This window comes from Magallana gigas, chromosome 1 (genome assembly GCF_963853765.1).
Source record: "Magallana gigas chromosome 1, xbMagGiga1.1, whole genome shotgun sequence".
Taxonomy (NCBI): Eukaryota; Metazoa; Mollusca; class Bivalvia; order Ostreida; family Ostreidae; genus Magallana; species Magallana gigas.
In genome coordinates this window covers 23,451,491-23,523,579 of record NC_088853.1, presented here as the reverse complement: position 1 = coordinate 23,523,579, position 72,089 = coordinate 23,451,491, and the positions used below count along the sequence as shown (strand labels likewise).

Below are 72,089 nucleotides of genomic sequence, written 5' to 3'. Positions count from 1 at the left end.
ATCTATTTCCCAAACTGCACCACACGTGTCTTCAATGTTTACATCGCAGGGGTCATTACACTCGCTATCAAGTATTTTTTTTAAAAAGGATGTCCGCAAAAACATTGAGATCCATACTAAATAAATACAAAAATACATTCTTTTAATAAGAGAGAGACAGGGGGGGGGGGATTATAGACAATATGATAAAAGGAAACGAGTGTATAACTTTGAGGCATTAATGGTTTCATGCTTCCTTGACTGTTTTGCTTATTCGCCTATAAAAAACAAAGAAGAAAGTATACAAATACACATTTCCATGCCGAAATATTTAAAATTGCCAAGTGTAGAGCACACATTCTAGCATTGAAGTCTTCCATAGGAAAAGAAAACATTTTCTCTGATTTAAAAACTCGATCTTAGCTGTCCTTGAAACACCCTACATACATGAACCTAACTGAAAAAAAGGGGAAAAATATAAAAATAAATCTTACGAACATATAGACTTTGAGCTGAGAGCTAATCAGCTGGGGAGATAAAACCAATATCAATGCATGTATGCAACGTAACAAGCAGATATCAAAGTTCACGCTTGTTGCTGTTAGAGTGGCTCTTCCTATACATTTACTTACCCTAAGGATAAAAAAAGGACTGCGAAGATACTGATCACATTTGTAGACAAGACAAAAAAATTTCCCCCAAAAATGTAAAAATGAGCATTAAATCATTAATTAATTCAATGCTTAAGTAGCATAAGTATAATAATAGGTATTGCAGTAGCTGTGTCGGTCTTTTAGAAGATTTTAATTAAAAAAAAATAAAACAAAACAAAACACAAAGGTTATTAATAGAACAAACGTTTCTTCAAGTAGTAACGAAAACAAAAACAATAAAAAGAATGACAAATAAATGTGTTTACTGTAATATTTTAATATATTCATGTTTGTAAATATAAAGAGAACGATTCTGCTGGTGTAAATAGGTGAAAGTTTATAACTTTTGACAATTATTGGTTTGTAAGGAACATCATACCATACTGCAATAGGCAAACAAACAGCATGAAGGCTCCAATATTTACATTGGCTGTTTGTTGCTTTTGAGTTAAATGTGTGCTGAAAAATCTCGCATTGAAATGATACATGTAAAATGATGAAATAACCATGTAACTATTCTCTTGCGTTCTCTATATTTCTAACCATATTGCTTGACCCTTCTATCTTTTAAACCACTAGTGTCATTTACATGTATTATCGAACAGTGATTGTCTGCATGCCTAAACTTTAAAACAATCAAATATTAAATAATAAAAACTTTTTGGCGTTTACGATTTTTATGGTTTAATACAACAATGCGGAATTAAGTAGAGGTGTTGGAGCATTTGATAGCATCGACTGATCTGGACACATGTTCGAGTCTGGTCTATCGATATCATGATAACAATGTAACCTTTGGCAAATAACGTAACTCTAATTGTGCACTCTCTCCACCAGGGGTTGAAATCGGCACCTTGAACATAAGATGAACTGCGTAGTTACTTTTATTATAATATAAATGAAACGCAGGGGTAGCTTTAGATGCATAGCCTGATCCTCATTAACAAGAATGCTTAAAATATACTCTGAAATCATTTTATTTCGTTGTGACTCAATTTTCGTGGAATTCGTGGGTACCTCCCATCCACAACTTGAAATCATCCACAAATCGAATCATCTACGAATTAATAGATAAGTGTTATAAAGTCATAATTTCTTTGTAGGTATAAACTAATACACGAAATTCCAGCCCCATGAACTTGTATAATTCAAGCTATCCACGAAGATTCGCCCCTACGAATTTTAATGATTCCACAGTATATTAGTTACATGTATTACTGGTCCTAACGTCACCAAAACATAACACCAAAACATATGAACTGGCCTTGTTAATTTAAAAGTATTAGCGCCGTTATTTTGCAGCTCTGCTTGTACATGTATGTTCCTCAGAGAGTTGACGATTCTATGGATTGTACAAGTCTTGTCAGGGGGTTATATGTAGAAGTCGCGCGAGGCAATTAATTTTTCGAGCAAGACTATAAACCCTTACCTCTTTTAAGTCCTTAAAGTCCCTTTGTGGAAAAAAGACTATTCAGTTTACATCTACTGACAAAACAGCCTCAGGATATAGTAATCAAAGTCTAATTGCCTGAACTTATCAAGCCTACCTTTAAACGCAAAATCGCTGTTTGGAAGCGGAGACTGACTTCAGTTCGGTTGAATTGACCTTGCATTAATTAATGAACAAATACGTTTATTTCTATCGGTTACAGTAATACGACTTTTATTCGCAAAAACTTTATTTAACGAGGTACAGTAGATGAAATATTTCGCATTGACTATTTGTCGCCTTAAAGCCTTAACCACGCCCATATTGTATTTTAAACTGGCGCGGCAAGAACCTGTTATTGTCGAGAAATATTTGTGACAATAAGACTCCAGGGAATCTCGCCAAAATTTCTTTTTCACAAAAAAAGATATGACATTTGTTACATTACTTTCGTCGGAAACATATTTTATGACCTCATTGATCATCACAGAAAGCATTGTATTTTTTGAATAACATTAAAAAAGTAGATAATGTCATTCCTATTTTTTTATTAATAATAAAGAAATAAACAATATAACCGCAGAAAGAGAGAGAGAGAGAGAGAGAGAGAGAGAGAGAGAGAGAGAGAGAGAGAGAGAGAGAGAGAGAGAGAGAGAGAGAGAGAGAGAGAGAGAGGGGGGGGGAGATTGTTACCAGTGTTTCATTTAATTTTGTCTATAATAAAAAAATATATATAACTTTACTTTTTGAGTAAGTTTTCTCGTTATGTCACAGATTTACCGGTTTTCACAAAATTTCAACTTGAAAAAGTTGTGAATATTAAAACCATTATGAAAACGTCATAAAACTGTTACAGTAAACAACATGTATTAATGACATCGTAACATTGTTGTTAGATATTCATGATGTCATTATTTCAGCATATTGCAATAGAAATCAAGCAACTGCATTTTGAGACTTGTTCACCTTTTTACTAAGACCCATAATTTTCTTTTGGGGTTGTAACAGATGCAACATCAATACATTTAGACAATTGTACGAGAAAAAAAAATCTGACATAAACCAAATATCGAGTACATAGATTTGTGATAAATTGATGTAAACGCCATATGCATCCTTGTACATAATAACCGGTTACTTTAACCTGACAATGCATTAAGCGGAAGTTATTTATTACCTTCAAACATGGTAAACTTACCTCTTTTTCCCAAACCTATCAATCTTTCAATGAATAGTTGAGATAAGATTTAGTATGGATAGTATTTGTATGTCTTGCATGAGAGACACTTTAGCTGGAGGAGATTGCTCATAAATATTTGTGTAATTGAAATTTTTAAAACGATATTTAAAGCAAGCACGCGTCACATCTTTCTGATTTTGAAACAGGAAATTGGTTTTTAAAAATATTATATTGTTAAGACATTCTAGAAAGGTTTACTTTCAAAATTTCACAATCATTTTAATAACATATTAATATAATATTAAACAGGCCCCATTGTCACCAAGAGACCGTAGGTAGATCATAAACGTAGCACGTAAATGCGTGTAGTTAAGAGTTGCAAGTTGCCAGTTACGATTGAAGTTACGCTTAAGTCTACGAGCAGCCAGGGGCACTCTTAAATTGATCTACGTGCACATAAACAAATAAAAATGACAACCTTGTTTATATTAGCAGACGACGTAATGCAGAGAAAATTACGAAAAAAACGAGTTTTCAGAAACAGGACTAACCTCCAAGACTTTCTGACCGACACCAATGTGATAGAGCGTTATCGACTGCCCAGAGAATTTTTTTTTCGTCACAAAGATCTCGTCAGAGAGGACGTTGAGCCAGACACCCACAGGAGCCATGCACTGTCAGATTGCACCCACAGGTGAATAAATTTAAACAATGTATATTTAGAGTTATCTGCCGTTATATATTTCATTTTATGAACGGTTTATGTAAACACGAAGTGAAAATACAACATGCAGTCTGAAAAAAGTTTTCGTGTCAACTGCTTTAATACAAAGACATTACACACCGAAACTTCTGAGAGAGAGAGAGAGAGAGAGAGAGAGAGAGAGAGAGAGAGAGAGAGAGAGAGAGAGAGAGAGAGAGAGGGTAAATACACTACCAAATTGGAATGGCTTTTACAACTCATTATTACCAAACTGTAGCAGTGTGATTTTTTGTATGTAATGTTTGTTATTATTTTTGATCAACATAAATGCAATCTGATTATCTACTGAGTATGGGGCTTCTGAATGTCAGTCAAGCATTCATGCATGTTTTTAGCCGCACTACTTTTTATTCTGAAAGAGAACATTATTGATACATATTTAGGTACGTAAAGCAATGAGAAATTTTATTAAATGTTCAAAGGTTCTTGTGACCATGAGGTATCTTGCCAAAGCATCATTCTTCTCCGATTGTGGTGATTTACACCGCATATCTAGGGTCAGTGTATCCAGAGCGGTTGATGCCGTCACAAAGTCAATTTGTCAAGAGAATTGACAATATCCAATTCCTAAAAGGTATTTTCAAAAATCATTTTAATAACTTTGTAGTAGGGATATCAATTTTACTCGGTTGGCTTAGTCGATTAATCGGTAAAAAAAATTATGAATAAATTTATTAACTAACTAAAAAAGATAAGTACAAAAAAATTATCAATAAGTAATTGCTTTTTTCGTTCTAGAGGAGGAAGCAAATCATGTTAAACATGATTTGTACCAAACAGCAGTATTTCCCAATATCCTTGGTGCCATTGATAGGACTCTCCTTCTCATTATTGCACCCAAGGTGAATGAGGCAAAATATGTGTGTCATAGGGGATACCACCCCATAAATATCCAAGTCGTTGCAGACGCATCTCTAAGGTTTGTATACGAAATGAATAACTTATGTTTTAGCTAAAATCTTGGCAGTGTCGTCTGTCAAAAGTGAAAAGGTTTACGTATGCTTAAAATATACCTCCGTTGTTTGACGAATTCCACTGAGTTGAACGTAACTCGCAAATCGTAAGTGCTACATTTACGATAGGTTTAGTGAAACGCTCGTATAGGTGATTGTCCAAAATCGTCAGTGTACTTGTACGTTTACGATTAACAAATTGTATAGAAGGCGAATTTCCAAAATAAACACTGTCTACAAAATGTGAAGCTGTGTCTGTTTAATTGTAAGGAAACGAAATACTACTTTATAAATGTACCAAATTAAATGCTTAGACTTAACAGAAAGTACACATTATTTAATTTACTAAATATATAATTAAGCGTCTTCTCACGATCTCGTCTGCTTTAGATCAACGATCGATATAAAGGTGACGGCGAGACTGGCTGTTCCAATTCTAGGAATAACTATAGTGAATATATAGGCCTAAACACTTTCATGGTAACACTGCTTTTCAAATTTGCTTAAGATGAGTTAAACCATTAGCTCAAAGTAAATACACCTATCGATCAAAACATCATGTAAACAATAATATTCCATAGGTTTTCAAGCCATTGATATTAAAAAAAAATAAAATGATTTCCTTGGTGATTCATGCAGGATATGAAGGTGGCGACATTGCAGAAAAATACGTAACCTGCATTAGCGGGTTATGTAATTTTTTTCTGCAAAGATCGCTTACTTCCTACCCGCATGTAACATCACATTACGTTTCAAAAGTATTTCAATGATAAAACATCAACGCTGACCTTTCTGGATTGATAACATTTTGAAAATAGGAAATGAATGTACTTGAATTTATTGATTTTATGAAACCATTTGAAGAATTACATCAAATATCACAATGGTAACTTTGACAAAAAGATAATTTGATTTAAACAATGAATTATTGTATTCTTTTATACCTTAAAGCTTCGCAATAATTTACTATTTCAAATGCCATTAAGAGCAACATAGATTGGATAAATGCCGCGATGATTTCAAATTAGTATTCAACATAAGTTGCATCCTCTTTATAATTTAAAGATATGTTTTTTTTTTACATTTTGCTTATCAAACGGTGTTTTGCTGATATTCGACATGATGCTACTGTACGAACACAAACTGGACAGACGGATCAAATGACGAATATAAATATAGTATTCTGGATTGTGTGGAGGAATGTCTGAGAACAACACGATGTCGGTCCGTCAACTACCACCTGGGAGCCCACTTCTGTCAGACCAACTTTAAAAAAAAGGATGGCTTTGTATCATTAGGTGCACTTTACAATGTTTTTTTGGTTTTTTTAAGTATGTAAATTTTGCTTTCTCGACAATAAATTAAAAATTCAATATCTCATCGTGTGTCAGATGGAGAGAGCGAAATCTAGAAGGCAGTGGGTGTCATAAATTTTATCTGATCGGGTGAACTGAACCAGAAAACTACCATGTGGATAATAAACACAATTAGTTTCAGATATGCATGTTCGATGTTGACATAAAAAATATCGGTAATGTGTAAGATTTATATTCCATTCGTTTTTAACCCCTCTACACTTTGAAAAGTTTTTCCCAGTTTTGAATACGCCTAGACAAAATTCTGTTTTAAGAGTGATAATTTACGTTATTTGCATTTGCCCAGTCTCAAAAATCCTCTTTATAAGAATTCAAAAAGTGAATGAATATCCCTTTTTAGTTTAATTTCATTGAACAAAAACTATGTATTTTATCGTAAAATAGGTTGAACAATAATTAAAAAACGCAAAGTACAAGTGCATTTAAGCTATTGAAAATGAACCCGTTTTAGTGCCGTTTTTATGTAGAAAATATGTAACAATTGCTTCTTCCCGTAATATTTCAGCACTGATAGAAACTCCTGATTTATAAGCACGCTATAATTTACTAAAATGAGAATACAGTTTAAAGCATTTTAATATTGCCGCAAAAACCTGTTAGTATGATAAATCTGCATGTGACTTAAACTTTTATGATAAATAAGATATGAAAAAATCATCAATTTTTGTCAGGAGAAAGATTTCTCTACTAAGGAATATGATAGCAGATCAAGTTTTGTACCGGACCATAATATTTCAATTTTGCTCAAATAAAAAATTATTTACGGCTATTCCTACAGCAATACGGGTCACAGAAATTTTATAACCATGATATTTTTTTTCATATTAGTATAAAATAGCATTATTGTAAAAACAATTCAAACATGGAAATTGCAGCTCATATTGCTTTAAACAATTGAGGAATTTTTAATGCCTATAGATAATCTAAATCCGGAAGCTACTTGAATTGTGTCTATTTAACTCAGAGGGAGGAGACATTTTAATCAGCATTTTTCTGTTGGTGGATCGATCGGTGCGTTTTTTGAATATTTTTTATGGATTATTTTACGTCTGAAAAAAAAAAATAAAGTTTTGAAATTGCAGATGACCATAGGGATGAAACAAACATTCCTGAAGATACAAAATCGATGGAGATCGATTTAAAACGTACCAGTGTTATGCAGTGATCACATTTGACAAGACTACCTGGAAATAACCCACGTAACTGTTTGAAATGATTTATTTCATATGTACGTTCAAACATGGGTCATGCAGGTAACAGCTGCCACTTACTATAGGAAAAACCTGAAAATTTCCATACGTTATTTGATTTTAGGTACCAGCCTAATGTTTTACAAACATTTTATTTTAACAGAAGATTTCTAAATATATAATGCGTCTTTTATCTTTTCTGCATGTTTGTACTTGGTTAGGCTGACAGTAAACAAAGGCTTTGAAATTAATGCCCGTCCTTGATTTACTATACAGAATCATAAATGTCGGCTCACTCCTACTATGTTGTAAAGCTTTGTGCTATTTATATACACTTTTTTAGCGCTAAAACTTGTTGATTCTTAAGGTTAAAATATCAACAGATGATGTGGGATAAAAAAGTATGCTTAATTTGAATCTTCATTTTGTTCACCTTTAACCAGGGCCCGTACGTGGACTTGTTCTTACCTACTAATAGAATTATGTTGGTAGTCTATTTAAGGTATAAAATTTTTAAGTGGTTGCAACATTCAATTTTACAATGCATCAGTCTCGAAAGAAGGCATCTTCGTAAGGTCTATAGTCGATGCAGCAAATACAATCTTCCAATGGGTCGCATGCTGACTGACAATTTTTATACGTGTACTTATTGTAAGACCATAATTAATCTCCAAATTGTCTAAGGATTTTCCGGTTTCGTTTTCCCAATCACGACAAAGAGCACGGCGGGTGTGACCGGTCAACAGAGAATGCTCACTCCTCAGTGGCACCTGACCCTACTTTTCCCTTTGTTGAGGTCCTTGTTTCCTCTGTTCCTGTTATGCATTTTTCCTTTGGATTTGTATCAAAAACTTTCAATTTGCAAAGCTTATATAAAATAAATGATAATCTGATTTTTTAAATACGTTGAATTACTTTTAATACAGCAAACAAAAATTCTATCCTGAAGTCTTACGTTCATTTAAGAAAAAAAGTACTTCATTTTCACAGAATTTTAATTAACGTGGTTTATAAAATGCTAAAAATTTTCGACGAATGGAACAGAAGGTGGATTTCCACGTATCAATTATGTATTTCCTTTACGAGTCACGCTTCAGATTTGCTCGATGTGGTAGCATCAAAAATCATCTACATTATCAAAACAGAGATACAGTCCTTAAATTGATATGAGATTTATGTGACCCGATTTTATATTTCATAGTAAACAAATTAAAGGACCGAATGGAATACTCTACAGTTTTTGCCAATGAAAACAAGCACCTAGTGTACTGAGATTTTAAGATTTGTCGACACCCAGTAAATTCTAGAAAATATCACTCAGTAGCTACATGTATAACAGAAATGGACAATTCAATACAAATAATGGATATGCTGTTTCCGTGTAATTTACGGTGTAAATTATTTGCTTATCTTTATGAATTTATTCCACATGTAATTTACTTCCAAAAATACCGTCTGCGTTCAACCAAGATTAGATCGATCGATTATTGTCTAATACGACGCACAGTAACCTTTTAAAATATTTAACGCTAGGACTTGACAAAATTGTTTCCACTTAAAGATAATTTGAAATTCTGTTTTATGATGCTTAAGGCATTTTGTTCATTAACAAGTTTAATAAATACTTTCGGAATGGCTACTCAGTGTTATAGTACAGAAACAATTGGAAAGAAGATGATAATTTAACATCTACAGCATTCTGGATTGTGAGGAAGATTGTCTGAGAATAACTATATCCCCTTGGCAGCTTACTTTCGTTGGACAAAAAATGACAAATTATGGCGATAAATTAAACAAAAATGAAAAAAACGACAATAAAGAACCGTAAACCATCTCAAAAATCCATTAAACGAAATACACATTCAAAGCAGAGCAGCACGGACCTCCAAAAAGATAAAGATAGGATCAGGTGCCAAGGAGAAGTGAGCATCCTCTGCTGACTGGTCACACCTGCCGTGTGCTGTATGTCGGAATCGGAAAAAAAACCCCAGAAAAGTCCGTAAACAAACCAAGAAATTTTCCAAAGATCTAAGGAACAATTTAATTTATCAACGTCATGTGTAAGGCACACTTCAGTTCAAAGTAATTACATCTAGTCATCGATCGAAACATCATAAAAAATCATCTGTTCTAGGTTTTTAAGTCATTGATCAAGATCTATGAACATTGACATTCAAATGGCACAATTTCAACTTTTTCATTTCAAAGCAATTTTATGATAAAACATTAACGTTGGAGATTTTTGGATTGATAAGCTTTTAAAATATGACGTTTGAGTGCTTGGATATATTGATTTTATTAAATTTTTACAAAATATTACAAAAATCACCCCCCCCCCCCCCATCGTATCGTACGGGAACGCTATCCCACCTAGCCGGGGGAAAGGCCTAGGTTTAATACAAAAATCCCTTTTAATAAGAACCATACATTTAACTTTTAGTTTAAGGGCCGAAAATAATTCAACAGGAGCAAATGACGACGACAAAATGATCAAATGATTCTCCTAACGGGTGCAACCTGTTAAATATCTAATAAACCATGTTAGAGAAGTGAGAAACTTACAGCAAATCAATGCTTAACAAGTCCCCAAGAAACTACGAATTTCGGGGCTTTATATAGCAAACCATGACGATAGAAAAAATATAACGTTAAATATAGTGTTTAGACTGCAGGGTACCGGTATGACCTTTGACTGTAATTAGCACCACCCAAAAAAGGTTACTTCCGGTATATTAACCAATAGAAAAGTATAAACAAAACTGGACATTTCCTATGATGATCGAACACGTGTGAAGGATTATTATCGATCTATATGTCAAAACAAACCTATTTATAGTAACCAAGGAAGTAAGTAAATAAACTAGAAACTTCCAAATATTATTATTAACAAAAGTAGGGGCAAATAGGGAATATATAACGTGAATTCAACCCATTCCTGCTACACTCCCCCCTGCTTAAGAATAAATGATATAATCATTTATTTTAAGGACAACTTTACATAATCATATCAGGAATTAATATAAAAATAAAACAAACATTTTTCTTTCCCTACAAACAAAATATAAAATTCAACAATGATATAAATCAATATATGGCCAGTGATTAACAATCATTATTAGAACATAAAACAAAACTATATTGACCAAATATTTGTATTAACTGTGTAGATAACTCAATCTAATTTAACAGTTCCTCAATCTCACAACTTTCTCTTTGCTCTTTGGCCCCCAGAGTTTCTTGGTCACTTTAACGGTCTCTGTGTCGTACGGGAACACCACTTGGTCGGGGGAGTTGGTGTCCTCTTTTATTAAAGAGGTCTCGATCCCTGCAACAAGTGACCTCCGCCGCTTGGCCTCTTGATCTCTAAACTGCCTTCTATTGTCTGAGATTTCACAAATTGGCATAAGGCCATTCCCTGGATTCCTGTACTTCCTGTTTAAAAAGGTCCTCGGCTCCAGGCCCTCGGTCGGCTGGTTTGGATGTACCCGACTCATGTCTGATGATTTGATTTCTTCTCATGGTCGCAAACCGACACAGGGTGCACTGGAATATATATAGATAAACTCAGTATGGATCTCCGACCAATGTCTCCGACATTTTGTAATGCATTCTAGGAAGACGTCGCATCCGTCGGCTGGACATCTCATTCCTCCTTCCTGCCAGAGGGGACGGATATTCCTGTCTAACTCCATTAATTCTTCCTCACTGACAAACAGTTCCAGAACAAACTCCTCCATAGATATTTCTGAAATTATTTATGACAATTAAGTACGTACAATATATACAGATCATTATTTATTGTCGGAGTGTACTAGTAATTACAGGGTTTGGAAAACAGCGCTCAACAGACCAGCTGTTTATATATATTCCAATCCCCTTCTTACAAACAAAAAATAACCATTAATCGAATGTATATTTCTGCATAAAAGATATTGATATAAAGAATTTGGTTTAATTTTTAACTTATCTGCAAATTATGGAGAGTGTGTAGATCTCTCTTGGCTTAACTATTCTCCCAGTTCTTGTTTTCACAGGAGAATTATGTACAGGTTGCACCAGAGAATCATCATAAATTTGTGAAGAGGAAGTTTCGCTCAGATTTTCTTCATCAGCCTGGAAGCTCTCCACCTCTTCCAGCCAATTGATAGGAGGTTGTCTCCCTTGGAATGGTTTCAGATGATCCACATGGACGACTATTGGATTTTTTTTAGAATTAAGCTGTATTTCGTATGTAACATCTGAAATTCTTTTTATTACCAGATATGGTCCTGTCCAACCTTGACCTAATTTATTGGAAACCGCAGGTAAATACCATCTCCAAACCCAATCACGAGGCTCATAGTATCTTGGTTTTAACCCTTTATCATAATATTGTTTTTGTCTCTGAGCTGCAATGCACAAATTATCATGAGCAAATTCAAAAGCATTATTCATTGCAATTTCTAACCATTTGACATACATTGAAGGACACAATTTCCGGGGATTTTCAGGATGTATTCCAACCATAATATCTAGAGGACAAGATATTTCTCTACCAAGATAAGTAAATTTGGACTACATTTTGTACTAATATGGGGGTAGCTCTATAAGCTATCTTAAGTAAGGCAAATGATCATCCCAGTCATCTTTATTTTCATTAACAAAAGCAGACAACATGGCAATTATGGTTCTATTAAAACGCTCTACAAGTCCATCAGACTGGGGTTGATAAGGAATGGTTCTTGTTTTCTCAATACTCAGGAGTCTACAAAGTTCAGAAAATAATTCACTCTCAAATTCTCTCCCTTGATCTGTATGTATCTGATTTGGAACACCATAGTGTGAAATGAATTCAGTAGCAATTTTATCAGCAACTGTAAGTGCAGTATGATCTAAAACAGCATAAGCTTCTTTCCACTTTGAAAAATAATCCCCAACAATAATTATATATTCATTTCCATTATTAGTTTTAGGTAAACCACCCAAAATATCTATTGCAATTCTATCTAAAGGTTTTGTAGATTGTAGAAGAGAAGATTGAAGTGGAAATTTCCCAAAACCTGGACCTGGTTTTCGACGTGCACAAAGATCACATGATTGACACCAAAGTTTTGCATCGTGGGACATTCCAGGCCAATAGAATTTTCTCTTAATAGATTCATATGTTTTGTCTCTGCCTAAATGACCTGATATTCTGGAATTATGGAGGGATTCTAAAATCTTTTCTCTAATAATTTGAGGCACTACAATTTGATTTAAGATGTTTCCCTGTGGATCTTTTTCACTTGTTCTGTAAAGTATCCCATCATGTTTGATTTCTAATTCTTCCCACGTTTGACATAAAATTCTAACTTCATAGGAGAATGACCCCATTGTTTGTCTGTTTGTTTTATGATCAGTTGTTGATTTGAGTGTTTTAAATTTGCCAACATTGCCATCTTCATTTTGCCATTCTTTTATTTGATCAGGACCCCGGGATTCTACCCAATTTGAAACATCAGAAGTATTTTAAATGGCTTGCACAGGATAGATTCCCTGCTTAGAATGCTTAGATTCTTCGTGGGGAAATTTTCCTTCTTCAGCCAAAACCTCTAAGTTCAAACCATGATTAATTGCGAAGTGTTCCGGAGAATCACAATCGGGGCATTTTTCTCTGGTACATTTGCGTTTAACTGGAATTCGGGATCAACCATCTGTATTTAAGTGTAAAGTTGTTCGATGTTCGATGTTCTATTTCAAAGTCATACATATCTACAATGCTTATCCAACGAGCAATCATCCCCTCGGGATTTTTAAAGTTCTTAAGCCATTTGAGAGAAGCATGGTCTGTTCTCAGTAAAAATTTCTGACCAAACAAATAATATCTGAAATGTTTCAAAAATGTAACAATTGCTAAAAGTTCTTTATGGGTTCTACAGTATTTTCTCTGAGAGTTTAGTAAAGAAACACTTGCATAGGCTATAACCTTTTCTTCCCCATTTTGAATTTGGGACAAAACACCACCTAACCCAGTATCACTTGCATCTGTGTCAAGTACGAACTTTCCATCAGCAATAGGGTATGCCAATATTGGTGCAGAAACTAACAATAACTTCAGCTCATCAAAAGCTTACTGACAGTTTTCATCCCACTTGAACCTTTTATTTTTTTCCTCGTGAGTTGACTTAAGGGAGATGCTATGGTTGAGAAATTTGGAATGAATTTTCGGTAATAACCCGCAGTACCTAAAAATGATCGAACTTCCGTAACATTGGTTGGAATTGGCCAATTTTGAACAGCAGAAATTGTCTAAGGGTCACAGCTGATGCCAGCTTTAGAAACCCGGTGGCCTAAATATGCAACTTCAGTTTGAAACAATGTACACTTTTTAGGTTTGAGTTTCAGATGAGCTTTCCGTAAACATTCAAAAACATCTTTGAGATTTCTCAATGCAGTTTCAAATGTACTGCCAAATTCAATGACGTCATCTAAATAACATAAGCATCTCGTCCAAATGAGTCTACCCAACACTAAATTCATAAGGCGTGAAAATGTTGCAGGGGTATTGTATAACCCAAAGGGCATAACATTGAAATGGTATAATCCCCTGTGAGTGGTAAATGCGGTTTTACTTTTGTCAGTCTCTTTCAATGGACATTGCCAATACCCACTAGCTAAAGTGGAAATTCATTGTGCACCTGATAATGCTTCAAGTGCATCATCAATTCTGTTCAAGGGATATGCATCCTTCTTTGTTATTGAATTAAGTTTGCAAAAATCTATGCAAAATTTGGTAGACCCATCAGACTTTGTAACCAAAAACAACAGGAGCAGACCAGGAACTATTACTAGGCTCTATGATATTTTGTTCAAGCATTTTCTGATGTTCAGTGTCAACAATTTCTTTTTGCTTCGGAGATAGTCTACGTGGAGGTATTTTAATTGGATTTCCATTCCCAGTATCAATGTTATGTTCAACCTAATCTGTGTGACCCAATTTTCCATCTGGTTTCATAAAAATATCCTCAAATTCTGTCAATAAGTTTTTAACTTGATCTTTTTCTTTTCCATTCAATTCATCTGAAACTTCATTTAACAATGTAGACAAATGATCTGGGAGTTTTGAAATTTTAGAATGAGTTTGAAATGGAGGCTCGATATAATGCACACTCTCCACTGTCTCTAGATAAACAATGCAAGTATTTCTATTTAATCTAACTGACCTGTTTGTAAGATTAAGGAGTGAAATAGAAATATCATCCTTTTTAGGATTGACCAAAGTTTTAGCCATCAAAAGACCATTTACATTGACAATTTGTTTGGGTTCTACTAAACCATAATCTGTACCACGTTTCCCTTGAATGTGCCCTTTACAATAGAATTCTGTGTCAGGGGGTATTTTATTAGTATCACAGAGTCGGATTCTGGAAGTCTATGCAAGTTTAGTGGGGTTTGTGAAAGAGGAAATATCTGTTTGCCAACCTGCAAACTTTCATTACGGAAATTAATAACTCCTGAATAACTCTTCAAGAAGTCTACTCCCAAAATACTAATATTTCCCTCTAACTTTCCAACAATCATCTCTTGCTCAAAGATAGTATCTGAGTCACATAAACAAAATGAAAAATTTGACATTTCCAGTATTGGAATTGATTCACCTTTCGCACACAACAGCGTTTTATTTGCGCTTTTCAGTCCATATAACATGTCAAATATATCCTCATCAAGAATAGTAACTGCAGAACCTGTGTCAACCAGAAAACTCATTAGAACACCATCCATCTTTGCCTCAACAAACAAGCAACTTGGTTTTATTGTATTCAATGAAATTATTGGTCTATTGGTTAGTTTGTTTTCTTCACCAGTTTTGAGGGCTGAATTGTCGGCCTCGAATTCAACCCCACCTATTTTCCCGAATTTGAATTGATGAAGTGGTTGGAACATTATTTTGATCCCTCTTAAAGTTTGGTTTATTAGGGCATTTCCAATGAGGGTGATCTCTCCTTTGACAATATATACACTTAAACCTTCTTTCTGACTTAATTGATCTTATTTCAGATGTGAGCGTACTCATCAGTTTAGCCATTTCTTCAGAAATTATGGAAGCCAAATCTTTCCCAGAATTTTCAGAAGTTTGCGGAGTTTCAGAAATAACATGCACACTTTTCTCTTCACTCAAAGGTTTTCTGAGAATTGTTTTGGGCTCCTCAAATGCTTCATATTCAATAGCCAATGTAATAGCTTCATCTACAGATCTGGGGTGTCTAAATTGAACATGCTTTTTCATTTCAGTATGGTTAAGACCACAAATGAACTTATCAATGACATAAGTCTCCCTAGCAACTCTATCTAATTGTGGGTACGTTTTTGCTGAAAGATGTGTTAGTGCATAACCAAACTCTGAAATGCTCTCAGTTTCAATGCGCTTGCGATTTTTAAATTGACATCGATATGCTGCTTCACGACCAGGAGGGTTAAATCTCTGTAAGAGAACCTGTTTAATGTCATTAAATTCTCTAATCTCCCAAGGGTCCAAATCTCTGAAAACTTGTTGAGCCTCCCCTTTTAAACTAATGGCCAACTGTTGTGCTTTTTCAGCACTTGTCCAGTTGTTGTACCTAGCAACCCATTCAAAATGCAGTAAATAAATTTCCAAGTCTGTTGTACCATCATAAATTTGATGTTCTTTTTCTTTTCTTGAAAGTCTATGAGAGTTTACAAAATGTTCACGAGGAGGTAACTCCTGTACCCTTGCCTGATTATTTGACATTCGGCCCGGGGTCTCATAATTCTCATTTATCTGGGAACTCTTGTTTAATTGAGAAGCATGCAAGGACGGCTTAGTGTTGAGAGTTGAAACAGAGTGTCTTTGAGTACCAGGTTGTGAAAACGTTCTGTCCAAAGTATCTCTTGAACTCTCACGCGAGTGAATGTCGCGTCGGGATTGACGGGAATCTGTGGACGTCGAGTCAAAGTGTACGCGTGCTGGTGTTTTAGGCATTTTATTTTGATTTGAAAATGAAGATTTATCTCCAGAACTAATTGGAGTACTTGTAACAAACTCACGATTTGATTTCCGAATGTCTTTAACATGTTTATTTTCAGTTTCCAATTTCATACTCTGAAATTTTGGATCATAACTCGAAGTGTCGTGATTTTCTGAAATACCTGAAAATTCTAAAAATTATTGTCTAAGTTCTTTTCTAATATCTTCCCTTAGAAATTCTGAATCAGGTACGCGTAACCCACTCTATGTTTTTATTGTCCCAGAATATTCTTTAGGTTCTGTTAACTCTAAATCATATTGCGACAAAGTAGTTTCATCGACAAAGCCACTCGTGTCCGGATAATATCGGTCATTGAAAAACACTGTCTCTTCTATTGTGTCATGCATTGTTCGAACAGGTGCTCTGTAAACATCAGGTTCTGTGACGCGTGGCGCACGGGCAATGTATGACTCAGCAGTTTTTAGAATTCGGTCAGATAATTTAGTACGTGGACTTTTCTTATAAACTTCATCTAAATCAATCAATTTTGATTATGTTTATTGAACCAGGTTATAACAAAACAGCTGACTGAAAAATACGTGGGCGTGAAATACACAAGTGGTTTTACCAACAACCCCAAAAAATCACTCAAAAAGCCAAATACAGCGGGCTCAAATCCTTGGTAGACGGCACCATTTTTTGTAATAGGACGGGTTTGGTCAGAATAACTCTCTGAAATATGTATACCGTTTCCTATGTATTATAATTTATTTTCCAGGTTCTTTATGATTTGAGATTCTGCTTGGTCTTAATTTTAAGTTAAATAATAGATATTTCACCTTTTGACACCGTTCAACACACTGTAATGAAAAACACCAGCTTCAACAAACAACAATATTTATAGAAAATAACAAAAACAAAATAATGATAAAAATTGTAAATTCCTGCCGAGTATAGACCAAAAATGTTACTATCAAAAATTCCTATCAAAAATCCCTATGAACACCACCATCAAAATAATCAACAAAAATCACCCCCATCCTAGCGTACGGGAACGCTAGCCCACCTAACCGGGGGAAAGGCCTAGGTTTAATACAAAAATCCCTTTTAATAAGAACCTAACACTTATCTTTTAGTTTAAGGGCCGAAAATAATTCAACAGGAGCAAATGACGACGACAAAATGATCAAATTACTCTCCTAACGGGTGCAACCTGTTAAATATCTAATAAACCATGTTAGAGAAGTGAGAAACTTACAGCAAATCAATGCTTAACAAGTCCCCAAGAAACTACGAATTTCGGGGCTTTATATAGCAAACCACGACAATAGAAAAATATAACGTTAAATCTAGTGAATAGACTGTAGGGGTATGACCTTTGACTGTAATTAGCACCACCCGAAAAAGGTTACTTCCGGTATGTTAACCAATAGAAAAGTATAAACAAAACTGGACATTTCCTATGATGATCGAACACGTGTGAAGGATTATTATCGATCAATATGTCAAAACAAACCTATTTATAGTAACCACGGAAGTAAGTATATAATCTAGAAACTTCCAAATATTATTATAAACAAAAGTAGGGGCAAATAGGGAATATATAACGTGAATTTAACCCATTCCTGCTACATATGTATCAAATTGATTACTAAATGTTCAATTATTCTAAAAAAAAATGACTCATATGTTGGAGAGAGAGAGAGAGAGAGAGAGAGAGAGAGAGAGAGAGAGAAAGAGAGAGAGAGATATTCAATGTAGATGGTGTTCGACGTTTTGCTTTCGGGTAGGTTAAGGCAACTCCGAGTTTAATGACCGTCAAAATTATGATCAATTTAAAAACTGTTTATTTTTATGAAAACAACTGTTTTCATAAAAATAAACAGTTTTTAATTTCGGAATATTAATACCAAGTGAATGTGTTCACCATAATTTTATTTTTCTACTTCGGAATCGACTCGATCTTTGAAGCTGCCGTACCATGGTATCACTAGACAGTTAAAAATAGATCACTTTTTTAACTTAACAAAAAAAAACAAAAAGTGTAACACTACCCCGAAGTTCATCTGTATGTTTGCTACAATAATTCGATCAGCAATTAGTTAATGTTTATTAGTATTACTGCTATACTCTGTCCCTAGTTTTTGCTTCCACCACTTTTTGCTTGATATTTCAATAATAGTAACTATTTTTGTGCTCAAACTACGTTCATCAACTAATATGAACAATGTCCAGATTATCTGTTTTGAAACGCCCCCTCTACCGCTTTAGGTTTCAATACACATCCCAAAACTGTAAGTCTACGGAGATATTGCATTACATCAGCAATTAATAAGCCCGGATGATAACGTTTAAAAATTGCGCGATGTATTCCGAGTGTATTCCGAATGGCGAAAAGATGTAAACATTTCCCATTATAAATCTCCGTAAGAAAATTGTTTTCGTTCCTGTGAATTTTTTGAGTGAAAAGGGATAATGGTTCAATGAAGATATCTTGGATATATTCCCTTTCATCGATTTCAATTGTATGTCTTGCATAGGTACATGTATGTGTGTTTTTATTAAAAATCATCAAAAATTGATGGAAGCAATAACTTGGGACAGACTATAGAATCCTTTTGTTAATCGCATTAAATAAATATTGTAAATATTTATCGGAAACCCTCTCAACTTCTTTAATTTCATTGAAAATACTACGTATTTTTCATTTAAAACAACGAAGCACAGGATTCTAGCAGCACTTTTCAAGTAGTTTAGGTCATATACCGTTGATATTTACCAAAGTCATCTTTCATAATATCCAGGGTAGTGTTACACTTTTGCCTTTTTTTTGGTACACATTGACAGAGGAAAGGCTGGTCAAACCATATAAATGTCGATCTGCTTACCTTATAAAACTCGCTGATTAAACAAAATATCCAAGCCTGTATTATCCTGATTATATCATAACTGACACTCATCTAAATCTTAGGTATCTGTATTAAATAAGTCTTATTTCGGCATTGTTTACACTGCATTCCGATGATTTTCCCCCGACATGATCTTCTTTTTAAAAAAAACATGCTTGTGACGTCATCAATGATAATTATAGGTAATAGAGAGAAATCGAAGATATATTTAGTTAGAAGAGTTTCTAGTGATATTTTATGCCTGTAGTTTTTATTTAAGGTATCTCACTCCTCATGTTTTGATTTCATTGCGCATATGATCATTATATTTAAAATTAATATGATTTTATTTATTTAATCATCACAGATAGATTATTATTTCATAATTTCACAACATTCATAAAGAAAATCCATTTGAATTCAAGAAACAAACAAGTTTTATGGGGAACTATTTTTTCGTGCGGAAGGCTTTTTAGACGAAAATGACAGAAACAAGCAATTTTATGAATTTTCAATATACTTTTCTTTTTATTATACTCTATTCATTATTCACATTTTTAACATTTGATAGGTTTGTAACATATTTTATAGGTTCTGTGTGACATGTACAAAATCAAATCTTGAGAATATGATAGCCGTTTAGCATAAAATCATGCATATATATAGAACATGTCTGAATTTTTTAAAGCCAAATTTTGCGAGAATTTTACCTTTGAAGCCCTATATCTAAAATTTGACATCACTTACCCCCATGTTATATTATGTCAAAATGATACTGAATACATATTTAGGCAAACTGGATTAATCTTATAAAATTCTTGATATTCAAAAAGTTTTTATTTCAAATCAAATTGTAACTATTATAGAAATTGTCTATTTTAAGTGCAAAAAGGTCACACAAAAATTTATGCAGCTTTGTACAAATTTTTTTCGTAATCCCTCTATTCATTGTGACCATTGTGCATAATTAAAAACAATATTTGAAGAAATAAGTTTGCTTAATCAAAAATACTGACAACAAATCCTAATCAGGATGAAATTGCATTTTAGGTGCAAAAAGGTCAAATTAAATGGGCCATAACTCAGAGGGATGGATACTGATCCTCCATTATCTTTGTATTTTTTAAGTTTGTTTTGTATACAGATTTCAATGATATACTTCTCAAGAAAATTTTGATACAACAACATTGAGGAGTGGGATACCTTAGGGAATGAATTCAATATTTATTAATTTTATACGATATAAAATGCCTTGCGTCATGAGGAAAGGGCCCTTAAGGTCAAATTTTCACATTTTTTGTTTTTTCGTAAAATCAATTTGTTGTCATTTTTTATTTATAAAAATACCAAACTTTTGCTTATAGCACATAATTTAACGATTTTACGGGTATTTTTGTGATGCAATGTTTAAAATATCTGTAAAGTCGACGAGGACATGTTGACGTTATGCAAATGACGTTAAACATTTGCGGAGTGATAACGCTTGTCCGTTTAGTAATATTTGTCAAACATTTACTTGATTTCGTGTCGTAAAATCTTAATATTATAGGGAAGGTATCAATAATTATCAGGGATAACTTAGTATTCGGTAAACTTAAAGTCCCGTTTTGTATATCTTACTGGTAAATCGTATAATTCTTTAAACACTCCATATTAAAGTACACGATAATGTGTCCGTTTAGTAATATTTGTCAAACATTTACTTGATTTCGTGTCGTAAAATCTTAATATTATATGGAAGGTATCAATAATTATCAGGGATAACTTAGTATTCGGTAAACTTAAAGTCCCGTTTTGTATATCTTACTGGTAAATCGTATAATTCTTTAAACACTCCAAATAAAGTACACGATAATCATTAATATTTTTCAAACACTTTTATAATTTGATCATTAGAATTTGTAACAAATTCTATTTTAAACTGAAAGAAATTCATGATATAATTTATTCGTAATTTAAGTAAAAATAAATTAATAAAAATAAAGTGTCAGCTAATACGTGCCGATATTTTAATTTTAACTATTTCAAAATTAAATTCGAGGGAAAAACTAATCCAACTCAACAATTTTTAATGCCGTAAACTATCGTTTCAACAGACTAATCGGTTAACAATTGCCATCTCAAATGATTATGAATTTCGTTTCAAATTTTATTGTCGCTTTACTTTAAATGATCGAAGGGAGATTCAACAATTTGAATGATAACTTCATAATTCATCCAAAAAGATCCAAAAGCTTATTTTCAATAAAATCAATTAAGCAAAAATGAACATAACATCCGTCGATAGATGAATGAATTGAATGAATAACAATTCTAGTGAAGATCAATGTTAATGAATGAACGAATGACAGTTCAACAAAGATATGAATGGATGTGGTAGCAGTCAGTTTTTTCCTCAGTAGGAGCGGGGCACGTCAGATCCCTCGCATGTTCTCGCACAAACGGTCTCAGACTTTTATATAAATATCGTTGTCTCTCAGAAGAGAGGCCGCCTGGAAAAAAACAAATCTTTTAAAAATTAAGTCTTATGTTTACATTTTTTTCTGAATCAAAAACAAACTATTCTAGCTATACCTTTGGCTAATACTAAAGGAAGAGTACTGCTGGAAAAATCAGCGGTGGGGCTGCGGCATAATGTGATTGGCCTTTCATCATCCCCAGAAATCTCTTTTGCAAACACGACCCCAGGATTAAGAGCACTTAATCTGAAGTGGTGGTAGCCTCTGATGCCATAAATTGGACAAAACTCATCGGCAAGGAAGGACTTCCAGTCCCGCCACTGAAATGTTTCATTAACGATAACGGCTTTGTTAACTTTCGATGACTTTTCTACCGTTCTCACCAAATCCGAAAGGGAATCATTGTCTGTCCTGGAATTTTTGTATACATGTCAATGAATTTTTGTATGTTCTCTTAATTAAATTTGCACTGATTAAACTGAGATATCTTAATGCCCGGTCACACTGCCCAAAAATTGCGTAAACGCACAAAACGCGCACAAATTTCGATTCTTACTTGATACGTGAACATCCGCGATTTGAGGATTTATTTACACTAGTTTTTTTTCTGACGTGGAACATCTGTAATTGTCCGCCGATATACGTTATGCGCGATTCAAGGTTTTGAGTGCTCGGATTTGTGTAAGAGTTTCCGATGCAATGCGCTCTATGTTACGTTAATTTTGCTTAAATAATGTGGTTCTTATGCGCACAATGCTTGAAATATGCGTGGACTATAAGTGATCGTTTAAGATAAATGTTGCCAAATATCGCGTTCATCGACGACTTTCCACTGAAATTAGCAGACATATAAGTGATATATAACGCATATGATCGTTCCGTAGTTCTTGCGCAATTTATCTTAAATTTCCGCGGCTTTTGAACAGTGTTGCCGGGTCCTAAGCAAACGCAATACCGATATTACCGTATGTAGAGCTTCTTAATATGAGCGAATCCAGCATCAACTAGACAATTGGTGTGACCAGGAATTTGAAATCTAACCGTCACTTCACGATGTAACCCGACCATTACCCGCCAGCAAAAGTACGCCATTACATAGCGATTTTTTTTTTATGTCCTGAAAATATATTGAATGCTAATGTAAAGGACCAATGGGATTGTGTAGATTTAAGATTTTGTCATTTCAAGAATTTTTTTATTGTATTTTATAATATTTGAACCTGCACAGTTATCGCAGTGAATATGACAGGCCATCTCGCCAAAACCATAATGCTGAAATGCATGATGCAGCAGAGATATGACAGTGTTTGGGCCGTGGGACTGTTGAAAGTTCTACAGACCTTTGATAGTAAAACATTTAAATTCATATTGTTCTGGTGTTTATATCGGAACATAAACGCCGCTCACGCAAAACTAAATTTTAATTTATATTTTTATTTCAAATGTAATACCTTTCATTGCTCTCATCACAAACAGATTAATATCTGGTATGGATATCAATTTTAGTTGAGGATGCTGGCAGAAGGACTGGATTTTCGTCAGATGCATTTCCATGGGGCACTGCTGGAAGGGGAAACCCGTATTCCTCACTATAGCGTATGATGAAACTCACCACCCGAAATGAAAGGGCATGCTTCGGCTTTCTTTCTTTGTTGTGATGGTTCCTAGGAACCGGTGTTATATAGTGCATTTTCCCCCTAGCCATCTTTCCCCCCGGAAAAATGGCTATATAGCAGTTCTTCCCCCCGGAAAAATGGCTATATAGCAGTTTTACCCCCAGGGAAAGCTGACTATATAGTGGGCTTTCCCCCTTTTTATAGCCAGATTACCCCCACGGAAAACCTACTATATAGTGGATTTTCCCCCTTTTTTTACATTCCGGCCATTTATATGGTGGACCATTCGTGGTAATAATTTGCAATAATTGATATGATATTAATTTTTCATAGAAAAGGATAATTATGGCATTTATTAATACATAGAATAAAATAGTATTTCATGGTGTTTTAACCCCAAATATGAACTAAGGCACGCGCCTCCATAACATTCATGTGTCATCATCGTTTATTTCACCTGTTTTTACACCTTTTTGGAACACCTTTTACGCGGATTTCGGAATACCTCGAATCTTTTTCATCTAATCGATGCTTATCTACAGTTTCGACTTCGACGTTAAGAACACGTGAGAACACATTTGAGTAAAAATACGCTGGTTTGGAACTTTAATTTTCCAATGTATTACCATCTCTGTATAAGCTTCTCCGAGGGAACTAACTTTACAATCTTAACTTTATTTTGTAGAGGAAGGGAATAAAAAGTGAAAATGTATTACTCCCTTCGTCCAAAAGGCTATCAATTTTAAATTAATACCGCTCGAATTAAAAACAATTATATATTTCTTCTTCTAAATATCAAACAAGGTGCAATGAAATGATGAGAACTGAAATGTTTTAGTTTTATTTTGATTGATGGTGTTCTAAATCATGGGTAAGGGGTATTTTAATTGATTATATATTAAAAGCATGTGAAAAGTTAGTGTTTTCAATTTTGTTTTAAAGTTACGCATATTCATATTTTTAGCACATTTTTTACGAAACGCGAGGTTCTATGATGTAAACATTTTGTTTCAAAAAAGGAAATGTCTTCACAACCAGAACAATGTCGGTACCTTTGCTGGTTACTTTGGAAAATGTGAAATGGAGCCTGAACTAACCTTATGTATATATTTACACTCAGTATTTGCTAATTTTCCACTTTTAAGTTTGCAACGTGATTTATAAATATACAATTTTGAAAACGATGCCATATAAATCAAGATATACGATTCACTTACCTAAAAATCGTATATTACTATTTGTTTCATATTTTTGCAATAAAGATTTACTTGTGTACCATATTATTTCTTCGAACAATGAAACAAGGGTAATTAAAAAAAAAAACGACCCCCCCAAAAAAAACCCCATAACATCTATTGTGATGAGGTGATGAGCTGACTTATCAACTAACAAGTTAAAAAAGTCGTATACATGTATGCGCTTAGGTTGGTAATTTATTTTTTATTTTCGGTTGCTCCTTTTATGAATAAAAGTTTATTGATTTATTTATCTAGTTATTTATTATATCATTAGTCATCTTATGAATTGATTAAATGTTTTGAAGAATAATGAATTTACCTGCGTACCTTTTTAACATAATTTGTTCGTAAACTTTGGACTATATATGATATGGGCGCCTTAGATGGCCCCCTAAAATGAACATCATCGTTTTACTTCAATTCTTTTTTTCTTTGTACAGATATATATGTAATGTTTATACATTATGTTCATTTTGATTCTAGTGCTCACATTTAAGAAATATGACATCGTAAAGACAACCTTTTCCCGCCATTTTTGCAATTTTAGCATAAACAGCTTGTTTTCAAGCAGTTTTTCTTTCAGAAAACATAGAGCGCGTGCTTGAACAAACAAAATATTTTAATCAGAGATATATATAGCCAAGACTAATAAGTAACAAAAAAATATCTTTGTTCAAGCATGCGCTCTATATTCCCCATTCGTAAACGGATAAGAAAAATGTCAATTTTTGACCGATTTTGATTGAATTGTAGTAATAGCGTTACTTCTGACGTCATATACTGCAAGTGAGTGCAAATAAACCAAATGAATAGGTAAAAAATATATTTTAAATCAACTCTTCTAAAAAATAATATAACATTTTACTGTACCCGAAACACTTTAAAAAATTGCGAATTAGGGGGGCCAAATTTAAATCATATTATATATAGTTCTTAAAAAAGAAAAGCAGAATCGTTATTTTCAATCATTTTGATAAGGAAATATATGAGCGATTGTGTATTTTTAAATGATGTTTTTACTTTTAAATGACCGTATAAATATGTTCATGTGACCATCTTTAGTTTTTGAGATATGGGGCCCTTAACAAATACATTTTCTTTATAATTGGATTTCAAACATCGGGCTCGAAAACAACAAAGGCCCCTACCCTGCATGGGGGCTAAAATTTTCAGTGTCATCTACTAGTGGTATAACACTATCACTGTGAAAATATGGTTAAGTGGTCATCTCTAGAATATGAGATTCGGATCACTACTTATAGAACACTATTCAATCATTATAATGGGGTTTTAAACATCGAGCCCTGAAACATCAATGGCCCCTACCCTGAGGGCTGAAATTTTCAGAGTCATCTACAAGTGGTAAACCACTGCCACTATGAAAATATGGTGATATGGTCATCTCTAGTTTATGAGACATTGGACCCTTAAGAATATGCACTATAATCATTGTAAAAGGATTTTAAAAATCGGGCTCTGAAACATTGGAAACAAAATCTCTTTAAAACAGAGGTTTAGCCTGGATGAAATTTTCAAAAACAGACAGACAGTCTGATAGATTTATCAAAAAATTCTTAAAACATTCTCGCTTAGTACAATTTCAGAACACAGAATTCTGCATATAAGTGTATAACTTGTAAAACCAAGTATTTTTTTTCAATTAATTACCTAAATTAAGTTTTATGTGTAATTCCATTACACACATGTTCAATTTTCAGCATAGTCTATAAAAATAATAAATTGGCAAAACGAAACTTAGCCTTTATAGATGAATGCAGTTGTACATGTATGCAACCTGGGAGTGTAGAAACATTAATTTTAATCCTTACTGGATTTCCATCAATATTTTTTATAAAATCTGAACCAAAAACGTGAGGGAGAAACCCTACTATGGGGGAAAAGCTACTATATAGTAGCTTTTCCCCCCAGGGGGAAAGGCTACTATATAGTAGGTCTTCCGGGGGGAGAAGCTACTATGGGGGAAAAACTGCTATACAACACCGGTCCATTCATTTTCAGATGTTTCAGCAAATTGTTTAGCTGCTTTTCGCCAAGATCATGTATGATAAGGAAAGCTATATATCGCTGGCGTTTTTTTGTCACTGGTGTCTATACCAGTATTTCTACATTTTAGCTTTCCCATAATGTACATGTCTTTTTCGTCTCTAGTAAGTGCTCGCATAGTAAGTATATGATCTTTAATTTCTTCATATTGAATTTTGTCAAAACAATTAAAATGACAAGAACAACCACTTGAAATTTTATCTCTAAAACGATTCAAATCAGAATTTTTACTAACCCCGGCACATCCTTAAGCTTGTTCTTGTGAAAAATTTGACGCAAGTCTGATAATGAACTCTTCATCAGATTCTATCAATTCGGGAAAAAAAAATTTCTTCATTGTCTGCTCTATTATCAGGATTAGAGTTTTGTTCTTGTTGCGGGAAGAATTCTCGAATCACTTCATCAAGATCCTAGAAATATATACATTTTTTTATTTATCGTATTAAACGTGTTTATAATCATAAATTTCTGCAGAAAATAATAACAAGATGATTCACATTGAAACAATTTCCGTTATTTTTTTTTACCGATTGAACGATTGATAACGTGTATTTACGTTCAAAAATTTATTGATTGTCAGGCCATTAGTAACAGATTTATATATTTAAAAAAATTCAATTATCTCGTCCTACTCAACTCAAACTGTAAATATAAATTTGAAATTTTAGGGCGATACAACCGGCACGAAAATGCAAGCTCTACGAGACCATCTTATACCTGCTATGGCAACATGTAAACAATGTCTATAAATATATATAGGCATACATTCTGTGTAACAGTTCGCTAATAACTGCTAGTATAACCCGAAATACACTTAACATCCACTTGAATGTTGCATGTGTATTTATAAATGGTAAGAAACTGAAAAAATAACAAAACATAATATTACAATACAATCTCTGATAAACGACCCAAACAAAAAGTATTCCTAAGAAATCATATCAAAATCACTTAAATATCATATCAAACTCACAAATTCATGATTTTGCTCTATGATTTAGACATGATCCATTTAATGAATCATACCCAAATCATAGCTGACAAATATGGAAGTATGATCCTATTGTGGTTTGTTTCTTGGTTTTGAGTCTGCTATGATTTTCTTGTGATTCTGGTATGTGCTATTATCTTAGAAGGCAACAGAGGATGCGTTTAAGATGATTCGTTAACTGCCAGATAAACTGACCATAAAGAATTCAGATTTCTGCATAACAGGAAGTTGAGTTGCAAATTTTGAATGTTCATCTTGGAGCCTATTCTCTTTTGAGAAGTGGACAGGCATAGCCTACATCCACTTCTCTTCGCAAGCCGTCATATTTTGATTCTGGAAAACGTGTAAATGTCGGAACCAAAGACGGTTTACGCTTCGACCGCTGTTTCGACTCCAGTTTCCCTCAATTTTCGTACCAAACCTATTATTTCTACATTTGAAACAATAACGCATCCATATATCACATACAAATCAACACTAACCCGCTGTCAAATCATTTTCTCAACTTCTTCATTCCGGGTTTAAATTATGTGATCGCTCGCTATAGGAGGTTTAAAAAGTAGAAAATTTAAAGTCGAAAAAAAGGTGTTTTTATTTTAATTTAAAGAGGCATAAAGAATGGTTTTACATTCTAAGACAAATAGACAAAATTCATACGATTAAATAAATGATTATGTCACATAAAACAATAAAAACCCTTCATTTTAATCTTTCTTGTATGCTATATTAATCAAAATTCGTTTTAATGTTTAAAAACAGTTGTAGAGCAAAATTTGTCACCATCAGAGATGCTTAAAAAGGGAAGAAATATCACTTTGTATTTTTGTGACTCAGTATTGGTTTGTACATTGTAAGATTAAGTTGATCAAGTAACGTTTTTGACATTATTGTCTTTATTAGGTTTCCAATTTTATCCGAAACACAAACATTTAATCTGCGCTGACCTAGATAAACAATGTGATACACAAAATTTAAACCCGGGATGTTGAAGTTGAGAAAATGATTTGACAGCGGGTTAGTGATGATTTTTTTGTGATATATGGATGCAATAATGTTTAAAATGTAGAAATAGTAGGTCTATCACGAAACTTCAGGGAAAGGCAAGAATATTAGCTATAAACTTTCAGAGTATTAGACCCAAACGTGAGGCGTTCTTGAGCATGCTGGAGAACACTGACCCTGACATCATCTTGGCCAGTGAGACATGGCTCAACTCAACCATCTACGAGAGAGAGGTCCTGCCAGATAACTATGTTTTTGCTGCTAGGAAAGACCGTCCACACAGCTCTCATGGTGGAGTAGCCATTATTACCAAGGCTAATATAGATGCCTCAGAGATTGTGTTAGATACACCCACAGAAATGGTTGCTGCGTCAATCCCTTCTAAGGATAACAGCAAACCCATCATTGTGTGCAGCATCTACAGACCCACAAACAATGATGTGGACTACACAAACAAAATGTGCGCCACACTAAGGGAGTTGCATCGAAATCATCTGGATCACACATTATGGATTGGCGGTGATGCAAATATTCCCGATATCAACTGGGCATGTGATTCAGTTGAGGGACATAACTACCCAACTACCATCAGTCAACAGTTTATAGACATATTTAGTGATCTTGGATGTCAGCAAGTCATCGACTTCCCAACACGTGGTAGTAACATCCTTGACATCTTTGCCACAAATAGACCATCCCTTCTTAATAAGGCAAGACCACTTCCAGGACTTAGCGATCATGACATTGTATTAATTGACATCAACACTACGCCACATCGACGCCGTCCAGTGAGGAGACTTGTATATCTTTGGGCCAAAGCAGACACTGAGGCTATTAATTCTGATCTGGCGGAGAATCTGGCCAAATTTCAACAACATGCCAACAACAATGCACCAGTAGATGTGATGTGGAATGACTTCAAGAAGATCTGCACTCATTCCATTAATGCACACGTACCATCAAAGTTCACTTCATGTCGATTCAACCAACCATTGTGTGATAGAAACATTCGGAGACTCAGTAGAAGGAAACGTCGTGCACATAGGAGGGCCCGCATAACAAACACCCAGAATGATTGGAGAAAATATCGTGAGGCCCAGAGTACCAACAGAAAAGAGTGTAGAAAGTCATACCTCAAATATATTAACAACATGTTAGGCGAGGAGGGCCATTCAAACAAGAAGCTATACTCGTACATCAAGAGTAAGCGCTGTGACAGTTCAGGTGTCTCCCCCTTGCGGAATGAGGGTTTGCTTCACTCCAGTCCAAAGGAAAAGGCAGAGATTTTGAATCAACAGTTTTCATCTGTCTTCCATATGGAGTCACTTAGTAACCTGCCGGACCTTGGCCAATCAACCTATCCAGGGGTAAATAACATCAAAGTCACAGAAAAAGGTGTCCTCAAACTACTAGTATTGCAAAGCTTGAACCCAAACAAGGCTAGTGGACCAGACAACATATCAGCCAGATTTTTGAAAGCAATGGCAACATCAGTGTCTCCTATACTAACCATCATATTCCAATCATCATTAGACCAAGGGAAAGTCCCAGATGATTGGAAGACTGCATATGTCACACCATTATTCAAGAAAGGAGACAAATCCAGAGCATCTAACTACCGTCCAGTGTCTCTCACATCTATATGCTGTAAGACCTTAGAGCATATTGTCCATAGCCATGTCATCAATCACCTGGAGAGAAATAACACCCTCTCAGACCAGCAACATGGTTTTAGGAAGAGACGATCATGTGAAAGTCAACTGATAACAACTATCCATGATCTAGCAAGTAGCCTCGACCAACGCCAACAGGTAGATGCAGTCTTACTTGACTTCAGCAAAGCCTTTGATAAAGTCCCCCACCATCGACTAGCCTTCAAACTGGAGCACTATGGTGTAAGGACAAACCCTGGAGTGGATCAGTAGCTTCTTATCTGACAGAAGACAACAAGTGGTTGTTGATGGAGAGATGTCATCAGCTGCTCCTGTAACATCTGGAGTACCCCAGGGCACAGTGCTTGGTCCACTACTGTTCCTGGTATACATCAATGACCTACCATCCCGAGTCAAATCAACAACAAGGCTCTTTGCTAATGACTGCTTGCTGTACCGCAGGATAGTTAATGAGGAGGACACAATCACTCTTCAAGAAGACTTAAACCAACTACAAGTATGGGAGTCTGAGTGGCTGATGAGCTTCAACCCAGAGAAATGTGAAGTAATACGCATCACCAACAAAAGGCGTATAATCGAGGCCAATTATTCCATCCATGGCCAAGCTTTGCAGTTCACCACCAAAGCAAAGTACCTGGGTGTTACCATCGACAACAAGCTCAACTGGGGACCACATATTAACAACATTACCAGGAAAGCCAACAACACCACTGCTTTCCTGAGTCGTAACCTATCTGGTTGCCCACGGTCCATCAAGGCAACCAGCTATAAGACCCTAGTGAGACCTCAGGTGGAATATGCCTCTACAGTATGGGATCATACCAACAAGACCCACATCAATAAGATAGAGGCGGTACAACGAAGAGCTGCACGATACATCATGGGCGACTATAGCAGGGAGAGCAGCGTAACATCCATGCTCAATCATCTCCATCTTGATACCCTGCAGTCCAGGCGGATAACATCACGAGCCACCATGATGTACAGGATTGTGAATGGATACATCGACATACCATCTAGTCATTTACATCCTGTAAACAGCTGTAATACTAGAGGACATACTATGAGGTTCCTACAACCATTTTGCCACTTAAAATGTTATCAGGACTCCTTCTTTCCAGCCGGAGTAGTAATCTGGAACTCACTTTCACCAGCCATAGTGACAGCTGATTCACTCGAGGCCTTCAAAGCCCGAATCAGCCCCAGATCCTACCCATTTTAATAATTGAAGAGTTTAACCAGATTTTAACGAGGCCTTCCTCAGCATGATTTTAACCTTTTAATCATGTGCGATAATGCCCAACCTTGGTGCCAGGCACATTACTGGAAGAAGAAGAAGAACTGGAGTCGAAACATGGGTCGAAGCGTAAACCGTCTTTGGTTCCGACATTTACACGTTTTCCAGAATCAAAATATGAGGGCTTGCGAAGAGAAGTGGATGTAGGCTATGCCTGTCCACTTCTCAAAAGAGAATACTTGGAGCCTAAATGTTCTGTACTTGTCAGGAAAATTTGTTATTGTTGGGCATCTAGCTCTATCTTGGCATATCTATAAAGTGAATTTATGGAAGTATTTTGGGGAAATATATTCTTATTCATTTGAGGTAAATAATATTTTATAAGGACTAATTTACAATACACTATCAAGTGATTTGTTAAGTAATGCAAACAACTAATGCATGGATGTACATGTATCATTAATTCAGACCGGGAGCTACAGACCTGCAGCTAGGTTTTATTATGTATTATTTTAATTGTACATTTCATGTAATAATTGCTAGAAGAGTTTGAAATAACAGTATAATTATCATCTAAATTATGGAGGGCTTTGATCCGTTGTTCTAATTCAGATTATATTGGCTTAACGATACAGTTCATGTGACTTATATGTATACTATTTTTCATATTTGGTAATTGACAATGTATTTCAAATATTAAAAGAATATAATAGTCTGTTGCAAATTATAAATCAAGTGTTCATTTTTTTTGTAAGAAATTATTGTATAATAATTATTGTCCTTTAACAGATCATACTAGGACCATGGTTTTGATATGAGTTGTTAGTCACAACAGATCATACCAGGACCATGGTTTTGATATGAGTCGTTTGTTACAACAGATCATTCCAGGGCCATGGTTTTCTTGCAATTTGTTTAGTTTAACAGATCATCCGAAAATCATGATCCATTAACTCATTTGCATGTGAAATTTTCCTATACCGAAATCATCTCAAAACCATGATTTACACACAAGTCATTAATATGATCCCGTAGGCTATTTTTTTCTGTTTGGGAAAACAGACAATACAAACATACAGGATTGTGACAGGTACTGGTGACCATACTTTAAAATCTCTTAGAAATCTAGCAATGTGAGCAAAATACACAAATTTAGCTATTTATACAGCTCAGTTATCTCCTACACAGTAACTTATGCAGACTAAATAAAATACACACAATATCATGTCACAATCTAGCAATACACATTTTCTACCTATGTATGAAAATACTCAACTAGTCTAGCACATGTTTACAAAAAGTTTATACGTATAAGACGAAGAAATAAGTCTCGAGAATAAAGTTATTATACTTAGAATGAAATAAGAGTGCAATTTGTTCAGTTACGTATCAAGACTAAAATCGTTTCGAGTTTCCTCTACACACTATGTAAACAATAATACTATCTTTTTGCATGTATAAAGTAGTGAACAATCAATTTACACAAATTCTAATGAAGAAAACATTATGAAAAACACTTACGCTGTGCGGGACATATATGACTGTAACAGCACTATACAAATATTGACTGGGGTTGAGGGCAACATTGATTATATTAGCCCCCGAGGGACGAAATATTGCCCGACGCAAAGCGGAGGGCAATATTTTCGTCCCAAGGGGGCTAATATAATCAATGTTGCCCGAAAACACAGTCAACATTTGTTTTGTTATATGAAAAAACAAACCAAAATTTAATAAAGTAATTGAAAACAGGTCGTCGTAATTATCTCAGCTCAACAAAGAATTCACGATTTCAATTTTGTGCAAAGTTCATTTCCAAAATATCCTCAGCATCAAACGGTCACTAGTGATATTCCGCCGACCGTAAGAATTAACACTCAGATGTTCTACCTGATTTTACTTCACAGTAATTCGCAAATCCTTACATCCGTTATGACAGCAAACCGTCGCATTGCGCGTCCGTTGTTTACTTGTCTTGACTGACTGTCTATTATGACGTCACCTTGTTTTTGGAGTCGCGAAGAGTTATTTACGTCATAATTTACGAATCCTCAAATCAGAGGCGATTATTTGAAATAGAGGGAATGTTCTCTAGATATTATTCCTCGCCGGTCAATATCAAAAAAATATTGACCGGTCAATATTTTTCGGACTAGCTAATATCACATTTATTGACTATTCGTCTATATAGAGTTATATAGTGAGAATATACTACTAAATATAACAATAATAGATATTAGATTGGACAAGAGAGATGTGTGTGTGCTCGGGAGCACATGGTTCAACGTACATACAACGTTCCTTTCCGACATGAATAAAATATCAAGACCGGACAAATTTGGAAACAGTAAAAAATACTCCGTAGACGGAACATTCTGGACATTGTTTTTATAAATTGTGGTAGAGTCAGGTATATGGCATTCCTACTAGCCCTGGCTAGTGGATTAACTCTTTAGCTCGATCGGTAGAGTGCTGGACTGGGGGTGCCAGATGACCCGGGTGCAAACCCCAGGACAGGCAATAAGTGTCTTTACTACCTAATCAAAGGGATTTTGTTGTTTTATTACAAATTAAATATTTGCGTCTCTTTTGAACTGCCAGTCAATAGACTGCGATCTATTGGACCGCCAGTCAATAGACTGCGATCTATTGGACCGCCAGTCAATAGACTGCGATGTATTGGACAGGCAACGTATATCAGAACGCGTGTATATTATAATGTTACATCCTTTCTAAGGGAATGTATATCCCTTTACATAGACGCTGTTTTTAATACTTGGTGAAACCAAATTCAATGTTATCAAAATGGAGTATCAAATAATCAACATGCAGTTTTAAAGCCTCATATAAGGTAAAAGACTATTTAACATCTAATGGGTTGAAGACTCCTCCGTCTTTGTGTAAACTAATGTTAAATTGAGATGTTGTAATGCATGCAACAAGTTTGGTGCATGTAAAAGATGAACAAAATCTTAGTATATTGCATAATGGCAGGAGAACCATCTGCAATATGCAAATTGTAAACCCGGAAAACTAAAAAGAAATTAGGTAATAAAACAATTATTTAATGCTTGAGCAGTCAATAGACCAGAATTTTTTCCCTTGGTGCAGAGAACGTTGGCCTCGGGCAATAGATCATACTGAGCTCTTCCCTTTACCTCGGGAAAAATATTCTGGTCTATTGACTGCTCAAGCATTACATTTGGAGCCCACGTTGGGACCTGGGTATTCTCTGGCTAGTGAGAGAGATTGTCTCTAGTACTTCGCCCCATAGGTGCTGGCACTCCAGGAGAGTCGGGACGCCTCTTTCCTTGGAGGGGGGGGGGGGGATAATGTACATATTCTCGTGTATTTTGCACAGCGCATATAACTTTTCCTCAAAATAAAACTTGATATCTTTTGAATGGAATGTACAGTAACAAGGTAACCTATACAGTAGTGTAAGTAGAGTTCCGAGTAAATGTTTATACGATTGTGTCAATCGATCTGTTTTGAAAGCAGGGGGTAAATTATGCTACAATTTAAATCTGCGAAAAAAGATTTACTTCTGCTTTGTGATATTGTACTAATCAAGACTTCTTATTCAGTAATTTATAAATTAAGTAAGAATTTTTACAAGATAGTATAAGTCGCCTACTATAATTTTTAAGTGCATCCGATTCTTGAATATTTCTTTTCTGGAATATTATTTCATATAATCAACATTGAATGCATAACACAATTGTACAACAGGATTTTGCAACTTTTACATGAAAATTCATTAAATCGTTCTCTTCCTGGATACTGCCATATGCACACCAACAATATTACTGACTCAAACAACGCAGCAGTTCAATGCAAAATGTAAACAAATGCAGCCAATAATAAAACTTCCGGATTCACTTTTTCGCGATTTTGACGTTAAAAGTTCACGAACTTTGACGTCGTTTTCTGACAATTGTGACGTTGAAATATAAGGGCCCTTTTCTCATGACGCCAGTCAAATGGTTTGAGGCAGTTTACGCTTTATAAACATATTTTTGCGTAAATAATTGATATGGATGTCATTCATGATAATTTTCTACCACAAAGCGCATGACAATATAATAAATTCACACACAAAGTCATTTTATTTGACGCAGCTCATAAAATCAAATACATCATTTATACAAAATTTCATGTCATTCAGGTCTATAGTATTTCAGGTCTTTAGTTTGTCCGTATACCGATCCCGATACAACGGAAAACTCCGAAAATTTTCGAATAGATTATAGTCTCGATAAAAACGCGTCTAACACGACAGTCTATAACCAACTTTTCATTTCCGAGTAAAACAAAAAAATATATAATATTTTTTTAAAGGCATAAAACATATTTCTACATGCAAATTTACTTTTAATTGATAAAAATGAGCATAATAATATTAATTCATTTAAAAAAAACTATCCCGCAGAAACGCAGTTACAATATTTAAATGTGTATCAAATAAAGGACCGCCTCCTGGCGGCATGTAATAATGATTTTAAAAAATGGTTCCAAAAAATATGCATATTATAAAAACATTATCTTTTAATTGAAAATCAATCTACATTCTTGTAGAACTAAATGTATCAGTTCTGACAATTAATGACAATGTTTTTCTTGTTTTTGTTGTTGTTGTTTTGATATGTTAAACAGTTTTATTAATTTTATACGGTATAAATTTCCACTCGCCAGGGCCCGCCGCATGTTTCTTTGTTGTTTCCTGCACAAAGACGATTGCATTCGTCATCAGGAGAAGGCTTAGCTGTATTTCGTATTTGATTTCCACAAAAGCATTCAGATCTGTTCTAAAATAGCAAACAAAAGCGAATCATGTTTTTTTACGAGAAAGATTAAGAAAACATCCTGATAACGGGTGCCAAAAATACATTCGTGTATTATACATTACAATTCAGGTTTCTGGTTTTTTTTTCTCCTCAATTTAAGTAAAAATCAATCTGCGCTCCGCTCCTACTAGTAATTCAATTGAAGCGTGTCATAGATCCTTTTTCAATTGTGTCGTGAGGAAAACTTGTTTTCAAATTCTTCTTTTAACATTACATACACAATTTACCTAACAGATTAATTACTTACAAGAGCAATAGATGACAAAACATAAAAGACATAGATTTTAGCAACCCTGATAGAAGGTAAATAATATATGTAATATTACATAACACTTACTACTAAATCAAAATGTTCAAAAACATAATTTTAGTTAATTTGAAAACAAGTTTTCCTCACGACAAATGGACTCATTGACAATTAGAAATTGTTAATTAGTAAAAGACAATTGTAACGATATAGTACGAGCGGATCAAAGATACAATTTCGATTGTAGAGCTCAAGTTTAAGTGGATCAAATATCTGCTTTTAATTGTAGCCTTTTAGATGGATCCGGAGCTGAATAAACATCTAAATCTAATGAATATAAACTGAGCAAATCAAAGATCTGATTTAATTTTAAATTGTTGTACATCTGCCTCAAATGATATCAAAGAAAACATATTGGATATTTTATTAAAATACACACCTCCATTCCAAAATACTTGTAACTACCCAGCGCATTACATTTTCTCCAACATTGAATCTTTCCATTAGGATTAAGATTCGAATACCTTTCTCCTAGCACTCGGGTAGAGTCGTCCTTAAAGCAGCCGAGAAAACTAGCTGTAATAAAAGATAAGATTTAATTAAATAAATCTTAATAAGCATCATCTTCACATCTTCACCATTATCATATATATATATATATATATATATATATATATATATATATATATATATATATATATATATATATATATATATATCATAAAGCACCATGTTCACATAATAAGGCACCATCTTCATATCATTAAGCACCATCTTCAGATAATAAAGCACCATCGTTATATCATAAAGCATCATCATCACATAAGAGAACACCATCTTCACATCATAAAGCACCATCTTCATATAATAAAGCACTATCTTCACATAATAAAGCACCATCTTTATAAAAAAGCACCATCTTCACATAATAAAACACCATCTTTACACAAGAAAGCACCATTTTTAGATAATCAAGCACCATCTTCATATGAAATAACCACAGCATGATATGGTAAAGCATCATATCTTCACGAAATAACCACAAAAAGCAGCTATGTCTAGCTTTTATGATATTTATAGTCACTGGCAAAGGGATTTTTCTCATTTTAAGGTCCTTGGCACTCAATTCTTCAAGCATTTTTCAAGTTTTTTTTTTATATAAACGCCTTCTTAAAACTTCGAATTTAGAGGGAAACCAACAAATTTCTAATTGTCAGAGAAAATACTCTTAAATCACTCTGTTTGAATAGTGTGGATTATATTACTGTATATTCAGGTACTATACATGTATTTTAAATTGGAACAGCTCTTGCTAAACAATATAATTCATCGTCTAAATAGGTAAAAACCGATTGTTTTTCTTTCTTGTTTTTTTTTTGTGTGTTTGTGTGACCTACCTAAGATTGAAATCAATTGTAAAATTAAAGACTAAACTTACGTTTGAAAGAGCATGTCAAATCCGACTTCCAGACCCCATCCGGACGACAGACGAACTTCCCGGATCCTTGCTGTTCAAATCCGTCAGCGCACGTGATGTGTATTTGTCTGTTTATCCCGATAGCGTCCCATTCACGGACGTCTCTCATAGACAATGATTCTGCCGTTGGAATTCCGCAATCTTTTATAAGTGAAGGGTAAAAAATCCAGAACAAAAGGTCAATAATTGTAAAATTTCCAGAAAAAAAGCCACTAATTAAAAGGACCTAGACACGTAGGATTTGAGATTAAAATTTTTAACAATTTTAACAATCTTTTATGCATAAGATAGCTTACTTGTGCATTTGGAATTGTTTAACAATATTTGAATTATAGAAGTCGAATTACAAGCGAGATACAGAGGCAATAAATCATTTTTACGTACATGTAAACAAAACCTGAATTTGTTTACAAAGAATGTAAAAGCAAGAAATCCCTATTTCCTTTTAAAAAATGGCCTGTAACGAACAATTTGAACTAATTCACATGTAATGTGTTCATAAATTTCCTATTATCAACATAAATGCACCATTTGATTGAAATTATACCAATACAACACATACAAATATGTAAACAATAACAAATCTTGAGCGTTGTTAACAAAACAAATAACTCTAAACTCTGTATCTTGCTTGTAACTCGATTTTTGACTTTTAAATTTCAATGATACATTAAATACACCTATATTATATGTACCCATTCCAGACATTAAAAATTGAAAAATAAAATTTGATTCCAAGTCGTATCTAGGTCGATCCCTTTAAAAGATAAACTTAAATATGGCTAAATGATAACTAGATAATATTAATGTCGCAAATTATTAGATGGATTTTTTATTAAAAGAAAAAAAAAAAGAAAAATATTACCTGATATAACACAAGTGAACTGTTGAAAGGATTTAACCTGACATTTTTCATTGATTTCACACGATGAATTTGAACAAGCACCCGTAATTTTCTGCAAAACAAAATAGACAGACAGACAAATAGATAAGAGTCGGCATAAGGGATGGACAGATGGATGTTTCATTCAATCAATATTTTGCATAAATCAATATCAATACTGTCCTAGATATTTCATATATTGCCATAATCATACTAATTCCTTTCTGATTTTAAATTGTAAAAAATAGATCGTTTTTTATACTACTAAACTTAACTGATTTAAGAATCAAAACATGTCCAGTCTATGAAGGTTTTTTTTTTTTTAAATATACTCGTATTAAATTTGGATAAAATGTTTTCACTATAAACGATAAATTTCTCACTTTGTCCCAATCTTCTCTATCGCTGTATATCCAGCCAGGCTTCTCTATATACAGATCGGGTACAGTTGTCCTGTCTTCAAAGTTGGTCTGACAGAAGTGGGCTCCCTGGTGGTAGTTGACGGACCGACATCGTGTTGTTCTCAGACACTCCTCCACACAATCCAGAAGACTGTATAATTTATCATAGGACGTTATCATCCTTCTGTCCAGTTTGTGTCCGTACTGTAACATGGAGTAGCTATGTCTAAGGTCCGCCCTGCATGTATGGAATGTAAGCACCAGTACAAAAAACAACTGATATAGTTGGTAAACAAGATTTAAAACTTCCATCTTTAGGTTTCATATACTTTCGTTGTTTTCAAATGTTAAATGACGGGTTCAGCTGGTTGGAATTGTTGATTTTGACTATACTTGTCTTTCAGAACTTTTCTTTTTTGTTAGTTTTTTTTTCTCTCAGTGATGCAACCATGCATTGGCTGACTTTGATTTAAAATTCGATATCTTTTAATATGTAATCACGGTCTGTGTATTGAAGTACCCAGATGTGTCGAATAGAAGAAAAAAAAATATTCTTTTCATTAACAATTCATCGGTACCTGAAGTATCATCACAAACAAAAAATTGCACAGTCAGAAGTGCATTCAATTTCTCTACTATTGTTTCATTAATTTTTCATTTACTCGTCAGATTTTAACAAATGCACTGGATCGTAAGCAGTTAGTATCAATGAATAATTTACTGTTGATTGTTATTCGCTTCCCTTGTTGGTTGTAAGTAGTTTCAATTGATATATCTTGACCAATCCTACCCTTTTAAATGTTTTTTTTTTTCACCTTTCGATGTATGTATTATGCATGTATTATTTTATTGATTTTTTTCTCAACACTGCAGTTTAGAAAATGTATTTAATGATTCATGAGCGTTATGAAAGTGGCGATCGTTGCAGAATTTTTTTACATACATGTATAGCCCGCTAATGCTGGTTATTTTTTGTTCTGCAATGTCGCCACCTTGATTCATATCCCACATGAATCACCAAAGAAAGCATTTCATTGTTTAAATACATTATTATAATGGTTGGTCTGAGGAGAAATTAATTTGAAGTAAAACTATTTGGGATTTGGGAAATATGGGCTCTTTAATTTTTTTTTTTTAATACAGGAAAGAGATGCATTTTTCGAGTCATCCTCTAAATGTTTATTGTACAAGTATCTGCCGGACACTTTTTCCTTACAATTTTATTTGCGTAAAATTACTCCGGAAAACCTTGTTGTCCTTTTAACAAAATATAGACTGTCATCGCATATGCTTTTTGTAGAGCAAGGCCGTTATAATGGAACTGTCAGATCGATGCGCATCTGCAAATATAATTACATGTATGTTCATATGTTACAACTGCTTAAAATTCATATGAATTTTAGCAAATAAACAATACAATACAAAAAAAAAAAATTTGGTTACAAACCAAATATCATTTTAAAACCTTTTATTTGTATACTGAATTAATATAAAGTTTACTATAGACGATAAATATTGTATGTTTCCAGTGCGTGCATATTTTATTTTGATATTTGAAGAAAAGGAAAAAGAATGGAGAATTTTTTTTTTTATATATATATAATAAAATAAAAGGACATTATTAAAATCCCTTCAATTTTTTTTTATAAATCGTGCAGGTTTTTTTTCTCTCTCTACAACTTATTAGAATTAATAAAATTCATTTGCAGCAATGCAGCACATCCTTTTGACATTTAATATTTCTTTTTATAGGTTTTACTATGATAATACACAGGTGCTTGATGGCAGGATCACTCCCCCCCCCCCCCCCCCCCCCCCCCGCCCCAATATCTAGACCCATGGGACTTTATTTTTTTTTTTACATTAAATTATCCTTTTTTGACATATTTCTAATCTAATTTATTCATCCATTGGCCAAAATTATATAAAACAAACATTTTTAAAAAATCATACCCTCTGCATATAATACAAGAAGGTTGCTATAACTTCGTCTGCCAGCCGAGAGGCACTGCCGGGGGGGGGGGGTATCACAACTGTGTGATAATAAAGTTAATTGTACTGTATTATGACGTTAAATTATTCATGATACATTCACCAACAAAAAATAAAAGGTCAGAAATAGATCAAACGAGTGTGTCATTGAACGAATTGACAAATTGCCCAAACACGTGATTGTCATGTGACTTTCATATGACAAATAAACACAGGACTAACCGGGAAACTCTTTATTCTACTTCTGAGCTGGAACGAAAGTGGTATGTATGGAACTGACTACTGTAACGCATATTGTTTTTTTTATGCACGTTTATATAATAGATTATCGTAATGGTGCTGCTCGCATTTGCTCTGACTCAGTATAATTATATGCGCATGCTGATATATATATTCTCTCTCTCTCCTCTCTCTCTCTCTCTCTCTCTCTCTCTCTCTCTCTCTCCTCATGCAGATAGGTACACGCTATTTATTGACAAATGTTTCAATTATGCACAAACTTTTTATAGAAACTTGCAAAGATTTTAAATGCCATGTTCTCAAGTATGTAAAATTAAAAATCAATTACAACAGGGCAGGTGTTGTTGACCATGTTGATTCACAGATGCTTATGTAGGAAAACAAAGTGGGTACCTTGGAGAAATTTCTCCTCCAATGTACCTGAGTTTGAATTATGCATCTGAAATACTAAACATGCTTAAGGAAAGATGTGAATTACAATTTAATATACAGTTGAACTCTGTTATCTCTTATCCCCGTTTTGATCTGTACATATCATGGATATTCAATTGCAGATACCAATAGTATTAGGGATTATAATGTCTTCTTATTAATTCAACAAGCAATGTCTCAATTTTAAATTCACTTTTTCAGACACAATGTTAGGCTTTGTTTCCACCAATGGCATCATTCTCCTGAGCATGGCAGTGCTGTGTTCCGCCAGGAGCGCCCTGAGAGGAATGTTTCCGGATAAGTATCCGCCCATGCTACAGAATGGAGTTGACCCAGGGAAACCTTTGTTCCTGACCCCTTTGGTAGAGAAAGGACAGTTTGATATGGGTAAGGGGAATTTAATATTTGAATTATCTGTTGTTAATTAAGGAAATGAGGCAAATGAATACCTTTCCTATGATGGGGATTAAACTTGAGTTCCTAGATTGGAATAAAAACCCAACACCCTACTGATCCAGTGTATTCAGCCATTGACGAATTAATTTTTCCTTACATTTCAGTAGCTATTTTTCAAAATCCAAACATTTTTTGTGCACAATATTTCCTCATCTATAAGTGTTTCTTATTTGTATATTTAAACTATGATTCATAAGAGGAGTTTGTGGGTCAAGAGAAAGTTTGAAAGACTAATGAATAAAAAAAAATGTTTAATAAAAACTACCGGTACTATTTATGTACTTATGTATTACTATACACTTTTTTCGTGGGCAGTTTATCATGCCACTACAAAATTTTTTAATTTTACAGATATTTAGAGATGATTATGAAACTTGATTGCAAGTCAAGGTGACACAGTGTTATCAGAAATACAGACATTGATGTGTGTTTAATTCAGGTCAAAGAAATGTGGGGCGACATCTAAACAGATAATTGATTTTCTTGAGTAAGATATTGGAGCTTGTGAGCCCTATATCTTGTAATCACATGCTTTGCAAATCGTGTTCATACCAGGCCCATTTTTGTTTTGTTTTTGTTTTAAGTATTCAGATTGCTTCATTCACCCGATTTTATAAGTCATGAATTAATTTGAAAAACTGCCCAATAGCTGAGTAAATATCCAAATCATAAGCAAAAATCCTCCTTTTTAATTCTAAGCTATCAATAAATCTGGTTCTTTTCTAGAGGTTTTATTCTTCATTTGACGAAATTAATATTGGTTACTTTAAATGAAATTACTTTGTTCACATTCTCTAATGTTTGTTCCACAATTAGGAATACACTGCAAATTATATCCCGCTATATTTCAATTTAGTTTAATAACGTACAGGTGGATCCAAAGAATTGTTTCCAGGGGAGGGGCAATGGTTTCTGAGGGACTGAGGGATATTTGTGTTTGCATTGTTTTTGTCAATGAATAATTGTCTAAAACTAATTGTCTCTTGTCTTCATCAAAGAATTATTTTTGGTGTGGATTAAGAAACAAATGGACACTGAGATCCACACCACTCCACATACATTATGCAGCAACTGATTACAAAGGGGTTATAGCTAATTATAAAAATCAAGTCCTGCGACCCAGAAAATAAGGAAGGGGATAAAGTTTTTTCAGTCAGTAGATTTTCATGTTACTGCACATGCTGTCTGATTATTGAAAGATGAATTATTTATTTTCAGCACAGAAGCTTAGCAGGGTTGGACCCCTAGATGGGACGGATGTGGAAAGCTATGCAGGATTCTTCACAGTCAACAAAACTACCAACAGCAATATGTTCTTCTGGTTTTTCCCAGCCCAGGTAATATATATAGATTTACATGTACTAATCATTTTTAGCTCATTGAGATGAAGTTGGGGGGAGTTTATGCTATAACCCCCACTACGGCATCCAGACCTGCTGAAAGTTTTTGGAGCAGGTCCTGTTTCTAAGATATATTATTGCTTGTTTAATATCAATTTAGCCTTATTCTTTAACTTTTAGGTAGCAACGTACATGTAACACACATTAGGTCCATATAGTTACATGTAAATAATGTACAGTCAAACTTCATTATCTCGAAGTAGATGGGGCTGTAGAAAAACTTCGAGATATCCGAGTATTCGAGATATCGAGGGTAAAATACTTTAAAAATAGGTGGTTGGGACTTAAAAATCACTTTGACATATCCATTTATTCCAGATATCGATTTAAAAAAAGAGATTAAGATTTAGAGAAAGTGTACTTGTAAAGATGTTCAAGGTTTTCTTTTCTGTCACGTAACATTGATGTTCTTAATGAACACACATTTGTCAGCAAATAGCAGGTGAAATACCTATATGAAAATCAACTAAATTAAAGTTGTCCTCTTTGACATGATGGAATGAAAACAATTTTTCAACAGGAATTCATAATGAGGTATTACATCCATTAGAATATGTAGAATGTTGATATTTTGTATATTTGTAATTCTATGTGAAGAGTGGTGCACGTGGCATATAAGTAAATTACAGAATTCAATAGATTCAAATATTGAAAAAAAACTTGAGAGCTTTAAACTACAGTGTGGTTATGGATGGGTGTCCATGGTAATAAGGAACTCTGAGTCAGAACTTTAAAATGAATCAAAAAATTAACATGGATTATATGATTTTTCAGACTAATCCAGAGACCGCCCCGGTGGTGCTGTGGCTACAAGGTGGACCAGGTGGTTCCTCTCTGTTTGGCCTGTTTGTGGAGAATGGACCCATCATGGTGGACAAAGACTTCAAATGTGAGTACAATACTGGGGCAAAGGAAACCATTAGACTTAATGGTGGCAGCTCAGTTTATTTCATTGAATCATTAGAATAAATGGCGTCAGCTCAGTTTATTCATCCAATCATAAGAATAAATGGCGTCAGCCTTTTTTTTTATCGAATCATTGGAACAAATGGCGGCAGCTCAGTTTTTCATGAAATAATTGGAATAAATGGTGGCAACAGATGCGTTTATTCATTAAATATCCTAGGTCCCTTCACCAACCAACCAACCAGAATACATCCTCATCCTCAAGGAATTAATATACAAATTATAAAAATTCCACATATGATACAACATATAAATCCACTTAACTATGTACATCTCCTAGAACCTGTTAAAATTTGGCAATCTACAGAGAAATGTCCAACCCGCCACCCCCCCATCACACACACACAAAAAAGAATAGCTCACAGTTCATGCACTCTAAGCCACTGTTCGGTTAGATCAATTGTGGCCGACAAAACTTTGTAGGTATAACAATTACTTCACATTATAGAAGCTCTAATTTTGTCAAACGAATTTTAGACATAAGGTATGATGTATTTGTTACTGACTAAGTCTGTGAGTTAATCTTTTATTTGTTGTTAATAACTTATTTCAACAACACTTATTATGTATTACATATAATTATGTATTTTCCCATTTCTTCTTCCCTATAAATCATAATATTTCTTAAACATCATTAAATCTGGTTGATATATGTTTAATTGTTTGAATTTTGATCAGATGAAGTGTTTATTTGAAATCATCAAATTGAATACTGTGATTCTATTTCATTTATTTCCTTCCTTAATGAGAAATTAACAGAAACAGGGAAGTTTAGTAGATATGATAATTCTTGTGGGTTTTCTTGTTTTTCAGTGAGCAACAGGAAAGTCACTTGGAATACAAAATACTCAATGATATACATTGATAACCCTGTAAGTATTCTATCTTGTGATGCAGTTGATAGCCCAATAAGTATCCATACAAAACTTGAAGGGGGGGGGGGGGGGGTAGGAGATCTGGTTTCGCTGTCACCAACTTTCCTCAAGTTAATACTCAGCCTCAGGTCTGAGTTTTGACCTCAAATTCATGCACTTTACTCACAACGATTTGAGTTGAGGACTGAATTGAGTGATGTAAGGCGGGGCCTGGACCCTCCCCTCTCCCTCCATCCCTGGATAATGTAGAGTTATTAAAAAAAGACGCTGACATGAGAACATGCAACACACACCCCTCTACCCCCCCCCCTCCCCCCAACAATTTAAATATTCATTGGACAAGTCATCCCTCACAAAAATTGTCAAGATCAGCACATTTTAAAGTACTTGATGTATAACCTTGTTGTACTCAATGTTACTATATAGATAACCTGGTACTTGTAAGTACTCAATGTTATAGTAGTATATAGATAACCCAGTATGTACTAAGTGATATAGTTGTATACATATGTATATATACATGTAGATAACCCTGTATTGAAATTTTCTACATATTAATAATATTTATACAATGTACATCTACCTTGTGCAGGGATGTCTCTAAAAATTGAAGTAGAAGGAGGAAATGAAAAAGTAGAAGGGGTCTGGGGGTCCTGCTTATAGCTACATTGTGTTTGAAATGCAAAAATAGCCGTGTAATTAAGGCATTATAGGCGGGGGAATTCCCCGCCTCCTGGGTCTTGGAGACAACCCTGACCTAGTGTGATTCCCTCTATTCCCTCCATTACTTACGGAAACTTATTGTCAATTCATAGCTCTATGGAAAACTTGAAGGGATGGGGGGGGGGGGGGGGGGGGGGGTTGGCTAGAAGGTCTGGTTCTGCTGTAACCAACTTTCCTCAAGTTATTTGACATGTACTCAGCCTCAGGTCGGAGTTTTGACCTCAAATTCATGCACTTTACTCTCAACGATTTGAGTTGAGGACTGAATTGAGTGATGTAAGGAGGGGCCTGGACCCTCCCCTCTCTCTCCATCCCTGGCAGTGTTTTCAATAAGAGCCGGCAACCGGCAAAATTAACCGCCTGTATAATAAAATTTTCCAGCTGAGATTTCCGTCTTTAAAAAATTCTGCCGATATTCTCCCATAGGAGCTTGATTAGCCTAGTACCCGAGGCCTTCCGAGTGCAGCCTCGGGTACAAGGCTAGAGCTAGTTAATATCAAAATCCTTATCGTTAATGCGTTTGAAAATATGGCATCAAAATAGTAACACGTCAATGACCCAGATCAACGAAGTCTTGGTAAAATGGGTAGGCAAACCCGGGCCGGGGCAAAATAAAAGCCGGGGCAGATCGATATTTTTTAATTTTCTTTGTGAACAATCAACCAATCTCATTGAAATTTTCAGGATATGACACCAATCAGTATAACTGTATTCGCCGTAAATATTTCTGCAAAACAATGAGTATTTAGAAATTTATCGACGATTGTTGATTTCCAAGTTGGTAAAATGGGTAGGCAAACCCGGGTCGACATTTTACGGTTTTGTGGACTTATCTAAGAAAAAAATGAACATTTTACGCTTAATTCCGGTAAAACATAAAAAATACTAATAAGAAATAGTCATTTATTGAACGGAAAGTAATAATTTTTCAATTAATAACAGTTTTTAACCGGGTCATAAAAACTGGATTCGATCACCCCGGACAAGCTTGATAATTCCGTAATAGTTGCGTGTCTATGTTATTCCACACAGATATTATTTATGTTATATTAATGTTACTTTTCATTACAATAATTCACATACTTAGAGAATAAAGATTACAGATACTGTGCCGTAATTTTAATATTAATGCTTGTAAGATATTGTTTTGTTTTTTTAGGCAAATTGAGTCTGGGCCCTGGTAGGGCGTCCCGATAAGAACAGTACTTGCTTACAAAAATAAAAAAAAAACATAAAAAAACAATAAACAAAAAAATTAACTACAAAAAAAGCCAATCAGCATGCTTATTCGTTTATATTCGTTTATATTATCAGTTTATCACAGCTCTTTAAAATAATTACAGTAGTGCTATATAATATTTAAAAAACTAAAATTAAAAAAAATAGTGCTTTTAATGAAATCTTTAAATATTTATTAAAGGTTAAAACTAATGTGTAACACCAAAACATTACTCACCTTTTCAATTTAATAAATTAAGCTCTAATGAGGATACCTTATATTGGTTAGAGCTGTGTTTATGATAGCTAGCCTAACATCCTCATAATTTTGGAATTTTTGAGTTTGTCTAGCAGTAGACATTTCATAAAACATATACTTTTAGATGGCCTTAGAAGCAGCAAAAATACCTTCAAAAATGATTATTTTTGTTTTCGGCCGGGGGGCTTCGCCCCCGGGTCCCCCTACCAGGGCTCTGCCCTGGACCCGCTGGGGGCCTGAGGCTGCCCCCAGACCCCTCGCCGAGATAAGGTTGCCTGCTGTTCCAAATTGTTTTCCTTCTATTCAAAAACTTATTGAAAACACTGCCTGGATAATGAGGAGTTATTTAAAAAGGACACTGACATGACAACATGCCACACACGACCCTGTAAACCCCCCCCCCCCCCTCAACCACATCCCCGGCAATTTGAATACCCATTGGAGTCACATTCCTCACAAAAGTTGTCTGAATAAGCACATCTAAAGTACTTGATGTGTAACCTTATTATAAGTACTCAATGTTACTATATAGATAACCTGGTACTTGTAAGTACTCAATGTATACTATTATATAGATAACCCGGTATGTACTAAGTGATATAGTTGTATACTTAAGTATATACATGTAGATAACCCTGTATTGAAATTCTCTATATGATAATACTTACGTCTACCTAGTATGATTCCCTCTATTTCTTACCAAAACTTATTGTTAATTTATTATGATAATAGTTCTGTAGATTCTGCAAAACTGAAATCTACATGCCCCGTTTACCAATTGGTTGAAACCTACAACAACCTAAGAAAAATCATGGACTGCTGCAAATAGTCATAAAGATGTCTGACTCAAATTCCCATAGGAGATGATTTGGCTGTTTCATTTAGTTAAAGAACTGTCGTACATTAACAGTTATTAAGTTAATTTAAATTATTTTTCAAAATCAGTTTATTTAATTTGTTAAACAAAAGATGTAGATATAACTTATAAAATTGCTTTCTTTGATGATTCATGATGGTTATTAAGGTAGTGATCATTGCAGCAGAAAAAATTTACAGCACAGTCACTAATGACGGTTATGAATTTTTTCTGCAGTGTCGCCACTTTTATATCCCACATGAATCACCAAAAAAAGGTTTCACCCTTTCCATGTGAATGTTGTGCCAGTCAAATTTGACTAGTATTGAAGCCAATTTTTAATTCATGCATGTTTTGATTAATTTTGAAAATTAAAATATCCCCCCTCTCAAAAAAAAAAAAAGAAGACATGTGATAGGTCCGAAATGTGAAACGGTTGGTCAGAACCCATTCAATACTTTTTATTTTTTGTAGATATCCCGTTATGTACATGTATTCCATTTTTTTTTTACAATCATGTACATGAACATGCATGCATGTACAATATAGATAGCCCAGTAAATACTCGAATGTTAATACATGTACCGCAGATTCCTTATTTTACGCGAGTACTTAATTCCGTGATTCAACAGTTTTGCATCAAATTGCGAGAGTATAAAATTGCGAACACTGAATTATTTTCATAATTCCAGATAGTTTACATCGTTCTGAAAAATACAAGCGAGATTTGAAGATCCACGAGAAGTGCCTATCGCGATTTCACGTTGATATTAATTTCTCGGGTTTAAATAAAATTTACAGTACTAGTTGATTAACAGGAAATTATATGTACTTACATTCAGAGTCTACAGTGCAAGTTTTTTTTCTCCTCCCAGGTTGGAACAGGGTTCAGTTTTACAGCTAAAGATGAAGGCTATGCCAAAAATGAGCAAGACGTAGCCAGAGACTTGTACAGGTAAAATATTTTCTGTCACCATCTCTCATACAAAAGTTATATACAAGTTTACTTTTAATTGAACAACAGTTTGGTTTTCATCATTTCTCTTTGATTAAATACTGTAAACCAAAGTTTTATTCATGTGCGAGAAATTTTCGCCAAGTTTGCGAAAGCCTCATTGTGGCAAATATTTCTTGCCGCAGACCAGTATTTGCAGTACAGCTGTAATTAAAAAATAACAGGCATAGATAAGAGTTGGTCAGGAAAATTAGTCATCGCAAACAAGTTCATCTGAGATAAATCACGAAATAAAGTTGTTGCATATAATTGTTGGTTTTCAATATCAAACCTTGTTTACTTTTAATTGAATAATAATAATTGAAAACACCACCTTTTGTGTTTGGACTACTCTGTCTTCTCTTCCATGATCTTTCTTGAATGTGTTTTGCTTTTAATGTATTGAAATGTTCCTCAATCATTATTTGGTTTATTACTATGAAGATCTTTCTTTGAATTTTAAGTAAATTTTTGGGGGGTTATTGACAAATTTTAATCTTTTTCTCTTTGACAGCTGTCTGACTCAGTTTTTCCAAGTTTTCCATAAATATCAGAAAAATGACTTTTATGCCACAGGAGAGGTAAGTCCATGCAGACTTCTATTTTATTTCAGTCTTCATCCCTTAATTGCTCATTTGTGTACATTTTTGACTAAATATGTCAAAAATGAGTCTATATCATGAATGGAATGTTTTCTTTGTGGGTAAAATCTTCATAGAAATCACTCAATATTTGAAGTTTTGTAAAAGTATTATTTCTATTACATAAGGAATGTCTTCCTAAAAATACTTTGCACTGAAAACAGTAGAAATTAAAAACTATCAAATAGTGTAGGATCTTTAAATTAATTTCAGTCATATCTCTATATACCGTATATACTCGCTTATAAGTCGGTATTTTGGGAGTAGAAATTTGAATAAAAAGCAGGGGTCCGACTTATAGGCGTGACATAAAATCAGATAATTTTTCCACTGAGTAAAACTTCGTTTTTGGGTGCCATTTTGCTACCAAGTTTTGACTTGCGATCCCTATACTTGACATTTTTAATTTTTAATTACTAAAAAGATAAACACTTAATAAATAAATTGAAAGTTTCAAATGTATTTCTTAAAATATGAACAAGGTTTATTTGATAGTATTTTTTATTTAAACAGGCAATTATTTATGCCTGAGGTGATAATAGCTGTAGGTATAACTGTACTTAAAACAACACAAGCCAACACTGAGTTAAGGAGGCTAATTACCAACCCTAATCAGTCAGTAGGGGATAAAATCACTGCCATTGTATTTCCAGTAGCATTTAAAATAGTTTTTTAGCTATAATCAAGTTGTAATGAGTGTTTAAAAAATATAATGGCGTCTAAAATCGTAAGTTACAAACTTCAAGAAAGATAACTCCGTTTACAGAAAACTATTAAAAAACATGGCGTCTAAAAGCGATCTAGTGGGATTACAGAACAGCAATTTCTGTTTAATACTTAAAAATTAAACACAAGAATAATTGCTCCTGGTCTGTTTAAAAAAAATAAAGATCGGTTTTTAATTATTCATAATTAATTTCACATGAGGTGATAATAGCTATATTGGTGGCTGTAGGTGGCATGTCACCTAAAACAACACAAGCTAACACACCACTTTTAAAAGGGGCTATACCATCTTAATCAGTCAACGGGGGATCAAAATCACTATAATTTTATTTTCAATAGTATTTTAAATATTTTTATAGCTTACACCAAGTTTTCATCAGTGTATCAATAACAAAAAATGGTGTCAAAAATCGAAAGTTATTCATCCAGGATAGATGTCTTAATGGAACACAATACTTTAAAAATGCATTGCATCTAGAAATGAAAACAGAGGGGTCAAACACCAATATTTTTTTATCTAGAATATACAGTAAAACACGGTTATAGCGAACACGCTTATAATGAATTGACGCTTATTGCGAAGTGAATTTTATTCCCCAACTCTCTATATCATGTTGTAAACTTGACGGATATAACGAATTACGCTTATAACGAAGTTAAATTGGCCGTCCCTGGGACTTCGTTATAAGTGTGTTTTACTGTAGTCATGCATGCTTGATAAAATGTGCTTATTTGATTGGCAATCTGTAGACTGATTATCCAGAAAAAATTACCCGACTTATAAAAGGGTCAATGGCAAAATCTTGAAAATTAACTTGAAAAATGGTAACCGACTTATAGGCGAACAATACTTATAGGCGAGTATATACGGTACAATAAACTCTTCTGTACTCTATTTTTTTTTATTTTTTAAAAATAATATTCTTGCCTTTTGTTGATAGTCCTATGCTGGGAAGTATGTCCCTGCCATCTCCTACAAGATACACATGGAGAACCCATCAGCCAAAACCAAGATAAATCTGAAGGGGCTAGCCATAGGGGACGGTCTCTGTGACCCCGAGTCTGTGAGTTACATGTACATACTCTCTCTCTCTCTCTCTCTCTCTCTCTCTCTCTAGATCTCTCTCTCTCCAGTTCACATTTCATTATCCATTTGTCTGTTATCTTCCTCTTTATATTCTTCTTTTACAATGATTTGATCTGTCCTTTTTCTATTTCATCTTTCCTCACTTGCAATTTTTCTCCATTGTTTACTCTCTCTCTCTCTCTCTCTCTCTCTCTCTCTCTCTCTCTCTCTCTCTCTCTCTCTCTCTCTCTCTCTCTCTAACACACTTAAATACATGTATAGCTGCAGAAAATTGACCTGTAAGCTTAACAAAATTCATTTAGAACTTGCAATAACTTTTAAGACTTTTATTATGTGTACTTTTGAACACCCTTTTCAGTACATAATTATCCTTTAATCATTCAGATGATGGGACAGTATGCCACCTTCATGTACAGCATTGGATTACTGGACGAGAAACAGAGAGCATTCTTCCAGGACATGACAGACAAAGCCACTGTGTTCATCAGGGGCAAGAACTTCAAGGCAGCATTTGATGTAAGCATTTTATACCAGGCAGCATGCATACATAGACAGTATAGATATTAAATGCTGTAATAATATAGACAAAGTAATTGAATTATGTATTTGAATTTGTAAAGAATATCTTAGGGCATTTGAAATTTAGTGTAAATAAAAGATAAACCAGGTAATTTACACTAAATAAAATTCATGTTTATCTTTAATTTCTCATGCCAAAATATTCAAAATGTGACACAACATGCCAGTGTTTTATTTTTAGTTTACCTGTAGTTGCCAAATTTTTTAAAAGGGACATAACCAAAAGAGAAATGAGTTACAGCCCTTTTCAATATTGCAATACACGTGAAATTGATCAATGTTGTAACATTTGACCTGATGTCAGTACATATGGTGATATTTTAAATTGAAAGGAAGCATCTATTTACATTGGCCATGACCAAAATTACTCTTTTTCTATATTGCCATTACAGATTATAGGTAAAGTAATTATGGATGGAACTGACTCCTTTTTCTACAACGCTACAAACCTGGAAGACTATTACAATTTCTTACTTACACAGGTAAGCTGATATCGCATGACCTAATTTCCTATTTTTGTTTCTATTTTTAGATTTTTGACACACTTTTGAATGGGGACCTGACCCCCAATGCGCCCTACTTTTACAATGTGACAAACATACATAACTACTACAACTTTCTTCTCACAGAGGTAATTAACAATTATCCCTTAATCCCTTAATCCCATCAAAGCACCTCAAACTACATGTAACTGTTCAGATGCAGTTTATTTGAAAGTCAATGATGTCAATGGAACCCCCTTGTCACATTCCACCTTTATTGATCCCTTGTTAACCAAAACGTTATCTATGTTAATGATAAATTTTTCTTGAATCATTGCCATTTCGTACTCTGTATTGCATGGAGTTCCTTATATCTTTGTGTTGTATCAATCGTTCTCTGAAATTCATTTAAAGAAATAGAGGACCTTTTTATTTTCATTAATATAAATAGCAATGAAAGGGACCTATTTACATGTACAATGTAACTATTTGTAAATATTTTATGAATTTCACATGCATGTTCATGTTTTATCATTTTCTACCCTTTGTAAATTTAAGTGAATTCCCCATTCCTAGTACATGTATGTTCTGCCTTTTTTCACATGGAAGAGTAAACAAATAATACTATCTGAAATATGATGTATAATTGTACTTCAAGTAATAAATTTATCTTGTGATACTTAATATCAAGTGGACGAGTTAGTTTTTCTAATGTTCATGACAAAGTAATTTCAGAAATACGACATTATCATGATACAACAACTGATAAAAGAATGGTCTAATGCTACTAATTTTGTGAACATGTGTTTTTTATTAGAAAGATTTGTATTTTTTATCTTTATAACTATCCTATCAACAATAGCCAGAAAGGTTTAATTAATTACACTGTACTATGGAAACTAGTTATACATTGACTTGTTATTTCGACAGGAGCCAGAAGCATTTGGTTACTATGGTAACTACCTGGCCAAGCCGGAAGTGAGAGCGGCCATACATGTAGGTAATCTGACCTATAACAGTGGGACACAGGTGGAGATTCACCTGATCAATGACGTCATGGACACCGTCAAGCCCTGGATAGCTACTCTCATGGAGAACTACAAGGTATCATCTGTCTGTCTGTCTAACTGTCTCTCCGTCTGTATGTCTGTCTGTCAGTTTATTTGTATGTACATGTATCTACCTCTGTCTATATGTCTATCTGTCTCCTTCTCTCTGTCTGTCCATCTCTGTCTTGCATATTATTACTCAATTGTTTTTTGCAATTGCATTGTTGGACAAGAAATAATCTTTATAGAGTATGTATTATTTTACTTGTTAACTAGTCTATTGTCTGTCCCAAGATATTTATGCTGCACATTTGGACAATTCTTAATAAAAATACACATACCTGTGAATGAAATGCAATTGAAATCGATGAAAGGGAAAATTTCCAAGATAACTTCATTTACACATTATCATTTTTCCCTCGTAAAAATTCACAGGAATGAAAACAGATTTCCTACAGAGATTCATAATGGGGAATGTTGACCTCTTTTCTCCATTCGGAAGTCACTTGGAACACCTCACACAATTTTTCAACATGATCATCCGGGCTTAATAATGGCTGATGCAATTCAAAATCCCCGTAGACTCTCTTTTTTAAGCCGTGTATTGAAACCTGACAAGTAAGAGGGGGTGTTTCAAAAGGGAAATTTTGTGATTTTACATACTATTGAATGGACATTGTCTGAATCAAGAAGTATTTATAATTATCGAATAATTTAAGAAAATGTGCGGCAAAAATATCTTGGGACAGCTATAGGTGATGTTCAACTAGGTCAGATAAGCATCATTTACCCCTTTCAAACATGTGTAAAGAAATTCTTTAAATAATGTTATTAGCAGTGCTTGATATAAATGTGTTTACCAGTCATATCAGTACTTTGATTTTACTTGTCTACTAGGTGATGTTTTATAACGGTCAGCTAGACATCATTATCCCCGTCCCTATGACGGAGTTCTTCATACTGTCCATTGATTGGTCAGGCAAGGACCTGTACAGGACCACGGACCGTGTGATCTGGAGGGTCAACCCCAGCGACAAGGAGGTGGCCGGCTATGTCAGGGTCGTCAAGAACTTCTACCAGGTCTGACTGAATCTTTATTTCTCTCTCTCTCTCTCTCTCTCTCTCTCTCTCTCTCTCTCTCTCTCATACTTACACTGCTAAACTACACCGCTAGACAAGATATGTATTTTTTTTTTCTCTATCTCTCTTTCTCAGATGCTTAAACTGCTAAACTACACTGCTTGACATGTATCATCTCACTCTCTCTCTTTCTCTCTCTCTCTCTCTCTCTCAACCTCTCTCTCTGTGGTATACCTGGCTATTGTATTTTTTTCATTCTTTCAGTACCTCTCTCTGTTATACGTATAAATTAAACTTTCTTGTACTCATTCTATAAATCTCCCTGACACCCCTATTTTTATGATCACTTTCTCTCTATCCTCTTTCTCTTTCTCTCTCTCCCTCTCTCTCTCTAAAAGCATATTAGTGCAAGTAGAGTTATATATTGCCTATTCAAAAATTGCTTAATTATAAAAAACAAAAACAAACAAACTTGTGTACATTTTAACCAATTTATTCTCCAAAAAATAAAATTCATATACTCAATCTTAATTTTAATAGGTCATCGTAAGAAATGCAGGACATATTCTTCCTTACGATCAACCAGAGCGAGGCTATGACCTAATTCAGAGATTTATAGAAAATAAAAGTTTCCACTAAGATATTAAAAAAACCTCATCTTTTGTATTTTTTTTTTTACAAAAATGTTTTGCATTTGATTAAACTTTATGAAAATAAATATTTAAAACAAATATTATTTGTCTACTTATTTTGGAGGTTGTAGGGTTTGAAACAGATAATGCCTCTGTTGAAAATAAAACTTGTTTCTCGTTTTTAAAAAAAAAAAACACTTTGATTTTATATTATAAAGGGTATTCTCGATCATTTGTAAATGCAGATTTCAAAAGATTTAAAAGTCTTGATATGGATTGTAAGATGCGTTAGAAAGAAATTAAACTTATTTCTAAATACTTGTACTAAAGTACTGTTTTAAAAACAAAAAAGATTAAACTTTACACGTTTTGTAAGCATGTATTCATAATAAAATGTTTTCTGTGTTGATTCATGCCGGAGGAGTGTGATTTTAATTAGCTTGCAAAAACCAAACACATTACCTGCGTTAACCCTAAATAAAAGTTAATATGTGTCTCTGCAATGATTGCTATTACACAAATGAAAAATGATTTACTTTTTCTAATTCCGGATCTTTGAATCCAAACAAAAGAATATTCTATCGATTTTGTTTGGTTAAAAAGATTCTTGTTTTCATTTAAAGGATCTATAAATATTCTTTTTTTTCAGAGATGAAATTTATTAAGAACATTCAAAAGGGATATTATAGTTTATATATTTGTTAAAATAATAAGTCATATATGTATAAAAACACAATTCAAAACATTCCTTTGAACTATGGAATTTTAATACTTTTCTAGATCGTAAACTTCGTATTTTTTGCTTTGGTCATTATTTGTTCCGCCATTGCCACTCTTTGAGCTCGTTTTCTTCGCTATCATATTTTCGAGTGCTTTCCCTTTGGTCTCCGGAAGTAGGAGACAAAATACGGCGGAGACCAGCATGCACCCGCTACAGATGTAATACATCACTCCCGGGGTGTGTTTGCTCTGCAAACGTGAAATTATGAAAATTATAAATTAGAATAGAATCTTATTCATTTTGCATTTTTAAGGGGTGGGGGGGGGGGGGGGGGTTGGTGCGAATTTATTGCACAAAAATACTTGACCACTTTTTTGTACTAGCTGTGTATATTGCTACATGGATATGAAGAAGATGTTGGAATATGCATTTAGGAGGATGTGTAGGAATAAATAAAGGAAATAGATTAAATTACCAATATATATACATGTATAATTTTCCCTCCAAAAATCCGTTTTCAGCAACGTTTAAGAAATGTGTTGACCTAAATTAACTGGTTTAGGGCCTATATTATGAAAACGCATTTGAAAACCCGCAGTCGCTGTGACTTAAATGGCTCAGTGGTAATAGTAATAGCACCATGTTCAATGTGTCCTTAAATAACAAATCGAGAGTTTAAACTTGAGAGTTCAATCCCACCAAAACTTTTTTTTTCTTTTTGTCTGTGTTTTAGTCAACTAATCGAACGGAATTGTATAGTTTGAAATTTGATTTGCATCTGCATAATTTTACTATATGACATAAAACACTTTAAGCCGTAAGTGTCCGTGAAATATTTAAATACTTAGTATTTGAAATTGTATCTGACTCTTGACCATAGAACATTTGCACCATGCAACATTCATTAGTGTTCTTTTTGTTTGCATCCCCCAAAAAACAACGCCCAATCTCTCTACGTCGTAATAAGCAAATTAAAAGTTGCGACTGTCCCAGGGTTCCAATTTTTTTCTCATGATAATTTAATTTGAGTCCTAATTTAATGTTTTAGAAATATATGTGAAATGCTTACAAATTCAAGGAAAGTCAAATATTTGTATATTTCAAAAAAAAAAAATAATCTTCGGGCTTAAATGTGAGTTCTTAAAGTCACATGTAATGACCAATGTATTAAATGTACTCACCACGTGGACAATCTGTGGGGCTATCATCGCTCCAATTCTTGCTGAAGAGTTCGCCCAACCATAGCCAATATTTCTAAATGTTGATGAAAATGATAGAAAGTTTAAAAAATTGACAAAAAAGTTGAATATTTTTTGTGTGTGTGTGGCATGTGTTTTCTTTCAAAGAGAGGAGTTAGAAAGTTTGGCGTCGAGAATTCAAGGACATGAAAGCAGTTATCCCCGTAGAAAAAAAGAAGGGCGGTAGGGGGGTTACAAATGAAATAATTTGATTTTTTGGGAGATGGGATGCATTCTTTTGAATAACTAGCCAACAATATTAAAAAAAAATACATATTCTCGTTTCCCATATGCTCATATATCATGAAATATTATAACGATATGTTGATTTGTGTTTAGTTTAATTCTACACCTGTGGCACTCATTGGTTAATTAAACCAAAAAATGCTTGCTTTGTTTATGCATGCAGGTATGAAGGTACATAACACGCGTTATGCTTGTAATACATGTGTAATCAGAGAGAGGCTTTCCTTACGGCAGGAAGGTGTTAGGTCGTTGTTTTGGAGGGTTTTTTTTTTTTTTTTGGAAGGGGGGGTGTTTTTGTTGTTGTTTTTATATCAAAATATGTACAATCATTAAGTCCACATTTTCTTTAAAATTGGAACCGTCCCCTATCACACCAATCCTGCCTTCCCAACACCTTAGATCCGCGCCTTTAGACTTACCTTACTACTGTGGGGTACCTTAAATCTGCGCCTTTAGACTTACCTTACTACTGTGGGGTACCTTAGATCCTCGCATTTAGATTTACCTTACTACTGTGGGGTACCTTAGATCCGCGCCTTTAGACTTACCTTACTACTGTGGGCTACCTTAGATCCGCGCCCTTGGACTAACCTTACTACTGTGGGGTACCTTAGATCCGCGCCTTTAGACTTATCTTACTACTCTGGGGTACCTAAGATCCGCGCCTTTAGACCTACCTTACTACTGTGGGATAACTTAGATCCGCGCCTTTAGACTTACCTTACTACTGTGGGATAACTCTCTGTCGTGAACGTGATAAGCGACGCCCATCCCGCAGACACGCCCATTTTTGCAATCAGTGCTGCGACGTTGATTATCTGGGCTGCATCAGGGGGGTCTATTAAAAAAGTCGTGTGTATTTTTACTTTCTTTCGATTAATATGTGTTTTGAACGCTTATAACCATGACATTTTTAATGATGATAGACAAAATTATATTTAGTATATATATATCTAAAAAAGTTTCATCAAAAGTGATATCAGTCCATTATGAGAGAAAATCCTTTACCTCGGTTGGAATTTTTTTTCTAAAGATAAGATGTCTTTTACAAAAGATCTACACTGTTACAAAACCTACTTAGTATGCATATAACTGACCAATGAGCTAATTTGTTACTTAATCTTACCCATGACTTGGACTGTTCCTACCAAAGCCCCGCCCACTGTAGCGATGACGAAAAACAGGAAGCACGTCCACCGTCGGCCAATGCTTTTAGAAAGTTGAAAAAAAATATTTGATAAGAAAAAGAGCAATTTAGAAATGCGTAATATGTGTATTGATTTAATAACGAATGCTTAGCTTTAATTTGTTTCAGTATTACATGATGTCAATTGCTGACACTCATATTAATGTATTTCATATAAAATATTGTTATCCCTTCCACCCCCGTCTTTAAAAACCATAATTTACGCCAAAGACGATACATGTATTTACGTATTTATCAGTCTGAAGTCCGAAACAAAATGTGAATCACGACTTTTTCTTTAAAAAAATAATCGAACATGTACGATGTGATGTTGCCTCCAAACTTTGTTTATATATAAATAATGTGTTGTATTTGGTTTTAATAGTATGATTAATTTAAAAAAAGAAAGAATATATATATACCAGTTGTTCAACCACCAAGTCAGTAAAGTGGCAGGGATTTCGACGATACTCAGGAGAAACATGTTTAGATAGATGCTGCCCGAGAGTTGCTCCACCCCGAACGATATGGCGTAGTAGGCATAACCACAAGCCATCCTGTCCAGTGATAAAACGGAATAATTATAAATAAGCCATCTTTTTAATATCAATATCATAGAATAGAAAGATTGCATATCTTTTTTGGCAACATTTATTATGTATTAGCTGAATAAATGGCCACCCAAATTCGTCCAACAATACAAACATCATGTTGTGTTGTATTGTAATGTGCCAAATTAATCAACTCTTTTTCACGAAATATAAGATTGACCCCGTCTACCAACCACCATAACTACTATTTTCAGATTATCATAGGGGATGCGAGTCACCTATATGTTGATGACAGACTAAGTTTTCTATGCAAAAAATGAGCGATTCAACTAAAAAATGTGAATCATAACTATTAATTGTAGGCCTATTAATACTCTCCTCACGATACATGTAATATATGCATGTGTATTTGGATTTGAAAAATTAGATTTTAACTATTGAAGCAATATTTTAAAAATATACATACCAGCTAGTCCAAAGGAAAAACGATTTCTTCAGAAGATCTCTGCTTTTTAATACGTCTATTAGAGTGTGCGTTTTTACTTTTGTTGTCAGATCTTCAGTTTTTACAATGTTGTTCAGTCTATCTATACAAGATTTCGGAGTTTCTCGGCCGTTTATCTTGGCTATGTGTTTAATAACTTTCTCTGCGTCTGCCACCTTGTTGTTAGAAACCAGCCATCGGAAACTCTCAGGCAAAATACTAGAATGAGACAAACTGAACTGACTTTTCTTATTTTTTTTATGATGTATGTATCATGGCCAAATTACAGTTGTATTGTAATAACTGTTATCCAAAAATTGTCACTAAGATTTTTCTTCATTTTGTAAACATCGACTTAACGCAAGTACTCACAATATTCCTAAAAGAAATGGCGCGGTGACGATAGCCGTGGCGTAGTGAAGGTATTCCCAGTCATGAAGCCACCATGAAAACAAACCATAAAGCGCCGCAAAAATGGCCCATCCCGGAACCGCCGCCGTCATAGAGCGCCACCTTGTGGGAACGAACTCTTGCATGAAGGAATAGAACGTCGTGAGATACATCCCGCATCCGAACCCAATCAAAAATCGACAGGCAGCAAACATCTCCCAGGAAACGGAGAAGGCTGCGATAAGATTGCAGACGGTCAGGACCAGAAGAGAGAGGAAGAAAGCGGGCTTCCGGCCCAGGGAATCCGCCATTTGTCCGGCGACGGGGGAGCTGATGAGGAGGCCCGCCATTTGTATGGTGGTGATGGTGGAGGCAATCCAGTCTTTGTCGCAGATTAATTCAAACTGTAAAAAATAAGAACCTTAAATGTGGCGCACCTTTGCAATGAAACTTTAAATATACAACGGTGTTCTTTAGTCATCTGAATTTGACTGAATGCTATATCTTAAGTTTGCAATTCTGTCATCTTTTCATAATTTTTAGTTAACTTTTGGGTTACTGATGGTTTAGGTTTAACTTGTGCGGAGACATAGATTTTAATTAATAAACTCTTTTTTACACACATTTTTATATCCTAACTGAACGATGCGACAAAAACCTTTGAACTCAAATTATATTCGAATAAGTGGGGGAAATTAATTGACAGGTTTATTTATAATCATATCAGCAAAGAAATTAGGAGACTTAACAGGAAAGTATTGACAATAAACTAAAGAAAACAAAACAACACACTGATATTTAAAAAACAGAATGCCTGTCTTTGCGCCTTGTCTATCTTGATGATCTAATGATTGTAAAATGCGTTGATGCTCATGGCCATATGACACATGAGTTTTGTATACATCATTACATTCCTATTACTCTTATATGACGACTAATAGAGCACTAAAAATGCAAATTTGAGTTGTCACATTGTAAAAGTTATGCAAATTGTTTGTGCGGAAAATGGTCGACATACTGTTGCATTGAAAATGATCTTTACATGTATTTTATCGAAGTTGATACCTCACTGACAAGAGTATTCATGTCTGAGGAATAGCTGCGCGAGTCACAGGAACCGGAAATGTTTGCAGGTGGCGTACATTGTTTCAGTAACTGCATAGTCGAAAAATTCGACATCTTGTTCTGATCCGATGATGACGTCACATTATGCATGTTGCACCACCAATCGGGCGTAGCGCCTCCGAACGTCATCATGAGCATGCTCCACGTCACTGTGACCTTTGTCCCGAACATGATGACCAATAGAATGGCCTGAAACTTCCCCAGTCCACCGCATTCCTTCACGATATCTTCTAACAGGTCGCTAATGGAATCCATCTTGATGTTTACCTACTTGTATGCAAGTGCTACGTCAATAAAACATATCTTTTAAAAAGAGTTTCGGGCAATTGTTTGAAGGATAAAACTGTCAGATGATCATACCTGTGCCAAGGTGGCATTTTTTGCATCCGTTTTTTTCCGCATGTTTTTTTTAATTTGAATACGCATGTAATCGTGTGTCATAAAATAAACCATTTTCTACAAAGTATATATTTTTTTTACTTATTTGGATGGCCTTGAACTGCATGGACAAACAGCCTTGAAAATGACTGTAAATATTTATTGACTGCAATTGTAATAATGTCTTGAAATGCTTAAAAGTTGAGAGAACTTCATAAAAACTTTGTCGTTGTACATATTTCATGTATATTTAAACTCAAAGGACGGAACGTACACATGCAGCAAAATTAAGTTCATTGAAAAGAATACAATATTATTTTAGTAATAAATATTTGTTTCATTTTTCGGAGAATTGAAAAGCATGAATTACAATGAGTTTTTTTTTTAAATTTACGCTCTGTGGAATTTGCATTAGACGGTAAATTAAATAGGGATGTGTATTAAACAGTGTGAATGCAACAATGGTTTGGAATATTAAAAAATCAAGCGTGAATTCAAAGAAAAACCAATAAATTAAATTTTAAGGAGAGAGAGAGAGAGAGAGAAAAAAGACAATAATAAATCAATTTGTAAATAAAAATGCGTTCAATTAGAAATAAAACTTTAACAATTCGTCTGCTGCGCGGTGAAAATTAATCAAATGGAATTTTCTTTACGACCCTGAGGCATAACGGTCGCTCACTTTTTAAAATTGCCTTTCAAATATTTAACATTCATGAAAAAAGAAAATTGTTATATTATCAATTGTTATCATTCATATTATCATGATTTATATTATATTATTAAATCAATAGATTTATACGAACCAGTGGTGTTTTCCTCTGTCCAATGGACCGGCATTGACTTTTCGCGCACCTGTTAGATTTGATTTTAATTCGTGGCGCTTTTAAGTAACTAGCGACCACTTCATTGTCTCTGGGTTTTATTTAGATTAGCCTTCTTCAGCGCTGTCGTCTTGATACACATGCATATAGTTACTCAGGCATTTATCGCGCCGTATGCACGATTGTAAGGTAAAATGTAAATCAAGGTCTGCATTTTGTTTATTTAATTACTTCGTGTACATGTAAAACAAATACACTTTTCAATCGAGTCTCATATTTTTACAAACAGAAAAATCAAAGGATATTTTTTCTGTTCATTTGAGTGTTTACTTTCTAATCGCTGCAGAATCTTTGATTTTCTTCTTATTCTAAGGGGGGGTTACAGTTATGAAAACAAAATCACGTGTTATTTCATAACCTTCGGCCCCTCAAGTATGGGGGCATGGTTATGAAAACAAATGCACGTGTTGTTTTGTAACCCCTCATTATATCAATATAACCAATAAAAAGACATAAAAATATAAAAGCTATATTTATTTCCTCTCTTGAAAATTGGCATGAGACAGATTTGTCCTGATTTCTTCTTGAAGTTCGTATTCTTTGCAAAACTTAATTATTGTTTGCATATGTTACAATAATCCCTGCATGCCGATATTTTTCTTTGTCAATTCAGGCGGCATCATTCCAGTTCGCGTAAACATACTTGTATTTATATCCTTCCATATATCCTACTTTGAATTTTTTTTTTTCAAAGTGTGTATTTTCTTTCAAAGTGCGTTGCCACATACATGTACCTTGTAAATAAACTCGTCTGAGGGTTCCATAAGAATTAGCCTCGGACTTGTAATATTGGTCAACAAATGTCGTTGGTTGAACTATTTGATTTACAACAAAAAAAGTGTTAATAATAGAAAACATTCACCAGTATAATAAAAACATTCACAATCTTCTATATTGATTCAGGGTTTTTTTCATAATTTATATGTTATACCCATTTTGAAAGAAGGATAATGTATTAAGGTGAAATGGGAGACTTCCATGTCGTGACGTACTATTTATCGAAATAAACAATAATATCAAGTGTAATTTTATATAAATAGTTTTTTTCCCAACGCTGTCCCCTAACAGCGTAGTGCAGTGGTGTAGAGGTTCCTCTCCGCATCTGAGATCGAATCCCTATGAGAATTGTAGGAGTTTTACCTTTCCAAAAAATTTTAAAACGTATTTTTTGGCGAAATATTGTGAAAAATTTGAAAAGTCTAAACTGGTGAAAGTATTTTATTTATTATAACGTACTGTACTCCACATTAATATCGACATATGTCACCATTTGAACATTATACTGCTCGAAAGACCCCTGTCCTAGTAAAAATAAAAAATATTAAAGTTTTTCAACCGAAGATATGCGATACAGCAATAATTAAACGTTATATAGATGGTTTCTTTCATTTGTGTACATTCACTCTACTTAAAATGAATATTGATCTCTGAATGCATTTAACAAAACGATATCGTTATTGGCTGTGACATCATTCAGTTGGTTATTTGCTATGCAAAATGAAATATATCCTTTTAGTTGAATAAAGAGAAGTTCTCATTCATTTTAATTTATTAGTATTTTAAACATCGTATGCATTCGCATTCAAACGTCACACAACACAATATCAATTTTTTATTCCAATGTGTATTCATATAGAGCATCTTATACGGTAGGTGCATCTCTCTGTTTTTTCTTTCCATGTCTGCTAGTCTCATCCTGTAATAATGGATTGTGTAATTTTTTTGGGTAAAATTCAGAGATTTAGTACCGACAAACCAAAATAAAATTGTAATTTTTTATTAAAAGAGAGTAATATATTTTCTATTTATACTCGTTTGAAATTATTTTTAAATGAAAATTATTCCGTATATTTACAAATACTTTGAAATGTTTATACCACATTGTACTCCAGCATCTTCACTATGGCTACAATAGTGAACCCCAATTGGCCGACGCTTACAGCGAAACAAGTCTATTTCAGATCCAGAGCACTCTAAATTGTCAAAATATATCGGACCAGCTCCTTGTCCAAAATGTGCGTTGTCATATGCAACAACATTGGTTCTTTCAATTTTGAAACAATCAAATAACAATAAACAATAAACAATGACAATTATTACGTAACTCTTAAATGACTTAAACATTTATAGGCCTACTTATAAATAAAACCGCCTGCACCAGAGTAACTGCCTATATCTTTAGTATTTCAACAGTATATATATATTACAGACAGATTTACAAGACGAGGTCAGTAATTGCAGGGGTAGATGATTAGTATTTATCTTGAAATACGTTTATCTTGTTTCAAGGAACACAATATGGTTGTAGGGGTGAAAGTAAAATCTTTTTGATATAAACATACTTTCTTTTAGCTTTTTTTTCTTTCGTTAATCCATGTTGTTAAGTTATAAATATTGTTAAGAGGGCTTAATGGTCTTGTTCATGGCTATTTTTAGACAATAACGTTCTTAGTCAATAGTGTCACATTTGACGTCAAATACTTGTATTGCAACTGAGTATAAATTTACAAGATACATGAATAAAAAATGTATCTTAAATAAACTGTGCAACAAAGTAACAAATCAATCATCTACACCCAAATCCCTATAAAAATATTAAATGATCATGAGTGCTCAATTTGATTTTTATTCTATCTAATCTATTAAACATCTTTCTGAAATATATTTTTTTCTAATTGTCGATTTTACATTATTAACCTATTTTCTATTGTTGTAAGCATTGATTTTGAAAAATCGAAAGACGTCTAATATAATCATTTATACTCATGTTGCTTTTCCGAGCATTCGACACACAACTTTAGCATCATTGCTGTCAAAATCATCGTCACACACTGTCCCCCACTGTCCGAGATACAAAATCTCCACTCTGCCAGAATTTGAATCTCCCCCGACTAGTCGAATTTCTAAAATCAATGCAGAGATTTACGAGAATAAAAGTATTACTGATTAGACATTCAGATCAGATTTTTCTTAAATCTAAGTTCGTAATCAAAAATAAAAAGACATTTATTACCCCAAGCCGTTATACTCACTATGGTCCCCAATATGAAACATAAGAAGCGTGTTGTTCAAATTGTTTAATTTCGTTTTCTGTTTGGCTATTTCTGATCCTAAAGTGGCGAGTTTTGCCTCATGTGCTGTTAAAAGAGCGTTGAACTCTGCAGACACACGGTTTGTTAAATTTAGAATCTCCTCATTCAAAACGTGGTTTTCGTTTACCAATTTGGAATTTAGCTGTCCAATTTCGTGATAAATTGTCCTATTTGTCTCCTCATCATGCATTTCGTGACCTTGCAGAGATAGTGTTAAATATCGGATAGATTGTGCCATATTGTCTTGTCTCGCTTTGAGAGCTTGAAGTCCTGTTTGGTTGTTGTTTTGGTCAAACTCTTGTTTTATAAGTCCAAATGCAGCTTTAATATCTACATATTCTGACATAAGCTTATTTACAGTACCAGCAGTTACATTATCCTCAGACGCTCTTTGGTTCTTTAGGATTTGGATTTCGTGCTCTTGGCTTATGACTCGGGCTTTCAGATCCAAAAAATCGTTTACCAGAAGGGAGAGCGTGACATCTTTACCTAGTGGTCCAATGGTTGTGGCTTGTCCTGGATTGTTGTCCCCGTGGAAGAGAAGGGCGGAATTTTGTGCTATAAAACACAAGATGACCAACGTTAGTGTCATTGGAACCGCCATTATGCTAGTGAGATTTTCGTTGCAAGATCTTAAATTTAACAAGAGGTAAAATGTTGATAAGAAAAGAAGCATAAAGACATGTGCCTAGTTTGTTTGCCTGTTGCATTTTTTCTGAAATTTTGAAGGCTGATATTTTCAGGAAGAAGATTATTGAGTTTAACGATATTCATAGACATACGAATCAGGACGATACTTGTTCTAAAAAGATAAAACTAGAATCCTTGTTTTTAGATAAATTTCATTTCTTATAACTTCCTTTCATTTACAGAGTTTTTGACATTCAAACAAGTAATGTGATTTTTTTTACAACAAACCTTAGCCTAAGCATACATATCAACTTTAGGACAATATACATGTCTCAATGATAAAACACTTGTCAAGCATTTGAAGTTACAATCAATGAACATTTTGATATAAAGAATTAACAGTTTGTTCAAAGTTTTCAAATATAAATATGATATACAGTCTCTTGAAAAAGTGCTAAAACAAAAGGAAAAATATGTTGTGTGTCCGACCTCTTCCTTGTCTGATTCAATTTCAAACGCTTAACAGGCGAGCTAAAGACCTATTTTAATTGGATTTTAAAGTCATTTTATCAGAAACAAGCAGATTATTTTAATCACCTAAAGAACAAAACAAATCAAACTATCTGCTTATCATTTCTTATCATACTCTAAGTCCGTCTTCTCACCAAATCTAGTTATGTCTAGCACTTGACTTACATAAAGTAAACATGTTGGTTGGGAAAGAAAAATCTGCGTCAACTTTTTAACAGTTATCGTTTTTCTTATGTTTACATTGTTGTAAAATTACTTTAATGTTTATCATTGTAATATTGATTTAGACTATTATTCCTAGCACCCTCGGACGCTAGTATTTACATTGGAATAAGTGCTGGAATTATGCATGTCTGATCCAAAATGCACCAACGATTGCATGATGCTAGGCACTTTTTCGTAATTTTTCGTTGATAGTTGGTCCCAGCAAAGACTGCAAACTTTATTTTCTTCGTTTTTGTCAATACGCAAGGGCATGCTCTACGTATGAACAGTTTCTAAGACGAGGCAAGCTACTGACAAACAAATTCATTAAACAAAATTATCAACAGTCTCGATGAAGTCATCATTGCGCAAGTTCTATTGCTGGCAGCAAATACAATCTTCAGCTAGATCTGTAGCCGACTGACGAGTTTCGTACGTATTGTTAGACCATTATTAATTACCGAATTGTCTACGGACTTTTACGTTTTCCTGATAACGACAAAGAGCACACAGCGGGTTTGACCGGTCAGCAGAGGATGCTCACTCCTCCATGACAACTGATCCTACCTCTAATATTTCTTAGAGGTCCGTGTTTGCTCTGCTCCTGTTATGTTTTTTCTTTGGAATTTTGATTTCGAATAACCGTTTGTTTGTTATAATCATTTAATAGTTTAGAATCCACGATAGCAAAGAAAAGATTCAAACAGTCTTCATCGAGTTTTTATCAGTGATTTAAACAACAGTACTAACTTTCTTAACGATTCCAGAAAATATGCTTGTAATTATTTAAAGTATTATTTACAGACGGAAAACAAACATTCAGAATTAAATATAACAGTACTCTTCTTTACCAAAATTTAGATTATCGAAAATCAAAATGTGTACATGACAATGTGTAAAGGACAATGTCTTTATCCATCAGATATTACAAATCAGGACAATTTGGAGACAAATCGGTGCACAAATGTGTTAAATCGCCACCTGGCGACAGTTTAAGCTTTTTCATGAACCGCTTCGCAGTGTATAAAGCGTAAACTGCCCCAAACCATTTTATATCGTATAAAACTAATAAATATTGAATTTATTGCATATAATTTAAATTTGTTACTCTTCATTGTGGATAAAAACGGCCATTTGACCTTTAAAATGACGTTAAATTGTACAAAATTCAAACGTAACGTCAGGCGTATTAATACGTTTTTGACGTTAGTCTTACTATGACGTAGCCAACATTCTCTATACAATATAAAATAATTTTTTAGCCTATCAAAAAGCGCGTTACAACCAGAATTAAATTATATAGATATATACTAGCAAGAACCATACTTTACTGTCATAACGATCCCTTTTTAAGCTAATTGTGCATGTACAGTAGGCAGGTAAGTATTTGAGGAGGAAGGAAATAAATAATAGTACATTTTGAACTAAATAAAAAGGAATAAATATAAAAGATAAACAGTTCAAAAAATTATGTAGATATTGCATAAATATAGTCAAACCATTAAATTTGGAAGTGTTTAAAAATCTTTAAGTAAGTCGTATATACGGTCAAACCTTATAAATAATATATGAATTTCATACACTAAAAAAGGGGGAGGGAGGGCACATGTCTACCAAGCATATATAGCATGCAAAAACTAAAAACAAAACTGATGTTACAGAGAAAGATTATAAAAAGGAACAAAATGAGAAATAACATAGTTAAGCATTTTTTTTGGTTTATTGATTTTAATGATCATTTTAAAAAGTAAAGGAATGATAATACAGTTGTACATGGTTGTGCATAAAAAAATAAACTTAAACGGATTTGCATTTATCAAAATATTTAAATAAGTCTGTTTTACATTTAATTAATGCTTAGTGGTAGTTTGTTTATGTATATTGGTCTAGGGCGTGACAATTTGTATATCAGTTTGATAACTGGGTTCCTTGCGGGGGTAACTTTTTCGAGAGAAAACCAAAGTTTCAGGTTTGGGCAAGTCCCCGGGTTGCAAATAACAAAGATCAGGAATGATATAGTTCCTTCTGCGCTCACCCTAACGGTCACACCGTAAAACATATTATCATTAAAGTCTGTAATATAGAATCCCAGATCCAAGCTTGTCTCAACGTTCCATTATATTTTGTTTACATCCTCATAGTGTGTTTCCTGTGCAGAACGATCTAGAAAAGTATAACATCCATCAATGTCCTGTACCTCATCATAATGATGCGGTACGTCCTGGTCGTCTACATGAATATCTACAGCCCCGTGTGTTTCGTTAAAGCGTAGGCTTCCGCGTCGACGTTTGAGAAAAGCATAGATTCCGACCAACAGCCATGTAGTTACCAAAAGAGTAGAAAGGATGCAGATCAAAACAATCAGGGTTGTACTTGAAAGATCGTCCTCTGCAAGAAACATTAAAAGTCACAATTCTTGCAATTTTGTGATTGATAGATATTGCTTATTTTTTTTCTTCAAAAGAGCCAAGAGCTCTGAAGTTTTACTTCGTGCCTATGTTAGTTTTTTTTTACTATCAATCTAACAATATAAGCCTATGAGAGCCTGTTAATGTGATGCACAATATTATTACCACAGGACTTGTGAGATGTCACAAATATTAGTTGGTGTACAGTTATTAGTCGATAAAAAAACCCATGTATATCTGTTTTTATATATATTGTCAAAAATTATTACATCATTAAAGAATATATATACTTGTATACAGAGCATATCTTTTACTTACTATTTTAGCATTACTAGGATTAATGTTTGAACTTATAAGATTGAAAAAATTTCTTTGGATTTGCTACTTTTAATTTGTTTTTCGTAAAGGAAATCATGTAAAGGTGTCCAAAACCATTTTGCTTACGACTGAAAATAGAAACTGAATATCTAGGTCACATCTACACACCATTTAACTTTCAAATGGTTGTATAAGAGTCAAAAAATAAAAACACTTCCTTTAACCTATGTAACGTAATGAGGTACAATAACATTTATTTAGTTCAATTGCTATATAACAACATGCCCCCCACCCCTTTGTCTTTTAGCAGAAAAAGTATGACCAAAAAAAATTTGTTACAAACACATACATGTATACTAGTATATATATATATATATAAATTTTAGATTAATTTTAAACAAAGCTATTTTATTCTCTTGAAGACAATTTCAAGTTAGTTCATGTGCTTATATTTTAATACATGTTTAATCCATACACAGGTGCTTTTTCCCAGGGTTTTTTTTTGCTTACCAGATCCACATTCAATACATGTTTCATTTATATGGAAACAGTTGTTTACATCGCGACAGTGTGCACATTCGTCACTGCCGTCTACACCATAAAACGTACACCGACAGCCTGAAATTATGTTATATATAACTGATAAATGCAAATAATCGTTAAACAATACTGGTGAATCATTATTGTTCGTGGGTGATCAATATTCGTGGGTAACACTTGCCCACGAATTTACATCCCCACGACACAATAATATCTTAATATTAATTAAAATTATCCCGATTACACTACAAAATTAATGAAATTACGTCCCAATGAACAATGACTATTACGAATAAAAATGATTTCAAAGTAATAAGAGAGGGGATATTTCTAATCGGAAAATTTGTGTCCCATTTTACCTGAATAGTAGATAAAAAAATATTCTAATTACTTATTTTGTTTTCAGAAAAAAAAATTGTTAAAAAAACAACCATCGATCATAAACATTTTAAATTCATTATAAGAATAAACATTCATGACACCTTGTTTTACAAATGTCACTTATGATACCCAGTTAGTTGCGACTCTTTACGCAGCTTTTTTTCAATAATGAATCCCAAAGTTGTTCATTGCATTAAAATGTTAGAACAAAAGGTGTAAGGAATTCAGAAAATGAAATTACACAAACGGTGATTTTGTTTATCAAAAAAGTATCACAACACCAAGGATTGCATCTTAATAATATCTAATATCTAGCATTGCAAATCATTATAACGTTATAATGAATTAAACAGACAAGTGTACAATTTTGTACTATATTGTTCATGTAGTACTAGAAATAGCAAATTTTACTTACCAAAAAGCTGAAAAAATGCGAACAGATGGAGAAAATATTCAACGATATTTGTGTCACGCATAAAAGAAAAACACTGAAAGATCATTATGATTTAGGGAAGCTAACTCATGGGAAGTACATGTATCAAGAATGTGTAAGTACAAAAACACACTGAAACCAGAAATTGATGAAAAGCTTATTTTAGTGATT

General features: G+C 33.9%; 4 protein-coding genes and 2 long non-coding RNA genes across 7 annotated transcripts; 1 reads left to right on the top strand and 5 right to left on the bottom strand.

The window, feature by feature from the left end:
* Positions 1 to 20,566: 20,566 nt before the first annotated feature.
* On the bottom strand, positions 20,567 to 23,485 carry LOC117688259 (uncharacterized). The gene is made up of 4 exons (XR_004600977.2): positions 23,267 to 23,485; positions 22,780 to 22,932; positions 21,931 to 22,226; positions 20,567 to 21,848 (listed from the first exon to the last, which is right to left on the bottom strand). It is a non-coding gene; the product is annotated as an uncharacterized lncRNA (long non-coding RNA).
* A 12,598-nt stretch (positions 23,486 to 36,083) lies between these two features.
* Positions 36,084 to 39,842, bottom strand: LOC117688258 (uncharacterized). Its single transcript, XM_034466114.2, has 5 exons — positions 39,474 to 39,842; positions 39,073 to 39,163; positions 38,169 to 38,348; positions 37,170 to 37,306; positions 36,084 to 36,444 (listed from the first exon to the last, which is right to left on the bottom strand). The coding sequence occupies exons 1-5, from the start codon at positions 39,801 to 39,803 to the stop codon at positions 36,304 to 36,306; spliced, it is 879 nt and encodes a 292-aa protein (XP_034322005.2). The 5' UTR covers positions 39,804 to 39,842; the 3' UTR covers positions 36,084 to 36,303.
* Positions 39,843 to 41,633: 1,791 nt separating this feature from the next.
* On the top strand, positions 41,634 to 56,277 carry LOC105343680 (probable serine carboxypeptidase CPVL). Of its 2 annotated transcripts, none has more exons than XM_066088854.1 (13): positions 41,634 to 41,746; positions 42,357 to 42,542; positions 43,830 to 43,948; positions 44,786 to 44,900; positions 45,791 to 45,849; positions 49,784 to 49,863; positions 50,417 to 50,483; positions 52,211 to 52,333; positions 52,741 to 52,872; positions 53,468 to 53,566; positions 54,348 to 54,521; positions 55,364 to 55,546; positions 56,087 to 56,277. In XM_066088854.1, the coding sequence occupies exons 2-13, from the start codon at positions 42,362 to 42,364 to the stop codon at positions 56,183 to 56,185; spliced, it is 1,431 nt and encodes a 476-aa protein (XP_065944926.1). In that variant the 5' UTR covers positions 41,634 to 41,746; positions 42,357 to 42,361; the 3' UTR covers positions 56,186 to 56,277. The 2 variants fall into 2 exon arrangements, with proteins under 2 accessions (XP_065944926.1, XP_065944934.1); XM_066088862.1 differs by lacking the exon at positions 53,468 to 53,566 and adding an exon at positions 53,328 to 53,417.
* Positions 56,278 to 56,364: 87 nt separating this feature from the next.
* On the bottom strand, positions 56,365 to 62,193 carry LOC105343679 (solute carrier family 22 member 21). Its single transcript, XM_066088866.1, has 8 exons — positions 62,060 to 62,193; positions 60,977 to 61,398; positions 60,587 to 60,823; positions 59,992 to 60,126; positions 59,510 to 59,592; positions 59,104 to 59,221; positions 58,081 to 58,153; positions 56,365 to 57,147 (listed from the first exon to the last, which is right to left on the bottom strand). Exons 1-8 carry the CDS (start codon positions 62,171 to 62,173, stop codon positions 56,944 to 56,946), a joined length of 1,386 nt encoding a protein of 461 aa, XP_065944938.1. The 5' UTR covers positions 62,174 to 62,193; the 3' UTR covers positions 56,365 to 56,943.
* Positions 62,194 to 64,910: 2,717 nt separating this feature from the next.
* On the bottom strand, positions 64,911 to 65,456 carry LOC105326936 (uncharacterized). Its single transcript, XR_010715050.1, has 2 exons — positions 65,259 to 65,456; positions 64,911 to 65,077 (listed from the first exon to the last, which is right to left on the bottom strand). It is a non-coding gene; the product is annotated as an uncharacterized lncRNA (long non-coding RNA).
* A 446-nt stretch (positions 65,457 to 65,902) lies between these two features.
* On the bottom strand, positions 65,903 to 67,094 carry LOC117688245 (uncharacterized). Its single transcript, XM_066088848.1, has 2 exons — positions 66,414 to 67,094; positions 65,903 to 66,284 (listed from the first exon to the last, which is right to left on the bottom strand). The coding sequence occupies exons 1-2, from the start codon at positions 67,075 to 67,077 to the stop codon at positions 66,145 to 66,147; spliced, it is 804 nt and encodes a 267-aa protein (XP_065944920.1). The 5' UTR covers positions 67,078 to 67,094; the 3' UTR covers positions 65,903 to 66,144.
* Between the last annotated feature and the right edge of the window lie 4,995 nt (positions 67,095 to 72,089).

Coding starts and splice junctions, on each gene's coding strand:
- LOC117688258 (XM_034466114.2), bottom strand. CDS start 39,803: ATGGAAGTTTTAAATCTTGTTTACCAACTATATCAGTTGTTTTTTGTA. Junction 38,349..39,072: donor GTTCACTTGTGTTATATCAG/GTAATATTTTTC, acceptor CACTTATAAAAG/ATTGCGGAATTCCAACGGCA. Junction 36,445..37,169: donor ACAAGTATTTTGGAATGGAG/GTGTGTATTTTA, acceptor TTGCTATTTTAG/AACAGATCTGAATGCTTTTG.
- LOC105343680 (XM_066088854.1), top strand. CDS start 42,362: ATGTTAGGCTTTGTTTCCACCAATGGCATCATTCTCCTGAGCATGGCA. Junction 43,949..44,785: donor TCTGGTTTTTCCCAGCCCAG/GTAATATATATA, acceptor ATGATTTTTCAG/ACTAATCCAGAGACCGCCCC. Junction 54,522..55,363: donor CTCTCATGGAGAACTACAAG/GTATCATCTGTC, acceptor CTTGTCTACTAG/GTGATGTTTTATAACGGTCA.
- LOC105343679 (XM_066088866.1), bottom strand. CDS start 62,173: ATGTCGAATTTTTCGACTATGCAGTTACTGAAACAATGTACGCCACCT. Junction 60,824..60,976: donor CCATTTCTTTTAGGAATATT/GTGAGTACTTGC, acceptor GTCTCATTCTAG/TATTTTGCCTGAGAGTTTCC. Junction 59,222..59,509: donor AGGAACAGTCCAAGTCATGG/GTAAGATTAAGT, acceptor CTTTTTTAATAG/ACCCCCCTGATGCAGCCCAG.
- LOC117688245 (XM_066088848.1), bottom strand. CDS start 67,077: ATGGCGGTTCCAATGACACTAACGTTGGTCATCTTGTGTTTTATAGCA. Junction 66,285..66,413: donor GTTTCATATTGGGGACCATA/GTGAGTATAACG, acceptor CATTGATTTTAG/AAATTCGACTAGTCGGGGGA.